Source organism: Bufo gargarizans, chromosome 2, assembly GCF_014858855.1.
Source record: "Bufo gargarizans isolate SCDJY-AF-19 chromosome 2, ASM1485885v1, whole genome shotgun sequence".
NCBI lineage: Eukaryota > Metazoa > Chordata > Amphibia > Anura > Bufonidae > Bufo > Bufo gargarizans.
In genome coordinates this window covers 437,452,887-437,524,975 of record NC_058081.1, presented here as the reverse complement: position 1 = coordinate 437,524,975, position 72,089 = coordinate 437,452,887, and the positions used below count along the sequence as shown (strand labels likewise).

Genomic DNA, 72,089 nt, shown 5'->3' with positions numbered 1-72,089 from the left:
GATGCTTGAAGTCCAGTGCGAAGTTTTCAGTCTGTGTTGATTTGGGGAGCCATGTAATCTGTTGGTGTTGGTCCACTGTGCTTCATTAAGTACAGAGTCAACGCAGCCGTCTACCAGGAGATTTTGGAGCACTTCATGCTTCCTTCCACAGATGAGCTTTATAGAGATGGTGACTTCATTTTCCAACAGGACTTGGCACCTGCCCACACTGCCAAAATGACCAAAACCTGGTTCAATGACCATGGGATTACTGTGCTTGATTAAACAGCAAACTCACCTGACCTGAACCCCATAGAGAATCCATGGGGCATTGCCAAGAGAAAGGTGAGAGACATGAGTGTAGCTGGCCAGCTAGGTTGCTAGTATAGCTTATATGTGTATACTGCTAAACCTGCTAATAACCTTGATACAGTTCCTATGTTTATGTGTTAAAGACAAAAGCAGAGTTATTTACTGTGACATCATGTTTTGGATGTCATATAACTGTTATATTTTGTGTTCACAGAAGCAGAAAAGATAATATGCCTTTAAGATTTATTTTATAGTGTAAGGTAAGCTCAGTGACACAGCAGAAACAACAGAAGGCATAGTGTTAATCTGTTGTTGCTGGGCAAAAGTCTAGACCAATCTCAGCCAGCTTCTCACACAGCAAGAGTTTTCACCAATCACAGCTAGCCTCACACACAGCTTGTGTGGGGGAATTCCCTTAGCAGGAGCTGCTAGGGTCATTATTCACTGGAGAGAGGAGCTGAACAGACACACAGTTCCAGTCAGAGTCCAGTTTTATGGGAACAAGAGGCCAAAATGGGTATTTAGAACAGTTATATAATGTTCATATTGTTAGTATTGTGATTAGAATTGTATACGTAACCAGTTATATGTGTGTTTACTTACTGTTCCACCAAACTATAAGCTACAAATTGCAAGCATACAATTGCAAGCATTCAGATTACATATTGCAATCCAAATTGCATACAACCATACCAGATCATACTCAACCAATGTGCAAATAGTCACTGCTAACTGCATACTGCAAGTAGAGCTATTAGTTAGACCTCAGATATACCTCTCAGAGAGATCATAAAGTGCTCAAATAACTTAAAGTGAGAGTACAGCACAAAAGGCACTTCATAGTGCTGCTCCTGCTACAATGAGACCAAACTATGCAGAAGAGCTGAAGGCTGTTATTGAAGAATCCTGGTCTTCCATAACACCTCAGCAGTGCGATAGGCTGATTGTATCCATGCCACGCCACATTGAGGCAGTAATTGATGCAAAAGGGGCCCAAACCAAGTACTGAGTACATATGCTCCTGCCTTCACTGCTAAAAAAGTACCAATATGGTTCATTAATAACCACGGTATCACTGTACTTAACTGGCAAGCAAACTGCCTGACCGAAAACCCCATAGATTATCTATTGTCAAGAGGAAGAAGAAACACACCAGACCCAACAATTAAGACAAGCTTAACGCCACTTTCAAAGCAACCTGGGCTTTCCTAACACATCAGCAGTGCCACAGGCTTATCATCTCCATGCCACGCTGCATTGATGCACTAATTAATGCAAAAGGAGCCCGGACCAAGTATTGAGTGCATATACTGTACATACTTTTTTAGTAGGCCAACATTTCTGTATTAAAAATATATATATTTTAATTGGTGTTATATAATCAAATTTTTTAAGATACTGACTTTTGGGTTTTCATTATCTGTAAGTCATAATCATCGACATTAAAAGAAATAAAACTTGAAATAGATCACTCTGTAATAAATCTATATAACATATGAGTTTCACTTTTTGAATTGAATTACTGAAATAAATTTTATTTTTGGTTTATTGAGATGCACCGGTATGGGCATTGTTACTCTTTTTGTCTTTCTGTCTTATTAAAGTCCCTTCTGTTCTGTCTTGTGTTCTTGAATGAATCCACTGTCACGCTTCTGTGTGGGAGGGAAACACCACACCGAACATAAGAGGGAAGGGGGAACAGTGAATCAGGCCTGAGAACTAGGGAAGGAATATGGACACCTCCTAATAAAACCCTAAACCAAATCCTGACTACCAGTATGAACAGACCCCAGAGGTAGGTGTGTTCATACTCAGGAATACCTAAAGTCCTATCTAGCCATATAGGACCCTGGTACTAATGGCAGGGATGAGACTACCTGTTGCTCCAAAAGGAAGGACGAACAGGAGTCTCTTTCAGGCCTAGTACAAACAATAGGGAAATGCAACACACAGAACCCAAATAAAATACAGAAGGGAAAGGAAAGACTTAACTTCAAAGGAAGGTTAAATGACCACATTAGCAACACCTGAGGCAAGGGGTGTGGCCATTACCAGAAACAACACAGACTCCTATTGATCCACAAGGTAAACCTGTCAGATCAAACCATGTGTTGCCACCTGTCAACACATGGTTTGACATCTACGTGGGGGTAAATCATGGTATTTAAGTAATATGAAATGGGATTACATGGAGATAAGGAGTAACTGAAGGCTACCTGTTAGAGTGTAAGCTCTTAAAACAGACCTTAATGGTGGAAGTGTTGAGATATTACTGTGGAATATTAATAATTAAGATAGATCAGGCGTTTTTTTTATATTGGCTGCCCAGCCACACCCACACATCAAGTGAACTTTAGTGAGGGTAAGCCATCAATAGTCAAAGGCTGGTGACCCCTTTAAGGGCAGACATTCAGACATTTTAAACAGTTTCTATATTCAAAATATGCCAGGTGTGGAGTCAAGTATAAAGTATGTAAAAGCAAGCCAGGCTTTATATCAGCTTTGGTATTTACCAAAGGAACAACAATCAATTAAGTTGCCTGGTTGCCCACCAGGAACAAGTGGTAAGATTTGGATTTAATGGACCAATTAGTCCAGAAATGCTACCAATTATGGGGCACATTTACTAAGACGGCTTTTTACGCTGGTCTTAGTTTTCCCCCCTGCGCTGCCATTAGATTTGTCTAATTTAAAGGGGTTGTCCGGGTTCAGAGCTGAACCCGGACATACCCTTATTTTCACCCCGGCAGCCCCCCTGAGCCTCGCATCGGAGCATCTCATGCTCCGATGCGCTCCCGTGCCCTGCGCTAGATAGCGCAGGGCACAGGCTCTTGTGTTTTCAATAACACACTGCCGGGCGGTAACTTCCGCCCAGCGGTGTGTTCGGTGATGTCACCGGCTCTGAGGGGCGGGCTTTAGCTCTGCCCTAGCCGTTTTACTGGCTAGGGCAGAGCCAAATCCCGCCCATCAGTGCCGGTGACGTCACCGGGCTTCCTGTCAGCCCCATAGAGAGCCCCGGTACGTCACCGGAACTCAGAAAAATGCCTTTGCCCTGTGCAATTTAGCGCAGGGCAAAGGAGAGCATAGGAGCATGAACTGCTCCGATGCTCATGTCAGGGGGGCTGCCTGGGTGAAAATGGAGGTATGTCCAGGTTCAGCTCTGAACCTGGACAACCCCTTTAAGACAAGGCATGTACCTTATCATCAATTAGGAGCATTAATGGCAGTCCTTGAGCGTCGCTTAGTTTTTCAGCAACATTTACGCCTGTTTCTGGTATAAATATTAGTAAATCTGCCGGTCCTGGCCTCTGATGCACCTCTGCTCTGCACCATTCCACCCAGCTGCTGAACACAGCATGAAACTGGCAGTGCAACTAAACATTACCACACAGTAAGTTAAAAAATATACATGCAACAATTTTTTTGTCACACCCCTACTAGAGTGAGTTTGTGATTTTAAAATTAATTAACATAGCTAACCATGCCAACTTCACAATCCACTTTTCAAAACTGGAGAAAGTGCCGGAAAAATGTGCTAGATTTTTGCATAAGAAAGCCCCAAATGTAGCAAAGCCCTATTTTGAACTTTTTGAAGCCAGATATTCCCTTGGACACCGAGGTATCTATGAACACATAGAATAAAACTTCAGCACACCTTCAGATGTGTCATTTGTTTTTTCTTCCAAAGCAACTTAAGTGCATGTGTGACGTTTCAGTCTATCAAGACCTTTATAAAACACTAAAATGGAAGTGTAGCAGACAGGGGCGTAGCTAGAAATGCATGGGCCCCATAGCAAAAAAAAATTATGGGCCCCCCCAGCCCCCACATATCTATCGGGCCTCCCACCACCCCTTCCAGAGCTCCCACCCAAACACCCATCCTAGATCTCCCACCGCCATGAGCAGTTTCACACTTGCAAGTAGTTTCACACTTGCGGCATGACGTATCCGACAGGCTGTTCAGCCTGTTGGATCCGTCCTGCCGCTATTTCGCCTTGCCGCCACTCCATCCCCATTGACTATAATGGGAATGGGGACGGAGCTCTGGTGCAGCGCGGCAGTGTGCGGCGAAAGGCTGGCGGTCGAAAAGTACTGCAAGTCTGACTTTTTCATCCGGTGGCCTCTCACCGCGCAGTGCCGTGCTGCGCCGGAGCTCCACCCCCATCCCCATTATAGTCAATGGGGACGGAGCAGCGGTCCAGCAAAATAGCGTCAGGACGGATCCGACAGGCTGAACCGCCCTGCCGCAAGTGTAAAACTACCCTTAGTCTGTCATATAAGAGTGTGCCCCCCAAAAGAAGGAAGGGGCGCCCTCCTTATCACTGCTGGCATCTCTTTTTAAAGGGTTTCTGCACTTTCATTTAACAGCTTCTGATCGGCGGGGGTCCGACACGATCAGCTGTTTGAGAAGGCAGCGGCGCTCCAGCTAAGCTCCATTCAAGTGAACAGAGCTTAGCCCCACCCACGCTAGTTGATACTAGTCGTGACATCAGTGGGCCTGCGGTAAACAGTGAGAAGGCCTTCTCAAACAGCTGATTGGCGGGGGTCCCGGGTGTCGTACCTCAACTGATCAGATGCTAATGATCTATCCAGAGGATAGATCATCAGCTAAATGAAAGTGCGGAACCCCTTTAACTTCAGAATCAAACCCTCACTTAGTTACTAATTACAGCACACACCCCTATAGTGTCCACCATCAGACAGGGTAAGGAAGAAAAGAAACCCCATAAATATAGTGTCAGTGTGCCCCCCATGTTGGGGGGCACACTCTAGTTCTGGGGTTTCTTCCCTCCCCTGTCTGATGGTGGACACTACAGGCCAGGGTGTGTGTGCTGCCTGTAAATTTGTAATTAGTGAGAGTCTGATGATCTGAATTCTGAAGTTAAAAAGAGCTGCCTGCAGACCTGCAAGGATAAGGAGGGCACCCCTTGATTCTGCGGGCCCCACTCTGCAGGCAGCTATTTTTAACTTAAGAATTTAGATCAAGTATCTCAGAAACTTCTTTCTCACTTTCTTAAATTCACTTTAAGTGAACCACTTACTTTTAGAATCACAGACAGCAGCAGCTGGCAGTGGCACAGACTGGAGTGGCAGGACTGGAGACTGGAGACCAGTGAGGAGTTAGTGAGGTTCCTCTCTCACTCTGAGCTGCTTACCTCAGACTGGTTTCGGGCAGTCAGAGAGCGCGAATCTGAGTACACCCCTCACATTTTTGTAAATATTTTATTATATCTTTTCATGGGACAACATTGAAGATATGACACTTTGATACAATATAAAGTAGTCAACGTACAGCTTGTATAACAGTGTAAATTTGGTGTGCACTCAAAACAACTCAACGCAGAACCATTAATGTCTAAACTGCTGGCAACAAAAGTTAGTACACCCCTAAGTGAAAATGGCCAAATTGTGCCCAATTAGCTATTTTCCCTCCTCTTTGTCATGTGACTCGTTAGTGTTACAAGGTCTCAGGTGTGAATAGAGAGCAGATGTGTTAAATTTGGTGTTATCACTTTTACACTCTCTCATACTGGTCACTGGAATTTCAACATGGCACCTCATGGCAAAGAACTCTCTGAGGATTTGAAAAAATGAATTGTTGGCCTAGGCTATAAGAAGATTGCCAACACCCTTAAACTGAGCTGCAGCACGGTGGCCAATACCATACAGCGGTTTAACAGAACAGGTTCCACTCAGAACAGGCCTTGCCAAGATCGACCAAAGAAGTTGAGCGCAGGTGCTCAGCATCGTATCCAGAGGTTCTCTTTCCTAATTAGATGAATGAGTGCTTCCAGCATTGCTGCAGAGGTTAAAGGGTGGGGGGTCAGCCTGTCAGTGCTCAGACCATACACCACACACTGCATCAAATTGGTCTGCATGACTGTCATCCCAGAAGGAAGCCTCTTCTAAAGATGATGTACAAGAAAGCCTGCAAACAGTTTGCTGAAGACAAGCAGACTAAGGACCTGGATTACTGGAACCATGTCCTGTGTTCTGAAAGGACCAAGATAAACTTATTTGGTTCAGATGGTGTCAAGCCTGAGTTTTGGCAACCAAGTGAGGAGTAAAAAGACAAGTGTGTCTTGCCTACAGTAAAGCATGGTGATGGAAGTGTCATGGTTTGGGGCTTCATGAGCGCTGCTAGCTGTGGGGAGCTATAGTTCATTTAGGGAAACTTGAATGCCAACATCTACTGTGACATACTAAAGCAGAGCATGATCCCCTCTCTTTACAAACTGGGCCACAAAGCATTATTCCAGCAGGATAACATCCTCAAACACACCTCCAAGATTACCACTGCCTTGCTAAAGAAACTGAGAGTAAATGTGCTGGACCGGCCAAGCATGTCTCCAGACCTAAACCTTATTGAGCATCTGTGGGGCATCCTCAAACAGATGGTGGAAGAGCGCAAGGTCTCTAAAGTCCACCAGCTCCGTGATCTCAGCATGGAGGAGTGAAAGAGTATTCCAGTGGCAACCTGTGAAGCTCTAGTGAACTCCATGCCCAAAAAAGTTAAGGCAATGTTGGAAAATAATGGTGGCCACACAAAATGTTGACAATTTGGGCAGAATTTGGTGATTTTCACTTAGGGGTGTACTCACTTTTGTTGCCGGCAGTTTAGACATTAATGGCTGTGCACACCAAATTTACGCTGTTAAACAAGCTGTACACTGACTACTTTACATTGTATCAAAGTTTCATATCTTCCATATTGTCCCATGCAAAGATATAATAAAATATTTACAAAAATGTGAGGGGTGTACTCACTTTTGTGATATCCTGTATACGGCGTAATTTGAGTCACATGTGTAAAAGTCCTAGATCTGGAACTGTTCACCAGTAAGTGGATGTCTAATTTTATCACCCTTTTGTATATTTGAGCACTAGGTACAATGGAGGCAGGGAAATGTACCATGTTTGAATTGGAATTCTTGGGGATTGGAAATCTTCTATGGCTGGGTGTGATTTGGTAAGAATGTTCCAATGTTTTGGATAATATTGACCACTTTGTGTGAGTGAGGATGAAAAGTGTGCACAAAAGGTAGTCTTTTCTTTGTCTGCTCAGCTGGAAATAGACCATCATTTATTATTGTTTGAGGATAACTTCTCTTTCGAAATTTTGTTGCCATTTCTTGAAGCAGTAATGATTTAGTGTCCTCGGTTGTGACTATTCTCTTAACTCTTTCAAATTGTAATTTAGGTAATGAGCATTTAGTGCTTGGAGCGTGACAGCTCGTATAATTACTAAGATTATTGTAGTCTATTGGTTTCCGATATTAAGCAGTCATAGGACTACCGTGGTTGTTTTTAATAAGCTTGGTGTCCAGAAAGCTGATTGAATGGTTGTCTTGATGCATGGTAAATTGCAATTCCGGATTTACTGAATGAGGTTGTTGGTGAAATGTACAGAGGGAATCTACAGAACCTTCTCATATGCAAAATATATCATCGATATATCTCTTGCAGATTTTTCATGCTGTGTGAAAAGCGGGTATGGATATATGTATTCCTGTTCTACCCGAGCCATATAGCCATTGGCATAAGGAGGCGCTACGTGTGAACCCATGGCAGTCCCTTGTTTCTGCAGGTAAAAAGAATCTTCAAACATGAAATGATTTTCATGTAGGTCTAATGTCAGGAGATCTAAGTAGAATTGAATGAGAGGAATTGGTGTATCAGCTTCTTGTAGTAAAATTTTTGTGGCTTGTATACCTTTATCATGTTGTATAAAGGTGTATAGACTGTTAACATCCTATGTGACTAATCTGGTCTCCTCAGACAAGGGCCCTAATTGTCTAATGAGTTCTAGAAAGGTAGATGTATCTAGCAGAAATTATACAGTGGTTCTGATAAGAGGGGTAAGAACTTTTTTCAAGAGGATGTATAACTGAGACAAAATTGAATCAGTAGGAGCTACTATTGGGTGTACCAGAGGTTTATCTAAGGTTTTATGGACTTTGGGTAAGATATATATATATATACAGGGGTGATTGGGTGAGGATTAGTCAAAAGATACTACCTGTTGATTGATGATACCCTGATTTTGATGGTAGGTGAGTGTTGACCTGATTTTGTTGGCTATCTGTGAGGTAGGATTGAAGGAGTTTAGTATAAATGTTAGTATCATTCAGTTGTCTGTATACGTCTGACATATAGTCTGTCCAGTTCATTACAAGAATTGCCCCTCCCTTGTACTCAGATTTGATAATCAGATTACGATTTTTTGTTAATGAAGAGAGGGTTTGCCTCTCAATGTTCATAAGATTAGGCAAGAGCTGGTATTGGCCTTCTTTTATTTTCTTCATAAACAGTACTGAATCTCTATTAACAAGGTAACAAAAGTCTATAAACCTGGCAAGGTCTTTGGGGGCATAAAAGTACTTTTGAGTCGCAGACCCAGAGACTTATGGTTAACCTGTGATGAGGAACCTAAATCTGATGTGGGTTTAGTTTGCATATCGGCAAAATGTGCCTTCAGTCTCACATTTCTATAAAGTCTGTGTAGGTCCATTTCTAATTGAAATGTATTAAAATTGTATGTGGAACAGAACAAAAGACCTTTCTGAAGCAGTGTTGATTCAGTTGGACTCCTTACCTGTGAGTGTGTAGTTAACTGTTCTCTTTCTTAGGTGTTGCTCGCTCCTCCTCGTCGGTTTCTTCCTTTTTGGGTTCTTCTCACTAAAAAAGAAGCTTGTGAAGATCCCGGGCCTCTTTCGATACTAGAACCTGATCTGGATTATGTCTGTGAAGATTATCTTCTGTGACTGTAGGAGGTATAGGATTCCTGCCATTTATATACTCTATTGTTTTTATAATTCTCTGAGTCACATAGAAATTTTCTTCTTTTTGTAATTTCAACTTCCTTTCTATGAGTAGGGAGAGTGGTCGAGACACATTCCTAGAGTTAATTGTAGGCTTCTGGTGTCAGTGTAGTTTTCAATTGTTGAGCTGATTGGATGAGTTCTCTGGTGGAAGTGATTGATTTTTGTAGATGCGAGATGGTTAAGGTTATAAGATCCAATGAGCATTTATTTAGAATTTGCAGGAGCTTGACATCACGGACTTAACGTCAAGGGAAGTAAAAATCTTGATCAAGTGGCGTGGCACTTTCCTCCAGATTTTGGGTGCTTTTGTTGTGGGTTCCCAACCCTAATACATTAGTGCATTATTTTTGTTTTTTCTTGCAAAGCAACTTAAGTGCATGTGTGACCTTTCCATCTATCAAGACCTTTATCAAACACTAAAATGAAAATGTAGTAGACATTCGGAATGTTTACAGAGAATTACATAGAAAGTTGGAAATCATGTATATATAACAGTCATGTTATGCGAAAATGAATAAACAATAATCAGGTTATGCAATAATTGAATCTGGATGTAACAAGCCATTTAAATTCAATGTAACATAAAATAAGTGCTGATCAAAATAGTTATATGGCTCATAGTATCTTGGCTACTGCCAATACATGATATTATTTCTATAAATACATTTGTGGCAGTCATAGAAGAAATAGTTCTTGGAGGAGATATCATATGATGTAATCATCAAAGGTAAAGTCGTATCTATGAACATTTTTGTCTATGAATGCTACTTCAGTTTTTTTACGCTACACTGGAGTTTCTGATTTTTTGGGAGAGAGTGGATTGAAATAAATTAACATAACTAAGTAGCAAAAAGCCCTATTTTGCATCTTTTTGAATTCCACAGTGCAACCAGGATTAAAAGATTACTCTAATATAATCATTTTGAATATGTCTATGCATTTTACTCTATAAGTGTGTTGTAGTTTTTTTTTTTGTATTTCTATGGATTTTTACCATCCTAGGCAAATATCCACAGGAAAAGTCCACATCTATTTCCAGTTACTGTGTACCCTTCATAGTCTATACAAGGTTTGCTACTGATACTGCACTAATGATGGATCGTGGTGACTCATTTACACAGTTGAGTCATATTATTATTATATACTATATATTATCGTACTTTTGAAATGTCAAGATCTGGCTTGGTGGGTCTATAAGGTGTGCGATAGGATGTCTGTACACATATCCCTCGTTGCTGTCATGGGCAAAAGGGGTGATTTATCAAAGTTGCAAAAAGGGATGATTACTTTCTTTTAGTCCAAGGGTGGCAGTATTTCTGAAACTGTGCAGTTTGTGAACTGGTAAAGTGTATCATGACTGGACAAATGGCACAACGGCGAATAAGTTACTTATGTTACATTAGTTATGCCATTCATGTGAAAGATGAAGATAAGCTACGAAGGTGCATATGGGCAGATCAGCATACTACAGTGGTGCAGTTTACCACCAAAATTAACCAGGTCGCTACTAGACGTGGGTCTAAAACAACAATTCAGTGAATGTTACTGCGTATGGGGCTCCAAAGCAGACAAATTGTCACTGCACCTCTGCTAAAAAGGCTTCAATTTTCATGGCAGTATCCGAATTGGACCTCCTCTAATTGGCAAAGGGTTGCTGAAATAGAGGCCTACCTTGTAGTCTCTGATATCTGTGTATGATTTTGTTTATATGTCATGTAATTCTGTATACTTTGAGGCCATCATCCTGTAATATTGTATATACGTTGCTGCTTAGTCTCCCCCTTGGAGGAAATCAAATTTGCACTGGCCTTCTAAAAACTGGCTTTTTGGAAGTGGTAACGTAATTTTTCCTGGATTCCTGAGACAAGGTAGCACCCTCACGCATTAGGTGTCCAGGAGCTTTTCAACTTGAATACCAGAGGATGAATAAAATATATCATAAGCTTTAATTCCTTCCTGGTACAACTTACATATTAATAACTGTAATAATCACATTTGGTATAATGTGGGCATCACAGTGAGTCCAAACCCTCCACTCACAACAGCTGGAATTCCCACATAATGAGGATCTCACTTTCTGTGACCCCTACACTGGTCATATTTGGTATTAAAACAATCAGTGTCATAAAACATACATTATGGAAATATGTTTGCACCCATATGTCGATCAGAGCGGATGAAAATACATATTCTATTCTTTTATTTTTATAACTATTTCTACATGTCTATGTATGTCTGTTATTTATTTTAATTTTTATAACCTATATACTGTAAATTTTTATTACATTAAAGCTACATCTTTAATGGTTTGCCTTGTGGCCTAAATGAGACCATTAAGCTCTAATTTAAGTGTATAAGTGCGGTTGTGTTATCGTGTGTCTGTGTGCGAGTGGGGCGCTGTGGGGTTTGAGCACCTCATTAATTTCTATATTAATTTAAATATGGTGGCATCGTGTTGGTGTACATAAAAGGCCATGTTTATGTGTGATTTATGATCTGTGGACCACATGTAGGGGCATGCGAGATTGAGTGTGTGAAATAGATCAACCTTTGGCAGTCGCACCAGGGTCATGTGACAGGGTGGTCTCCATACGTGACAGTTGCCTTCTCGGATGAGTCATGGTTTCAGCTTCATTGAATGGAAGGATGTTGGAGCGTCAGGAGAGAAATATCAGAGAGGAAAAAAAAACACCCTGCAACCATTGCATGAAGAACACAAGTGGTAGCATTACAATCTGGGGAATATTTTTGTGGCATTCTCTTGGCCTACTCATCCATGTGGAAGTCACTCTCGACTGATTTGGGTATGAATCCATCCTTGCAGATCACTAACACCGAAACATGCAGATTGTCCTTCTTTTGGCAGATGGGATCATTCTGCAAGACAATGCGACATGTCACAAGGCTAGAAATGTCCGACACTGGTTGGAAGAGCATGACCAAGACTTCCAAGTACTACCCTGGCCCAAACTTCATCCCAATTGAGCATCTGTGGGACCACCTTGATCGTATTTTTCACTCTATGGATACTCCCCTACAGACCCTCCAGAAGCTGTGGGATGCACTGCAGTCAGCATGGCTCCAGATACCTGTGACAACCTACTAGGACCTTATTGAGTCACCCCCTGCCCATCCAGCTGTTGTTCATTCTGCACACAGTGGTTACTCTGGATATTAGTTGGTGGTCATAATAATGCGACTCGACTGTGTATTTGTTTTGTGATCAGCGACAACCTGGGAAAAGACTTTACTCACAAATTGCCAGATGAAGTAGAAGTTACATATACTTGCAAAACAGATACATTTAAAAAAAAAAGATGTATGTGTATACAGTGACAGGTGTCTACTTTCAGAAAATACATATGCAGGGAGGGAGAGAAGTCGTATGATTTATTCATTTAGCAATTTAGATTTTCTTTGTATATATCAAAGGGCAAAAACTGTCCTAGTATTAGTGCAAAATGCCCAAAAATCCCAATCAGTGATTTGATTAAAGGAGTGGTAATAACAAATTGTTACTTATACACTGGATAGATGAAAACTACTAGAATCCAGCAGTTGGACCCCCAGTGACTGAGAATAGAGCTCCCATGTCCCCTGTTTGAATGGAGCTGTGGTTGAGCATGCACTGCTACGTTGAGTTTGTACTATTCCACTCCATGCAAAATCCATGGTATTGATGTACCTACTGTAGTCAAGCACAGAGCACAGTTATGTTTATCAGTCCCATAGATTTTGAATGGGGCAAACGTTCAACCTCCAATCAAATGAGGAACTTGAACTCCCCCAAACATTTGTAATATGCTTTTCTCACAGGGACTCAAAGCGCAGGAATAGTTCTGTGGCTGAGGTGACTCCCTGGGAAGTTAGCGGCTGCCATACAGGCTCTTGACACCAAAACACAACACAGAGTATGGTTAATTTTGTAGAAAGCCATTTTGCCTATTTGTATATTTTTGGCGTGTCATAGGAAAGCGGAGTACCCAGAAGAAACACGGGGAGAACATATAAACGCCATGCAGATTTTGTCCCTGATTGGATTTGCACCGAGAACCCGAGCACTGTCACATCCGACCCCAACAATCTAATAGTTATCACCTGGACTGTATAATGTACTGTACACAAAGCATGGACCATATAATGTATTATACACAAAGCAGTAATAAGTAATAAACTGTTCAGTGGGTGTATAATGTACTGTACAGTCGTGGCCAAAAGTTTTGAGAATGACACAAATATTAGTTTTCACAAAGTTTGCTGCTAAACTGCTTTTAGATCTTTGTTTCAGTTGTTTCTGTGATGTAGTGAAATATAATTACACGCACTTAATACGTTTCAAAGGCTTTTATCGACAATTACATGACATTTATGCGAAGAGTCAGTATTTGCAGTGTTGGCCCTTCTTTTTCAGGACCTCTGGAATTCGACTGGGCATGCTCTCAATCAACTTCTGGGCTAATTCCTGACTGATAGCAACCCATTATTTCATAATCACTTCTTGGAGTTTGTCAGAATTAGTGTGTTTATGTTTGTCCAACCGCCTCTTGGGGATTGACCACAAGTTCTCAATGGGATTAAGATCTGGGGAGTTTCCAGGCCATGGACCCAAAATGTCAACGTTTTGGTCCCCGAGCCACTTAGTTATCACTTTTGCCTTATGGCACGCTGCTCCATCGTGCTGGAAAATGCATTGTTCTTCACCAAACTGTTGTTGGATTGTTAGAAGAAGTTGCTGTTGGAGGGTGTTTTGGTACCATTCTTTATTCATGGCTGTGTTTTGGGGTAAAATTGTGAGTGAGCCCACTCCCTTGGATGAGAAGCAACCCCACACATGAATGGTCTCAGGATGCTTTATTGTTGGCATGACACAGGACTGATGGTTCTGCTCACCTTTTCTTCTCCGGACAAGCCTTTTTCCTGATGCCCCAAACAATCGGAAAGAGGCTTCATCGGAGAATATGACTTTGCCCAAGTCCTCAGCAGTCCATTCACCATATTTTCTGCAGAAGATCAATCTGTCCCTGATGTTTTTTTGGAGAGAAGTGGCTTCTTTGCTGCCCTTCTTGACACCAGGCCATCTTCCAAAAGTCTTCGCCTCACTGTGCGTGCAGATGCGCTCACACCTGCCTGCTGCCATTCCAGAGCAAGGTCTGCACTGGTGGCACTCCAATCTCGCAGCTGAATCCTCTTTAGCAGACAATCCTGGTGCTTGCTGGACTTTCTTGGACGCCCTGAAGCCTTCTTAACAAGAATTAAACCTCTTTCCTTGAAGTTCTTGATGATCCTATAAATTGTTGATTGAGGTGCAATCTTAGTAGCCACAATATCCTTGCCTGTGAAGCCATTTTTATGCAATGCAATGATGGCTGCACGCGTTTCTTTGCAGGTCACCATGGTTAACAAAGGAAGAACAATGATTTCAAGCATCACCCTCCTTTTAACAGGTCAAGTCTGCCATTTTAACCCAATCAGCCCGACATAATGATCTCCAGCCTTGTGCCTGTCAACATTCTCACCTGAGTTAACAAGACGATTACTAAAATGATCTCAGCAGGTCCTTTAATGACAGCAATGAAATGCAGTGAAAAGTTTTTTGGGGGATTAAGTTAATTTTCATGGCAAAGAAGGACTATGCAATTCATTTGATCACTCTTCATAACATTCTGGAGTATATGCAAATTGCTATTATAAAAACTTAAGCAGCAACTTTTTCAATATTTATGTAATTCTCAAAACTTTTGGCCACGACTGTATATACCACACGCAAACACACACACGTAGGGCCAGATTTATCATTAGCTCAAGTCAGAATAATGGAGTGAAAAAGTCTGCACAAAAATTTGCGACTTTTTTCTATTTACTATTGCGACTATTTAAAAAGTTGCAAAAAAAAGTCGCTATTTCACTCCAGTGAGGACCATGCTTATCTTACGAGACTTTTTTGTAAAGACTTGCGACTTTTGTAAAGCCTCTTACTGACGGATAAACTGCTACCGTCAAACCACATTTATTACAGTCTTAAAGGGCCGATCATAAATCTGACTTGGCTAAAACTGACTTTAGCCATATGTGAAAGTGGAGTGAGCTGTCAGAGTAATGATAAATCTGGCCCATAATAGTCTATAGATTAGAGTTTATGTCTTGTTGGTCCGGAGAATCTTTTTTTGTCTTACCACCAGTATTTGCTGGTTCATTTATAGTTACCCAGGGTGCACCAAGGGGAGGTGAACCAGCTGTACACCCTATACCGTACCGTCACTTCACTAGACAGGTACATCTCAGCTCAGCAGGCCAATATATGATTGCTCAGACCCCATACACATACAATTGGAATACAATTTGATCTTATAACGTTAACATTAAATCTAATATTTCCACCTTCTAACAATTAAATACTTTTTGCTGTGTTGTTGAGGATATATATTCTTAATACTTGTATTTAAAAAATGTGGGATTATATGCTTGCATCTTTATCCTGCAGCGCTTGTTGAAAAAGGGGTATGACCGTACCCGGAAGCAGGCCGAGGAGCAGGCCATAGTGACGGGGGTGAAGAATCTTCTGAGAAAGAAGTTTGGGCGAAGTCACACAGAAATGGTCATAGTAAAAAAAAAAAAGATCAGAGCTGAAGAGGAGGCACCCGGACTGGGTCAAAGAGCTCAGTCAGAGAGTCTGCCCAGGTACTTTTTTTTTTTTTCACCCGTTACAAATGATTACTTAGTACCTGGTGTGACACGTAGCAAATCATCCATTTACCTCATACATCTGTCCCTTGCTGAGAATGTATATATATATTTATCCACATAGTGCAGTAGTGATGCATGATGTAACCGGCTGATTTTGTACTTTGCACACACACATAATAATAAATATATGTGTGTGTGTATATCTAAATAAACAGCAATCATCAATCTGTATTACAGTAAAAGGCCCCGTCCATCATTACATTACATACATCCCCCACTTAGGCTAGTTTCACAATAGCGACATGGACGTCCGCCAGGCTGTTCCGGCGGGTGAACAGCCTGTCGCAGCCGTCCTGCCACTAGTTTATGTGTGGCCCTGGACTCCAGCTCCAGCCCTATTGACTATCAAGGGATGGGGGCGGAGTTCCGGGGCAGGAACTCTGCAAACCATGCCGACATGTTGTCGTTTTATTCTGTCCGCCTCTTGGCATGGTTTATCGTTCCGGCCCTGTAACGACGCCCCGCTCCCACTATAGTCAATGGGGCCGGAGCAGTAGTCTGGGGCCACACGTACACTTGCGGCAGGACGGATCCAACAGGCTGTTCAGTCGGTTCTGGAGGTCTCTGCCTCTACTGTGAAACTAGCATCTGTTATTAGTTCAGAGTTGTTTGTCTAAATCTGAACGTTGTGTGATTACAGGGCTTCCCATTCCAACCGTGCGCCGTCATGTGTCCCTTGCTGATTTGGCCATGGTGGAGGTCTCCGCAGAAAAGGAGGATGATGAGCAGGTGGGCCCCTACCAGAGTCTTATTGCCACTAACCCACCTGATGTGGGCAATAATGTTGAGGTGGCAGAGGAAGAGGCAGGACCCTCCAAAGGGCAGGAAACCTCCACCCCAGCTCCTGCTGAGGAGGATATCCCCACCCAAGCTCCTGATGAAGAGGAGGAGTTAATTACTACCCCGTGCCAGGAGGGTAAATATGTGCACACATAATTCTAATTCTGCATACATTACATATTTAGAAACATTAACCCTCTCTACCCCAGGCCTGTTTTTACCTTCATGCTCATGTAATTTTTTTGTAAATCTGAAATGTATCACTATATGTGCTAATAACTTTAAAACGCTTTTACTTATCACGGGCATAGTTCGATTTTATCTTCACACATTGTACTTCATAACAGTGGTAAAACTGAGTCAAATTATTAATGTCTTCTTCTTAACAAAATATAAATATTCTACATTTTTATTTAAATTTGTTTTATAATGGATAGTAATAGAGAGAAAAATATTTATTACTTTACATTCCCCATATGCCTATTTCATGTTTGGATAATTTTTTTTATGAAATATTAATTTATTGTGATGTTAGAAGGCTTAAAAGTTGAGAAGTAAATAATGAAATAATTAAAAACTGTGTCAAAAAACCCAATTCAGTTGCGCACTTTTTGTAGCTTACATAGTGGAAACGACAAATAAATCACCCCATCTTAGAAACTACACACCCTCAAGCTAATCAAAATTGATTCTACAAACTCTCTTAACCCTTTAAATGCCACACGAGAATCAAATAAAAATGAAATTTAAAATTCAAAATAATTTTTGCAAATTATAAATTTTAGTCTATTTTTTATGAAAAACATCAAGTGTTAAGATCCCAAAAAATAAACGTATTACCCAGAATATGGAGTTTACAAAAACAACACCGGTGTGCACAAAAACTGATCTTTGGTCGCACAGCAGGCTTCAGAGTGGAAGGAGCACCATATGGCGTTAGGCAAGAGGATTTAGCTTAATGGTAATTGGGAGCTATGTTGCATGTTAAGAGAAGACACCCTTACCCAACCTAGAGTGGAAAACCACCAAAAGTGACTCAAGGAATATACTGAGCACTTTGATCAATCCGCCATTTAACAGAATCAGGAAACGCTTGGCTGTTAAAAAAAAATATAAATCGTATTATTTTCCCCCAAAAATGTATGCATACCCACATTTTTAACTTTTACAAGTGGTAACAGAACTAAATGCACCCCACATTTTGTTCCCCTTTTCACCAAGAATACACCAACACCCCACCCCAAATGTGAAGTTTAGCCTTTTCCTGTGCAGCTATAGCACTGCCATTGGCTGAAGAGTTGTTACAGCCAATATCAGCGCTGGCAGGGGAACAAAACACTGGTATCCCCTGCCTCACCTCTGAGGAGACAGGTGCTGGCTTACTGTCTTGTTTAGCATCGGTCACCTCCACATGACACCTCCTGCCCAGTGGCGTCTCTAGCTTTCAAATTTTGGGGGGGCACACTGGGGCCAGGACAAAAGTAGGGGGGGGGGGGCAGCTATAGCAACGATACATTTACACAAGTATGCTTAGAAATGCTGCGATACTTTACCCAATACCTAAAACCGCAACAGGAAAGAAAGGTCCTGCTGTCTGTGGTTTAAAAAAATATATAAAAAAACACTCAGATTTCAACATGTCCTAGCTGCCTTTGGATGACACTGCTATGGGGGGGAAATCTGTGCATGACACATACCGTATATAGCATTGTATGCTATATGTGTCATCCACAGATACACCCCATGACAGTGTCATTCCCATTTCCCCCTCCATAACAGTGTCATCCACAGATCTCCCTCCCCGCCTCTCACAGGAGTGTACATTTGACATTTCTAAACTGTAATTCATATCCTGCAGTAACTTAAACTTTAAATCGGGATTAAGCGGCCGCTCATCTCTACTAGTACCTTAACCTTACACCACTCGGCTAGCTTCGGTAACAGGGCCAGGCTACAGCCTACAGGTACTGCATGTTAGTTGTTACCGAGCGAGTGCCAATTTCTGCAGGTCAGAGGATACGGATTACAGTATAGAAGAAATGTACACTCCTGTGAGCGGTCCAGACCAGTGGCGGATCCAGAGCCTGGTCTCGGGAGGGGCACTTCCAGATTATTTTCTGTCTGCCGCCACAGAACAAGGGTGCTTAGAGAACTATGAAAACTTACAATTACTTGGCTTGGCCCTTGGGGATCTCGGACACCACTTTAACACTTTGGCCGGGGGCTCGGCGGAGCTGATGTTGTGTTTCATCCTAATGAGAAAGATTTCATAATAAGGATTTGGAGAAGGGGCAGAGGGATAGCAGAGCAGGGAGAGACTTGTGCTGCTACTAAGGGGTCCTACCATGGGGAGTAATAAAGCCCACCATAATGCCCCCCCCAGTAGAAATAATTCTCCTTATGTGACAGTGCAAAAAATACCCCCTTGTAATGCCCCTAGTTGAGCTAATGTGCCAGTATAAAATACCCCTATATAGTGCCCCCAGTAAATGCCCCCATAGTGCTCCTCTCCCCCTTCCTCCTAGTGCCCCCAATAATGTACCAGTATAAAATACCCCATATATCGTGCCCCAGTAGATGCCCTGTGTCCCCCATAATTTGCAAGTATAAAATACCCCTTCTTAGTGCCCCCCGTAGATGACCCTATAGTACTCCTCTCCCACCTTCCCCATAGTACCCACAATGTGTCCCAGTATAAAATTCTACTGTACAGAGCCCCCATATAAAATACCCCTTCTTTGTGGCCTCAGTAGATGCCCCTATAGTGTCCACCAATAATGTGCCAGTAATAAGTGCCCCCAATAACGTGCCAGTAATAAGTGCCCCATCACGTGCCAGTAACACGAGCCCCCCAATGTGCCGGTAATAAGAGCCCAGCCCCCATCACGTGCCAGTAATAAGATCCCCCAATGTTCCAGTAATAAGCCCATCACGTGCCATTAATAAGCCCCCCATCACGTGCCAGTAATAAGCCCCCATCAAGTGCCAGTAATAATCCCCCCATCATGTGACAGTAATAAGCCCCCCATCATGTGACAGTAATAAGCCCCCCATCATGTGCCAGTAATAAGCCCCCCATCGTGTGCCAGTAATAAAACCCCATCGTGTACCAGTAATAAGCCCCCCATCATGTGCCAGTAATAAGCCCCCCATCATGTGCCAGTAATAAGCCCCCCATCATGTGCCAGTAATAAGCCCCCAAAATGTGCCAGTAATAAGCCCCCCCAATGTGCCAGTAACAAGAGCCCCCTAATGTGCCTGTAAAACTATTGTAAAAAAAAAACAAAAAACACTTATACTTACCTCCATGTCGGCGATGCGATGCAGCCTCTTCTGGCCCTCAGTGTAAACTGTTCTAGTGACTGACGGTTCTTTTAACTCAAAGAATCGAATGAGTCTCTAAATAAGTCGGATCTTTAGTTGACTCATTCGATTCTTAGACTCCCTCCTGTACAGTGTGTGACTCAGAGCTGCTTGCCTGAGCTCTGATTGGTTGCAGGCCGAGATGGGCGGAGAGGGGAGGGGCTGGCTTCCACTCTAGGATCAGATTACACTCCTCTCTGCTGCCAGCGTCTCTCTGCTCTGCTATCTGACTGAGCTGTTCACACGGATCAGCTCAGTCAGGTGAATCGACTCATGAACCAGACATCACTAATCTCCCTGTGCCCGACTGCGGCGGCTCACTTTGGGGGCCATTTTAGTTAGGGGGGCACAGCATGATGTAGGGGGGGCGTGGCCCCCTCTGGCCCCCCCCCCTGGCAACGCCACTGCCCCTGCCCCCCCTTCAGCTCCGTAGCTGCGATGCTCATGTGTAAGTAATCTGGCCAATAGGAGCGATGAGGGCTGTAGGTGTTTGCAAAAAACTCCCACAGCCCTTATTTAATATGGCTACATGCTCAGTAGATCAGCTATCGCACCACGGTTCACAAGTGATTATGTCCAGGTGACCGGTTGTTTGTTGCGCCCTAATAGTACGGTGCTGGCCAGAAAGTCCGGAAACGCTGCACCCTACTATTATAGACCTTGTCATGATGAATATAAAAGCGCCAATAATGAGGGGACAACACAAACTACTGTAATAGAAAACAACAGCACTGCACAACAACTCTATAATCTACATAGACTAATATTAAATAATCAAAAAAATATCATTATACTCTACTAAACTGTCACTAAAAAACATAATATATAATTAAAGTAAATATTGTATACTTAAAAATTGAGATGTAAATTCTCAGTACTAAACCAAATACTCCACAAAATGCAATAATTGCCTCTTATTCTTAATTGATGAAAAAATATTTTTGTTTTCCTAACAGCAATAAATAAAATATATAAGAAAATTAAGGTGGATCACCAAAAAACGGTGAAGGACATCCGTACACAGCTACGGTAGGTAATGCAAAAGCTGCAGGATTTCGAGAAAATGCAGCAAAATGACCTGCAACAATTTGGAGTTGCAGGAACAACAAAAAAAAAATGCCATAGAGCAATGATTGTTTTAATAAAAAAGTTATTTGCAGTTATAACGTTTCTTTGCTTTTTTTTTTTATAATGTTATGTTTTTGTGTAATTTTAACTGAGAACTTATCAATAAGGGTTTTGCCCCCTTAGTCCAGGGGCAAAGTCAGCAGGGTTCAGACAGCCAGCAGCAGTAAGTACATGTTAACAGTGTAGTATAAAGCCTACACATAAATAAGCTTATTGAGGACAGCAGCATCAGGTAAAGCTAACGGTGTATTATGAGGCCTAAAAGTCAGCTTGATATGGACAGCAGCAGCAGGTAAAGGTGTAGTATGAGGCCTACACATAACAAATCAACTTGATTAGGACAGCAGCAGCAGGTAAAGGTAACAGTGTATTATGAGGCCTATAAGACTGATTGATATGGACAGCAGTATCAGCAGTGGAGTATAAGGCCTACACATTACTCTGAAGGATCAGTGGAAGATCAGCAGGCAGATGGTAAGTTAATGTTGTATTATAAGGGCTACACATAGCTTGGCCTAACTCAGCAGGAACAGACAGTGGCATGTTCTTAGTTTGCAGCAGGAAAGTGTTCACAAGAATGGGGCCCCGGCAGACGGATTAAATAACTATCAAAAAATTATACAACCGCAACTACAGCATGTTTGTTCTTCACTTACATAGAGTGTTCTCCTAGTCATAAAAAATTCTATATTTTCAACATCAAATTTTTTTATTTCATTATTTTTTTTATATTGTAATGACCAAGTACAATATATTAGATATCAAAATACAAATGCCCCATAAGTTCTGTGTTTATCACACATTGATTAAACATTTTTGTAAACACAATGGGACCTTTCTCAAGTAGTAGTGACCAAATAAATCTAATAGTCCCAAGTATAAGTCTAAATACCAAATGTGTAGAATTAGAAAAAAAAATATATTATTAAGTGCATCAATAAAATTTAACCTGATAATAAAATTATACTTTAAAAAAATATACTTTAAAAAAAAAGTTGATTCAAGTATCCATACAGTGAACAGATTATTAATCTCAATAACACTATTTTGAATAGTAACATTAGCTTAAATTCTATTGACATTTTTAACAAATATTGTAAAAATCAAATGTATCATAAAAAAAGCATTTCAAATAAATAAAAAAAATTGAGGAGTGGGCAAAGAACTAACCAGCATGAATCTGATATAGTGTCCTGTTTGGTTAACTGTGCATGTTGGAGCATAGCTTCCGCCTTACAGACAAAAACATGTGATGCAATGAGTAGAATCACTCACAAAATGGTGACATGAGTTCAAGAATATTATACAGTCAGCAGTTTATACCGCAAGTATTAAATGTTGGTTTATATCAAAGTAGAGTCTGCAAATAATCATTACCTAACTGTCAAGAAGTAACATTAAATATAAATGTATACAGTCAGGTCCATAAATATTGGGACACCGACACAATTGTAACATGTTTGGCTCTAAACACCACCATAATGGATTTGAAATGAAACAAACAAGATGTGCTTTAACTGCAGACTGTCAGCTTTAATTTGAGGGTATTTGCATCCAAATCAGGTGAACAGTGTAGGGATTACAACAGTTTGCATATGTGCCTCCCACTTGTTAGGGGACCAAGAGTAATGGGACAATTGGCTTCTCAGCTGTACCAGGGCCAGGTGTGTGTTATTCCCTCATTATCCCAATTACAGTGAGCAGATAAAGGGTCAGAGTTCATTTCAAGTGTGCTATTTGCATTTGGAATCTTTTGCTGTGAACTCTCAAGATGAGATCCAAAGAGCTGTCACTATCAGTGAAGCAAGCCATCATTAGGCTGAAAAAACAAAACAAACCCATCAGAGAGATAGCAAAAACATTAGGACTGGCCAAAACAACTGTTTAGAACATTCTTAAAAAGAAGGAATGCACTGGTGATCTCAGCAACACTAAAAGACGACAGAAAACAACTGTGGTGGATGACCAAAGAATTATTTTCCTGGTGAAGAAAACACCCTTCACAACAGTTGGCCAGATCAAGAACACTCTCCAGAAGGTAGGTGTATGTGTGTCAAAGTCAACAATCAAGGGAAGACTTCACCAGAGTGAATACAGAGGGTTGACCACAAGATGTAAACCATTGGTGAGCCTCAAAAACAGGAAGGCCAGCTTAGAGTTTGCCAAACGACATCTAAAAAAGCCTTCACAGTTCTGGAACAACATCCTATTGACAGATGAGACCAAGATCAACTTGTACCAGAGTGATGGGAAGAGAAGAGTATGGAGAAGGAAAGGAACTGCTCATGATCCTAAGCATACCACCTCATCAGTGAAGTATGGAGCTAGTTGTGTCATGGTGTGGGCATGTATGGCTACCAATGGAACTGGTTCTCTTGTATTTATTGATGATGTGGCTGCTGACAAAAGCAGCAGGATGAATTCTGAAGTGTTTCGGGCAATATTATCTGCTCATATTCAGCCAAATGCTTCAGAACTCATTGGATGGCGCTTCACAGGGCAGATGGACAATGACCCAAAGCATACTGCAAAAAAATATATAAAAAATTTAAGGGAAAGAAGTGGAATGTTATGCAATGGCCAAGTCAATCACCTGACCTGAATCCAGTCGAGCATGCATTTGACTTGCTGAAGACAAAACTGAAGGGAAAATGCCTCAAGAACAAGCAGGAACTGAAGACAGTTGCAGTAGAGGCCTGGAAGAGCATCACCAGGGATGAAACCCAGCATCTGGTGATGTCTATGCGTTCCAGACTTCAGGTTCTAATTGACTGCAAAGGATTTGCAACCAAGTATTAAAAAGTGAAAGTTTGATTTATGATTATTATTCTGTCCCATTACTTTTGGTTCCTTAACATGTGGGAGGCACATATGCAAACTGTTGTAATTCCTACACCATTCACCTGATTTGGATGTAAATACCCTCAAGTTAAAGCTGACAGTCTGCAGTTAAAGCACATCTTGTTTGTTTCATTTCAAATCCATTGTGGTGGTGTATAGAGCCAAACATTTTAGAATTGTGTTGATGTCCCAATATTTATGGACCCGACTGTATATCTATATATACATGTGGCAATAACGCTCCATTCCCAAAACCGGATTACCACACGGATGAGTATAACGCCAGTCACACCCAACCATGTAGAGAGGTCAACACGGAAGTCAGGCATCCTTTCCAGGACAACAGACAACACATGTTTGAACCTAAGTCCGTATGCAAATAATAAAGAAAACAAAATAAAAAACTTTTATTAGGTTAATCAATCAGTCCTGAACAATGTTAAGTGCACAAAACCTTTTGACAAGGGAAGCCCACATGCAGTCCCCACCTTGCTACAGTAAGAACCACAACAGGGCCGCCAAAAACCCAATTAAAGCATAATTATAACCTGAAATAAAAAATAAAATAAAAAATATTTTAGTGAATGAAGCGTAACACCAGATGATTGTATGTTATTAAAATGTTTATAAATATATATATATATAAAAACATAATTCTTGACAATATAAGATGACTAGTGAACATAGGCAAATATTAAACATACACACCAGTTTACGAGAAATATAATACTCAATACTTGTCATTAGGCCTGCACAATATATCGCCAAAGCAATCGCAATAAATCGCCATATCGCAATTGCCAATTGGCCGACCCAAAAACTATATTTTTTGCTTTATAAGAAACTTTTTTCCCCCCAAAAGTGGGGGGAAAATGGCAGTGCGTCTTATAAAGCGATGGTTGACTTTTTACGTGGCTGACACGGATGTATCGCCGGCCGCTATGTTGCACAGCGCGGCCAGCGATGCATCAGTTACAGTGCGGGGAGGGAGGAGGGGCTGGAGGCAAGTCGCTATTTTAACGAACAAATGTTCTTCTATTTATCTGTTCTGTGCAGTGCTATTAAGAAAATGGCAAGTTTAGTATTTTGTACTTGCAGTAATGCAAATACCGTATGTTATTTAATTTAGTAAAATATGTTTTATTTTGAAAAACACTGTGCATTTCAGTTCTTGAGTTATTTTCTGGCGGGGCACAATTGAAGAATGTACTGAGTTTGTGGGTAGGTTGAATGCCAATCCATATAACATCTCCCTCACCCATAGGATTTCGGACACCACTGCTGACTTTTTGGATATACGATTGAACCTGGTTGATCAAGGTATCCGCACATCGTTATTTCGCAAGGAAACGGCGACCAATAGTCTCCTACACTTTGACAGCTTCCATCCGGCCCATTTGCGAAAGGGGATCCCTAAGGGACAATTCTTAAGGCTACGACGCAACTGCTCTACCATGCCTGACTTCAATGAAGCTGCGGGGGACCTGACAACCAGATTTCGAACACGTGGTTACCCCAAGAAAATAATCTCAGGGGCATTCGAAACGGCAAAGGTGGCGGACCGCTCAGATTTGTTAAAATCGAAACCCAAATCCCTCAATACTCAAGTACATCTCATTACCAAATACAATAACCAATGGCGAGATTTATATAAAATATTAAATACACACTGGCACCTTTTGCTGGCTGATCCCAAATTGAACAATCATGTTAATCCTAAACCGAAGATCATTGCACGACGAGCCCCGAACCTACGAGACAAATTGGTACGTAGTCATTTTCAGAGAGCCGTACAGGGTTTGGGGAGGGGCTGTAGACTACGGGGGACGTACCCATGTGGAAATTGCAATATTTGTCAATACATGATTTGCACTGACTCTTTTTCTACCTGTAGGTATCCAACTGCCATCTTCTTGGGCCACTACATCAACTGTCGGACCAGAAACGTAATTTATGCACTCATTTGTGATTGTGGAAAAATTTATGTTGGCCAAACTAGTCAGGAGCTGCGGAAACGCATTCAACAGCACTTATCAAATATTGCTCTGGCTCGTCGGGACCGTACTCAAGCAAAGAAACCATTGACCTCTGTTGCTGCACACTTTCTGGATTGCCACCAATGTAATACCTCTGGACTTAAAATTGCAGGACTAGATATGGTCTGCTCCACTGTGAGGGGAGGATCGTCCACATCCCAACTACTGCGTCTAGAATCTAAATGGATCTTCAACTTGGACGCGGTGGCTCCTAATGGACTTAATGAGGAACTTACCTTTACTGGCTTCTATACATAAATTGAATATATACAAACGTGTATGGGCGATTGCTCTAATTCGATGGGCATGTGTCCCCCTCTAGTTATTATTCCCCTATTCCCCTCATCAGGTGTGAGATGTGACGGGGATTTTGGTCTGATTGAATGGAGTATCCAGGCAGCCTACATATAGCAATGAAGCGTGACTTAAGTTGATCAGTTTGAGTTGATATTGAAAATGTTCATCAGGGGAACATAGGGCGTCATAGTTTACATGATGGGTCCACATGAGGACCTATTGCATTGTGTTACCAAGATGCATGTAGCATCTTATGTTTGTACTTACTTTTCATTTTATTCCCTACAGGTCTTCTTGTTTTCATCTTTTTCCTTGCACGGGCACGCACCCTTTTCACTTCACTTCTACTATTTCCGTGTAATCTTACACGGTCTTCCTCTTCACTTATATATTCATATGTGTTGTTTGTCACATCCTAAGTTGATTCTAATTTTTATTTTAATTTTAATCTCAATTTTATTGATTTTTACTATATATTCTAATGCTTAGGATTTATATTGTCCAATTGTCACGAATGTAATCTACATTGATCATAACTACACAATATACCTTATATCCTGTGGGTTTATACGATTATGGTACGACTACTGTTATCATCATCAGGTCACTTTGCAGTGTGCTGACATCCTTTGACCCCACCTTTCAATTTGATCAACTCACCTAATCTAATTAATGTATTTATCATATATTCAGTGCTGTCTGTGATTCATATATGATGTGTAAATATACAAATGCAATCTTTTGTTGATGGCACCATATTTCTATTTTTATTTTATTTTATATTTAACTTTATTTTTCATTCCTTCATAAATGTTTTTATTGTCTCCGCCCCCAAGTTTGGACACACATTCTTCTCCCTCTCCAGCATGTTGAATGCACTGTGCGCTCCACGATCCTCTGTGGAGCGCAGGTTGCGTTCCAACATGCGTCTCATTGTGGCTCCGAACTTCCGGTTATGTGATTCACACTTCCGGTATCTCATTGCCCATTTAGTGTCTCCATTGCCCCACTCATACATTCATTCATGGCCCCCTGCCTATGACTAGGCATGGCCGTTACATTGCCCTCTCGCGTGGTGGCCGCATCGTGCGACCTTTTGATCTTGAGGGACGCACGGTGCGTTCCACCATGCGTTTCATTGCGGTTCCATGTCCGGTCACGTGTTCTGCACATCCGGGACCTGGAGCCGCACAGCCAGGGTCTGTATGCACTCGTGAATTGGCTCAGAAATTCATTGTATAATAATTGTTCAAATTTGAATATGGGGCATTACTTGATACTCGCTTCAATGATGCATTAAATGAAATTTAAGAAATTTAAAAACTATCATCATGACAATTAGGTATCACTATGGTTCTTGGTGGAACGCATATGTGACCTGCACTTCCGGGTTCCGCTCACAATTGACCCAATACACCCTTTGATTGCTGACAGCGCTTTGCTGCACAGGTGAATCCTATGTAAATTTCATGAGTTACCCTTTATAAACTTGACAAACCCAACAGTTGTTCTCTTACTCCTGAGGAAGCCGGGTTGGTCCGGCGATACGCGTTGGGTGCGTTCTTAATCTTACAGGTCCACTACACCAGCGACTCATTTAGGTTTGACTTCCAAATATTTCAGACTTTATTTTGGTTTGTTTGTATTTTTCATGGTCTTATCGTACTTTTTCATTTGTTCGATGATGGTCATTGCATATTTCATGTGCTGGTATATATAATATATGCTTTATTGTGGCACTTAGTGGACCTGTGTGTGTCGGTTGTATCCATGTATACCGCACACTGTTCTAAATTGTACACATTTTTAAATTGCTTTTTTGTTGGTTTGTCTAATAAACTTTATACTTTTTGATAAATCTGGATTGTTGGATGTGCATAATTGGGGTGGTTCTGTTGACTCTTCCTTGGGTCTGTCGCCAGTGCACTACATGTTTTTTTACCACCCTTTGCACTCCACATTGTATTAGGTGTGCCCCCTCATATGTGTAATTCTTGATTGGTTTGGGGTGAATCGTATTCTCCCGTTTCAGAGGGAGTGGCACCCCACTTGTGCAGCGTATCTTTGTGTGTTTGTATATTTTTATACTGTCATGGCGGCCTCATTGGAGGCTAGGGAGGCTTTGTGGAACTCGCAGGTCACAGCTGTGTTTCATGACACGGATCTGGATGGTGGTGGTGGTCATAGTAATGATTTTAGACAATTGACCATGGAACTAACAGAAGCACACAGGCTTTTTACCAGAGTATGGTGGAATATACGTAGCCTGGAGGAATATCTTAAGTGTTCAATTGCCCCAAGGGGGCTTAGAATACAGAAATTTCCAGCTTGGGAGGTTACTCCCGAATTTAAATCCAACTGGGAGCTGGGTCTTATGCAGTGCTCTAAGATACTGATGGGTATGCTTATAGACCATGACAAAACTTTATTAAATGATGTGAAAAGCAAAATCAGGAATTTAGAATCCAATCTGCTAACAATGGATAAGGACATGGTTACAGCATTTAAGGTTAAATTACAGTCTAATCTAGAGAGCTATGAGAAAGAAATTATGACTGGAAAGAAAAATAAGTTTCAGAGAGACAAAACAGATTTTGAATGTAAGCAGGCATTCAAATGGAGACACACTGGCAACTCACGTAGTAATGGTCGGGGTCATGCGAACACCAATACTTTTAATAAACGTGGTGATAATATGGTATCGAACTCCATTGGTTTCAATAGTAATACCAGTGACGGTTTTTTATCCGAAACAAGCGACGAAGGCGTACCAGGCGAGGACTACGTAAATCCCAGAAAAAGAACATTCACGCAACAGAGAGGGAACAATCACTATCCTGCCACTCGCAAACGACGACCCCAACACTAAAAGGAGCTTCCATTCTGGAACTCCCAACGGATGAGGACGGCTTGAAAATCATTAATCTGTCAACATATTCACTCACACATATGGAGAGATCTGTACTGGTAAGAGGTCTTTCTTTCTCCCCCATGAATAGGTTAAATAAATTTGAGTTCATAAAGGATGTTTATTTGTTTTGCAGACAATTATGTTTCAGAGCATTATATGCTCAACCTTCCTTGGTACAACAGTTACCAGAGGATGAAAGGGGTGTCTTCATAGACTTGATGGACTTGCTGAAAGAAAATGAATGTGATATAGGTAGGCGTCTATTCACGCCACGCAGACCATCTATAATTACTCCAACATTGAATCTCTTCCCTAATATTCAATTATTTTTTCAGGTCATGGTGGCAGAAATCAGGAAACTTCAGGTGGATACTATTCATAACAAAAATTTGACTAGAACAGAATTTGTGGCCATCCAGAATTTGCAGAATAATGCAGCTTTTATCATTAAGGAAGCAGACAAAGGAGGTAATGTGGTCTTATGGGAGACTGGTTTATATCTAGTGGAAGCTAAGAGACAACTAAATAACAGCCACTTTTACACCCCTTTGCCCACAGACCCTACCACAACATTCAAGAAAAAATTGGATCGACTCCTTATGTCTGCCTGGCAATTTAATATCATTACCAAAAAAGAAAAGGAATTCATGGAAGTTAAATTTCCTATTACTCCAACTTTTTATATGCTTCCAAAGGTGCATAAGAATTTGACTGTACCACCTGGACGCCCAATCGTGGCGGGGATAGGTGGTCTCTGTGAACAGGCGTGTATTTACCTTGACTTTTTCTTGCAGCCCTTTGTCCTAGGTCTTCAGTCACATCTTAGAGATTCCATGCAACTAGTACAACTCCTACAAGAGATTCAACTTCCTCCGGGCACAGTGATACTTACATGTGATGTAGAATCCCTGTATTCAAATATTTCACACAGTGATGGTATTCAAGCTGTCCGATATTTCTTTCAAAAATCCACTACTGGGGACCCAGCACACCATACATTCTTGGTGAGTTTGTTGGAGTTTGTTCTCCACCACAATTATTTTGTGTTTGATCGCATCTTTTACAGACAGGTTTCGGGGACTGCGATGGGGGCACGCTGTGCGCCCTCCTATGCCAACCTTTTTCTAGGATGGTGGGAGGAGACACAGGTGTACCCCATGGCCTTGTATGACGAGCATGTCATCACTTGGCTCCGCTATATTGATGATCTTTTGATTTTCTGGCGGGGCACAATTGAAGAATGTACTGAGTTTGTGGGTAGGTTGAATGCCAATCCATATAACATCTCCCTCACCCATAGGATTTCGGACACCACTGCTGACTTTTTGGATATACGATTGAACCTGGTTGATCAAGGTATCCGCACATCGTTATTTCGCAAGGAAACGGCGACCAATAGTCTCCTACACTTTGACAGCTTCCATCCGGCCCATTTGCGAAAGGGGATCCCTAAGGGACAATTCTTAAGGCTACGACGCAACTGCTCTACCATGCCTGACTTCAATGAAGCTGCGGGGGACCTGACAACCAGATTTCGAACACGTGGTTACCCCAAGAAAATAATCTCAGGGGCATTCGAAACGGCAAAGGTGGCGGACCGCTCAGATTTGTTAAAATCGAAACCCAAATCCCTCAATACTCAAGTACATCTCATTACCAAATACAATAACCAATGGCGAGATTTATATAAAATATTAAATACACACTGGCACCTTTTGCTGGCTGATCCCAAATTGAACAATCATGTTAATCCTAAACCGAAGATCATTGCACGACGAGCCCCGAACCTACGAGACAAATTGGTACGTAGTCATTTTCAGAGAGCCGTACAGGGTTTGGGGAGGGGCTGTAGACTACGGGGGACGTACCCATGTGGAAATTGCAATATTTGTCAATACATGATTTGCACTGACTCTTTTTCTACCTGTAGGTATCCAACTGCCATCTTCTTGGGCCACTACATCAACTGTCGGACCAGAAACGTAATTTATGCACTCATTTGTGATTGTGGAAAAATTTATGTTGGCCAAACTAGTCAGGAGCTGCGGAAACGCATTCAACAGCACTTATCAAATATTGCTCTGGCTCGTCGGGACCGTACTCAAGCAAAGAAACCATTGACCTCTGTTGCTGCACACTTTCTGGATTGCCACCAATGTAATACCTCTGGACTTAAAATTGCAGGACTAGATATGGTCTGCTCCACTGTGAGGGGAGGATCGTCCACATCCCAACTACTGCGTCTAGAATCTAAATGGATCTTCAACTTGGACGCGGTGGCTCCTAATGGACTTAATGAGGAACTTACCTTTACTGGCTTCTATACATAAATTGAATATATACAAACGTGTATGGGCGATTGCTCTAATTCGATGGGCATGTGTCCCCCTCTAGTTATTATTCCCCTATTCCCCTCATCAGGTGTGAGATGTGACGGGGATTTTGGTCTGATTGAATGGAGTATCCAGGCAGCCTACATATAGCAATGAAGCGTGACTTAAGTTGATCAGTTTGAGTTGATATTGAAAATGTTCATCAGGGGAACATAGGGCGTCATAGTTTACATGATGGGTCCACATGAGGACCTATTGCATTGTGTTACCAAGATGCATGTAGCATCTTATGTTTGTACTTACTTTTCATTTTATTCCCTACAGGTCTTCTTGTTTTCATCTTTTTCCTTGCACGGGCACGCACCCTTTTCACTTCACTTCTACTATTTCCGTGTAATCTTACACGGTCTTCCTCTTCACTTATATATTCATATGTGTTGTTTGTCACATCCTAAGTTGATTCTAATTTTAATTTTAATCTCAATTTTATTGATTTTTACTATATATTCTAATGCTTAGGATTTATATTGTCCAATTGTCACGAATGTAATCTACATTGATCATAACTACACAATATACCTTATATCCTGTGGGTTTATACGATTATGGTACGACTACTGTTATCATCATCAGGTCACTTTGCAGTGTGCTGACATCCTTTGACCCCACCTTTCAATTTGATCAACTCACCTAATCTAATTAATGTATTTATCATATATTCAGTGCTGTCTGTGATTCATATATGATGTGTAAATATACAAATGCAATCTTTTGTTGATGGCACCATATTTCTATTTTTATTTTATTTTATATTTAACTTTATTTTTCATTCCTTCATAAATGTTTTTATTGTCTCCGCCCCCAAGTTTGGACACACATTCTTCTCCCTCTCCAGCATGTTGAATGCACTGTGCGCTCCACGATCCTCTGTGGAGCGCAGGTTGCGTTCCAACATGCGTCTCATTGTGGCTCCGAACTTCCGGTTATGTGATTCACACTTCCGGTATCTCATTGCCCATTTAGTGTCTCCATTGCCCCACTCATACATTCATTCATGGCCCCCTGCCTATGACTAGGCATGGCCGTTACATTGCCCTCTCGCGTGGTGGCCGCATCGTGCGACCTTTTGATCTTGAGGGACGCACGGTGCGTTCCACCATGCGTTTCATTGCGGTTCCATGTCCGGTCACGTGTTCTGCACATCCGGGACCTGGAGCCGCACAGCCAGGGTCTGTATGCACTCGTGAATTGGCTCAGAAATTCATTGTATAATAATTGTTCAAATTTGAATATGGGGCATTACTTGATACTCGCTTCAATGATGCATTAAATGAAATTTAAGAAATTTAAAAACTATCATCATGACAATTAGGTATCACTATGGTTCTTGGTGGAACGCATATGCGTTCCACCAGCCGATCATGTGACCTGCACTTCCGGGTTCCGCTCACAATTGACCCAATACACCCTTTGATTGCTGACAGCGCTTTGCTGCACAGGTGAATCCTATGTAAATTTCATGAGTTACCCTTTATAAACTTGACAAACCCAACAGTTGTTCTCTTACTCCTGAGGAAGCCGGGTTGGTCCGGCGATACGCGTTGGGTGCGTTCTTAATCTTACAGGTCCACTACACCAGCGACTCATTTAGGTTTGACTTCCAAATATTTCAGACTTTATTTTGGTTTGTTTGTATTTTTCATGGTCTTATCGTACTTTTTCATTTGTTCGATGATGGTCATTGCATATTTCATGTGCTGGTATATATAATATATGCTTTATTGTGGCACTTAGTGGACCTGTGTGTGTCGGTTGTATCCATGTATACCGCACACTGTTCTAAATTGTATACATTTTTAAATTGCTTTTTTGTTGGTTTGTCTAATAAACTTTATACTTTTTGATAAATCTGGATTGTTGGATGTGCATAATTGGGGTGGTTCTGTTGACTCTTCCTTGGGTCTGTCGCCAGTGCACTACATTTCAGTTCTTGAGTTAAACATAACTACATTTCAGCATTATCAGTAATTTCTGTGTGCTTTTGCCTTGAAAATCCAAGCAAATAGACCTCTAGCACAATTCCCTTAAAATAATGCATCGCATATCGTTATCGCAATTTTTAGGGCCCTAATCGCAATCGCACAAAATTCCCATATCGTGCAGCCCTACTTGTCATAGTACAAGGGGGAATAAGTGGTCCATGCTGGTTGTCCTCATCATGATCTGGACAGAAAAATCTCCTCCTTGCTCACGAAGTCAGATCGCCGTAATCTTGCGATGCGATTTTACACTCAATAAAACCACTCAGTAATATGGGACAGGTATATTGTGGACATGCTAGCGGCGATCTAGCCACGCATGTCCGCATCTCTATAGGGTAAAAAGAGGTGACAGAATCCATTTAAATGAATACGTGCACGGAAAGATCAAGCTGAGACACACACAGCTGGGAGTCAAAGCAAGATCTCTAGTTTATTGAGGAACAGATGACATTATATAGGGCAGCAAATATAGAACAGGAAGAAGTGCAGGGCTCCAGATGGCGACCAAAATGGTCGCCAATGCAACTTAAAATTGTAAAATGGCGACAAGACTTTGTTGTCTTGTCGCCTAGACCCTCCGCTGCTCTGCCTCTTTAAACAGGGGGCCTCGCAGCATGAAAACCCGAAACATGAAAACCAATGCAAGGGGGAGAAACCGGGCCCAGACCGGCCGCAGTCTTCCCACAACCAGACTATTCGCTTCGGACTGATATTCTTCCTGTGCCGCCTTAAATCACTGGTACTTCCGGCATCACAGCGCCAGCGGTGGGAAATACTGAGCGATATCTGTAAGCTCCTGCCTCCAGGGGGTGCTGTGGTCGGGATGGTTATGCTGCCTGGCAGTAAGGTGAATGGCCAGGAGGCGATAACAGAGGATGGCCCGGTGTGTGCCGGGTCTGCAATGTCCACTCTCCTCTCCCTACTCTGCGTCGTCTTCCTGGTGACCGCTAAAGCCCGGGCCGCCGCTCTCACTCCGCGACACGAGGAGAGCCAGCGACAGCTCGAGATGGCATTGTGTGAGGTGCTCACTGCAGCAGGTAGGAGAGGATGGTTAGCAGTTGCCCTTGGCAACCAATCAAACCCGTTCATGTTCTCTGAGCTGCAGGCTGACTGGTTGCTATGGGCAACTGCCGCACAGAGGATAAGACGCCCCAAAATGTTCTTGTCTGGTGGAATAATTGGGGATGACTGTTTAGGCTGGACACCTGCAGTTTCTGGTGCACCTCAGCAGTGATATGTGCACTGGTGCATAATACACTGAAACCTGCATACAGCCTTATGAAGGTTTTATGATTCTAGAAACACCCTTAGGGGGTCATTTATCAAATTGGTGTAAAATACAGCTGGCCATAGCAACCAATCAGATTCCACCTTTAATTTTTCACAGCTCCTTTGGAAAATGAAAGGTAGAATCTGGTTGCTATGGGCAACTCAGCCAGTTCTACTTTACACCAGTTTGATGAACCCCCTTAGTTCTTAGTAAATCCTTTACAGTAATTCTGGTGTCTAAGGGTGTGTTCACACGTGGCAGATTTATTGGAGACATTTCTGTGACTGTCCCATTCAACTGAAGGCAGTAAACTATGCACCTGCTGCAGGAACAACCCCATTCAGCTGACTGGAAGTGCGTTTCGGTCACAGCTACACCTTTAGGATACATTCACACGAATGTATTTTGTTTCCATGTCCGTATTTTCGTTACGGAGCCCGCAAAAAAGATAGAAATTGTCCGTTGTGTGGACAAGGATAGACATTGTTACAATGGATCCGCAAAAAAACTGATGCCATACGGACGTCATCCGTTTTGTAGACGCCGGTGCTCCAGATGGCGACCAAAATGGTCGCCAATGCGACTTAGAATTACAAAATGGCAACTAGACATCGTTGTCTTGTCGCCATTTACGCCTAGACCCTATGCTCTGCCTCTTAAAAAAAAAAAAAGGCTTTCATCCAGCAGACATACGCTGCAGACGTCTGCTGGGTGAAGATCCTCCCTTCACACTGTGGCCAGTGATTGTTTTGATGCCACTGCAGCCAAACATTTTCATGGAGAAACCCATGACAAGCAGCAGAGGCCTTGAAGCGAATAAGCCAGGACCCAGAACCTAGGGATTACCAACACAGAGCTGGCTAGTAGTGATGGCCTTGCGGTTCGCCCGGTGGTCGGTTCGCGTCGAATTTTGCTTGTTCACGATTTGCTGAACATGCGAACATATGGCGATAGTCGCACCCGCCATATTCTTTTACATTGTGAAGAACTTTGACCCATGACACATCCGTCAGGTGGTACAGGACAGCCAATTGAGACATTTCAGCACATGGACATACCCCCTACCTTATAAGTAAACCTGATCTGGCCGGTATTTTACATTCAGTGTTTTGCCAGTGTAGGGAGAAGTTGCTGTGTGGAGCAGGGACAGACAGTTAGGGACACTAAACGCTAGCTAATAGCGCCACAAAAGTCCTTTTAAGCACTAGTATAGGTGTGCTATCGATAGGTGTGACTTACTGAGGGGGTAATATACTTATAATATACTTTTTAACATATAAAACATATTATAGTGGATTTGTATTGTGCAGCAGTTGTGTGCGGTTCTATACCGCAGCTATATAGAGGGACAAACACTATGAAAAAAAATAGTTATAACTGGTGTGATATACCAGTCGCCCCCCCAAAAAACTGATACTTTCTTTATAGTGCATTTGGGTACTGCAGCATTTGTTTGCTGTTTTGCTGATTCCTTCTGCTACACACAGTGACAAACGGTATTGGAAAAAATAATCATAACTGGTGTGCGCATGCGAAAATTATATTGCCAATATTTTGCATTGAAAAAAATAATGAATGGAGATCGCAAATTCGAATAATACATCTGGTATGTCACTGTCCATGTTGTGGGACTATTTGTGCACTTCTAGTAATTATTTCTTGATTGCAAATATGAGCTGAAGGTTTTTCAGGTTCCCCTGCAATTAAAATGGATGGGACCCGCCGCAAACTTGTGGTTCGTGAACATTTGATCGCGTTCGCACACCGTCCCGGGAGATGTTCGTCCATCACTACTGGCTAGTCTGACAGGTCATGGAAATGAGTGTACAACCCCTTTAACTGCGTGTGCTATAGCTTAGAAAACCCCATCAATATTATATGGCTTTTAAATTTGGCGACTAGAAATTTCGTTTGGCTCCTAAAGTTTTCAGGTTAGGAGCCATAGGCTCTTTGATTTTTTTTTTTTTTTTTTAGTTTGGAGCACTGAAGGTGTAAGGTGGCGTATAGCTTTTCTATTGACTATAAACTGTGTACTTTCTGTCACATCTATGTGCAACAGGAAGTTTCCCCCTCCCAGATGGGTGAAGCCGCTTGCTTGAGTTGAACAGAAACTGTTTTGAGGCACATAATAAAGCTGAAAGTAAGATCCTTGTTCTAGGCGTTGTCTGGGTGCCTGGCCGCCATTATATAGCTTCAACAAGCAAGTATCCATTTTGTCTCAATATTCCATAACAACGTGTCCCATGTGGGAAATCTCACTGCTGCAGGCAGTCATTGGCGTTTGCATCCACCTGACAAACAGAAGTTGATGAGTAGAACACAGCTGCAGGTAAGTACTCTTCCCTCCATGTGTGCGGGGCGGCAGATCCCGTCAATAGACACCTCCAAGGTTTACAGACCCCTTAAGTTCTTCTATAATAATAATAATAAAAAAAAATATATATATATATATATATATATGAAGCTGTATGAACATGGCTTTAGTCATGTCTCTAAAGCTCCCATTTCCTTAGTATTTCTATTTAATATCCTCTTGACTTTGACCTAAAAACTGAATGTGTGGACCCTGCCTTACATACTATGGAGTCCTCTGTCAGCTGGCCCCAAATGGTGGGAAGAACTCCTCTTTCCAGACAGAATGCATTGTTACCCAGCAATGGGCATAGAATATGGAACAAGGTAACCGGGCAGGTTTATGTTTGCTGCCTGGTCCTCCGTGTCCCACACGTGAAGGGTAGTGGCCATACTCCCTGCGCAATAAGGACGTCTGGTGAAGGCCTACACTCCGCGTCCCACCACAAGGAGTCACCACTAGCGCATCCGCGGCCCCAGCCAATCAGGATCTGCCTTATTTCCACTAGCTCGTCCAATGGAAACGCAAAGTGCTGGCGGCGGCAGGAAGTGACGTCGGGTACCCCATGTGAGCGAGCCTGCAACACATGCAGCAGCCGCGGCGAAGAAAGAAGCCGGTTTCTACGTCACTTCTGGGAGCTGGGGCTGACTCCATTGAGATCGGACGTCGTGGTCTAGACGGAAAGCCGGGATAAGGGGACAGGTGAGCTGCACGTTCCTTGCCCACATGAGTCGGGGGCACGGCCTCCTGGCATGTAATCTCTGGCGTGATGTGACCAACCGCTGGCTTTTCTGTTGAGCAGCTCTCGGCTTCAGACAGGAGGAGGAGAGAAGATGGCGGACGATCCGAGTGCGGCAGACAGAAATGTGGAAATCTGGAAGATCAAGAAGCTGATCAAGAGCTTAGAGGCGGCCAGAGGGTGAGTGAGAGGCGGCGGAGCGCGGGACGTTCTGCCCCGGGAGGCTCAGGGCCCTGCGCCCACTGCTGCGCCACATGCGCCCTGCCTTATGTCATGTTTTGTGTGCGCGGTTTATTCCTTCCATTGGGCTGGTAAATCCCCGTTCACACAAATTATTTTCCTTTCTTTAACCTTCAGGATGGCACTATAATAATAACCCATTACCTGCCTTAGTGTGCCAGCCTGGGGTGTGGGCACCACATCTCCTCCACCTGACCATTCTGCCCTGGGTGACTCCTTTAACCAACCCCATGGGATATTTCTGGTTTAACTGGCCATAATGAAGCCACTGTTACCTGTGCTGGTAGTCTGTGGGGGAATTAAAGGGGCTGTCCATTATGATAGTGTTTTTATACAACAGGCAGAATGGTTTGAAATAACATTATTCTCCTCGTTGGGTAGATGGTGTAGAGATCTACGAACAGCATCTGCTGATATAAAACTGATGTCCTGGTGACAGATGCCTTAGACTTTTCTAGTGCTGCTCTGGAAGCGTCTGGCCGAGGATAGCCGGCTTCACCTAGTTATCAGCGAGCACTCCTCAGCTTACGTCAGCAGAAAACAGCCCTGCGGAGTGCCTTTACTGGGTGCTCATATGCACTGGGTGGATGATTTTGTGGGAATATTGGTAAGCAGGTATCTGTTGGGTGTTTTTATATATTTATATGTCCTGCCTTTTAAATAAGCCACCACTCTGGTCACTGTTGGTTTTGCGGTGATGGAGTTACCTGCAGCCACCACGTGATCATATGTGGCCACTACGGCTAGCGATTTTAACTGCAACTATCATGTTAGTGATGAATGGTACAGGCCTGCTGCAGGCATAATAGGGCCCGGAGTGGCTGGACATTTGAGAAGTTGGGGGTTATTTTAATTTATAAAGCCCCTCCCGATCAGTGAAACCCCTCTAAACTGGTCATACACAATGAATAAGTCATCCAAATCCTGATGGTGGGGTCAGCTGACTACCGAATCTGCCTGGTGATCTTCCTGAGCGCTTGTCAGCGGTTTCTTCATCTCTTCTCCTGATAATAGAGGCACACTTGGGGAAGTATGCATGCAAACGGTGGAGACAGGTTCTGCCATCTAGAGTCCATGGCCAGTCTGCACCCTCACAGGCAAGGTGCTTACTGAAGGGTCATTGTCTTCACCTTTCTATTACTGATCTATCCTCTGGGGTCAGGGATAGATAATCAGTAAGAAAAAGTAGAGTACCCCTTTAAACTTATTAAAAAAAATATAATTCATTCAGTGTTGCTGATCGCTGCGTTGTAAGACTGTGCTGCCATATAATGGTGGCTGGATTCATCTGATGTGAGGGGGAAGATGAGGAAAATGGTAAGTACCACTTTATCATTGACGGAGAGCCGTGCTGAAATCCAGCAGTGTCCATCCTGCCACCCATTCCTATCAATGGGAGGCAGCGCACAGGATCGCCTCAGAGGTCCTCTGCACTGCTCCCCGTTAGAACTAATGGGAGGAAGAAAACAACCGGGCGCTGGCAACATTCCAGCGTCGTTGGTCCACTTCAAAAGGCCCCATGTGAACAGCTCCTAAGGCCTGCAGTGTTTTCTGTCTGCTTTCTAATGAGTGGATCTAAGGCAGGCATGTCCAAACTGCGGCCCTCCAGCTGTTGCAAAACTACAACTCCCAGCATGTCTGGATAGCTTACAGCTATTAGGGCATGCTGGGAGTTGTAGTTTTGCAACAGCTGGAGGGCCTCAGTTTGGACATGCCTGATCTAAGGAGAAAAAGTTTAGTATTGTACAATGTTTAGTAAACTCCTTAAAGGGAACCTGTCACCTCCCCAAACCATCCCAAGCCGCCAGCAGTACCTGCGTGTAGCCAGCAGCATGTTTCTGATGATGCCTTTTTTTTTTAAAGGCAGATGCAGCAAAATACTGAAAACTTATTGTTTTATCCCCTGCCGGGTTCCCTTTAAGGCTAGGTTAGATTCTGCTTCTGTTGGGAGCCTCCATTGCAGATTCTGGCAAAAAATACCACAGGATGCACCACAGACTGACTGACTGTCTTAACTGAAACTGACAGACTCCATTAGAGTCAGTGGCTCCCTCCAGCGCTGTTACTTTCTGTCATAGAAGTGACCCAGCGCTTCTTTGGTAACACCCCATTTTTTTTCTTGCTAGACCTTAGTATTAAAGGGCTTCTGTCACTCCACTAAACTAATTTTATTTTTTTGTCTCCTTAAAATCCTTATGCTGCGATTTCTCAATATAGAGGGCCATTACTCAATTTGGTTCAGTAGTTATATAAAAAAACTGACTTTTATAATATGCAAATTACCTTTCTAGCAGCAGGTAGGGCGGCTACCTGCTGCTAGCAGCCGCATCCTCCATTCATAACGACGCCCCATCATGTTGATTGACAGGGCCAGCGGACGCGCTCATTCTCTGACTGGCCCTGTCTGCGTTTTAAATCTCGCGCCGGTCTTCAGTTGGCGCAGGCGCACTCAGTGGAGGACGCTCGCTCGGCCGCTCCATCCTCAGTACGCCTGCGCCAATGACGTCACATGTACACCCTGCGCAGGCACACTGAGGATGGAGCGGCCGAGCGAGCGTCCTCCACTGAGTGCGCCTGCACCAACTGAAGACCGGCGTGAGATTTAAAACACAGACGGGGCCAGTCAGAGAACGGGCACGTCCGCTGGCCCTGTCAATCAACATGAGGAGGGGGCGTCATTATGAATGGAGGATGCGGCAGGTAGCAGCAGGTAGCCGCCCTACCTGCTGCTAGAGAGGTAATTTGCATATTATATAAAAAACTGACTTTTATAACTACTGAACCAAACGGAGTAATAGCCTTATATATTGAGAAATCGCAGCATAAGGATTTTAAGGAGACAAAAAAATATCAGTTTAGTGGAGTGACAGAAGCCCTTTAAAAACATTGGTGGCGCAGTGTGCCCTCCCCACACCCAACCCCAGTATTAAAAAAAAATTGGTGGTGCAGTGCCACAGGGTCGCCTCCTCTCATTGATGGCAGTTGCAGCTTCTGATCGGAGCCTCAGCAGTGTCCTGGGGCTCCGATCGGTTACCTTGGCAGCCAGGACGCTATTGAAGCCCTGGCTGCCATGGTCAGCTCCCTGCTGCCGTGTGCACAGGGCAGCAGGGAGAGAGTGTGAAGTCCTAGTCACCCTAATAGAGATCTACCAGGGTGAATAGAGCAAGGGTTTTAGCCCCTAAGGGGGCTAAAAGTGAGGAAAATGAAAAAAAAAGTATAATGAAAACCAATTTAAACAGATATTCTGTGCATCTTTATCGGCCTGAAAGTTCGCAGATTATCGGTATCGCTCTAAAAAAAAATCAATATCGGTTAGGGCTGCACGATATGGGAATTTTGTGCGATTGCGATTAGGGCCCTAAAAATTGCGATAACTGTATGCGATGCAATATTTTAAGGGAATTGTGCTAGAGGTCTATTTGCTTGGATTTTCAAGGCAAAAGCACACAGAAATTACTGATAATGCTGAAATGTAGTTATGCTCAACTCAAGAACTGAAATGCACAGTGTTTTTCTAAATAAAACATCTTTTACTAAATTAAATAGCCTATTTGCATTAGTACAAAATACAAAACTTGCCATTTTCTTAATAGCACTGCACAGAACAGATAAATAAAATAGAATAAATAAAAGAACATTTGTTCATTAAAGCCCCTCCTCCCTCCCCATACTGTAACTGATGTATCGCCGGCCGCGCTGTGCAGCATAGCGGCCGGCGATACATCCGTGTCAACCACATAAAAAGTCAACCATCGCTTTATAAGGCGCACTGACAAAAAAGTTTGTCTTATAAAGCGAAAAATATGGTAATATAATTGCAGCATTTTTGGGTCGGCCAATTGGCGATTGCGATATGGCGATTAATTGCGATTGCTTTTGCGATATATTGTGCAGGCCTAATATCGGTCGATCCCTACTATAGGGAAACCATTGTGCCGAGCAGTGTAGACCACACTCTTGCAGTGGCGGTTATTTATTATTATTTTTTTCCTCAAATGTGACCAGCACAGGATAAAAGGGCAAAAATTAGCTTGCACAGAAACTGCCTGGTTTTTCCACCACAGTTTTGGCCTAGGGGGCTTGAAAAATCTCCCCTGCGCAGGTAGCAAGTGTTGTATTTTACTTTAATATGTCATATGGCAGGAAAAACATGTTGTTTTCCAGCAAATTGCTGTGATACCAGCCTAAGCTCTGTGTGGTAGTTATTGATGCTTTTTAACCCAAAACCATCAGGAAGAAATATCCTTCCTTGACATTTTTCATTCCTTTACAACCCACATCTGGCTTTGGCTAAAATAAAATAAAAACTGCCACAAAAAGCTGTGTTGATGCCACCCTGAGCCCAGTTTCACAGGCATGTGTTGGGTCTATAAATATGGTCCATGTGACAGCCCCTTGTCCCAGATCAGCCACTGCTCCGCTGGGCAGAGCTCACTGTAACACTGGTTTATGATGCTGACCAGCCTGACTGTCCTCTACTCGCCGCTTCATGAGTAAGGGCTGGAGCTGGCTGCATCATACTGTAGATCGCTATGAGGTCTGCTGCACGTGACTGTATCCATCGAATGGGGTCTGTGTGCATCCTGCAATATTTGCGGGACCCCATGTAAAAGGCTAGTTCCGCAAAACAGATAAGAATAGCCTGGCCACATGTATGACATCTGTGTGCATTTTTATTTTATTATTTTTTGCGCTAAATTTCCCACAGAGTTTCCCACATAGTTTTTATTCTCTGGACTAATCCATCACTACCCAGGCAGGCTATACTTCTGTGCTTGCATGGATTTCCTCCGTGTTCTCCAGTTTCCTCCCACGCTCCAAAGACATACAGATAGGGAACTTAGATTGTGGGGACAGTCTGATTCTAATGTCTGTAAAAGTGCTATGGATACTGAATATGTCAGCCCTATATAAATGCGTAAAATGCATAAGCGTATGTTCACTTGTCAGATTTTTACTCTGTTTTCAGCTTGGTTCTGCACCAAAAAATGTGGCATTTGCGCTGAGGTACATGCAGCCGAGGATTTTTCACGTGCAGTTGAAATGAAAGAATGTTTGTTTAATACAAATCCCAGAGGCGGGGAGCTTCGATTAGCGGCAGTTAACCCCTCCAGCCTCCTGTATTAATGTAATGTTATCATTGATTGCGCTGTACGCCCCCCCCGCCTCCTCATTAGTGGCAGTGTAATCCTGGGGCTCCGATTGGTTACCATGTCAGCCAGGACGCTACTGAAGCTCTGGCTGCCATGGTAGCATCTCTGCTGCTGTGTGTACTATGCACAGGGCAGCAGGGAGAGTGTGACGTCCTATTCACCCTGATAGAGCTCTATTGGGATGAATAGGACAAGGGATTAAAAGATTACAGGTTCTGGCCCCTAAGTATTTAATAGTTATTAAAGGGGTTCTGCACTTTCAATTAACTGATGATCGGCGGGGGTCCGACACCCGGCACCCCCGTCGATCAGCTGTTTGAGAAGGCAGCTGCGCTCCAGCAGCGCCGCGGCCTTCTCACTGTTTACCGCTGGGCCGCCCGCCCACTGACGTCACGACTTGTATCAACTAGAGTGGGCGCGGCTAAGCTCTGCTCACTTGAATGGAGCTTAGCCGCGCCCACTCTAGTTGATACAAGTCGTGACGTCAGTGGGCGGGCGGCCCGGCGGTAAACAGTGAGAAGGCAGCGCCGCTGCCTTCTCAAACAGCTGATCGGCGGGGGTCCCGGGTGTCGGACCCCGGCCGATCAGAAGCTGATGATCTATCCAGAGGATAGATCATCAGTTAATTGAAAGTGCAGAACCCCTTTAAATAAAAAGTGAAAAACCAAATATTAAGTATAAATCACCCCTTTTCCCACCGTTTTTGTTATTTACAACATTCATCTGACAGGTTAGGTCATCTATTTTTATAGAGCAGGTTGTTACGGACGCGACAATACCAAACAATAAACATGACTACTTTTTTGCTGGTTTGTTTCAGTTTTACATAACAAAGCATTTAAAAAAAAATGTCTCCACATTCTGAAAGCCGTATATTTTTATTTTTTGGGCGACTGTCTTGTGTAGTGGCTAATATTTTTTATTTATTTTTTTCGTGATGAGATGACTGCTTGGTACTATTATAGGGTGCTTATGTCTTTTTGCGATGTTGGGTGACAAATTGCTTTTTTTAGCACCATTTTATTACGGTATTCACCTGAGGGGTTAGGTCATGTGGTATTTTTAGATACGGTCATTATGGACGTGGCAATACCTAATATGTATACTTTTATTTTTTTATTTACTTAAGTTTTAAACAATAACAACAGCATTTTTTTAAACCCAAAAAATGTTTTGGTGTCTCCATATTCTGAGCCATAGTTTTATTTTTGGGCAATTGTCTTAGTTAGGGGCTCATTTTTTTGCGTGATGAGGTGACGGTTAAATTAGTACTATTTTGGGGGGGTATATGCCCTTTTGATCACTTAGTGTTGCACTTTTAGTGATGTAAGGTGACAAAAATGTTTTATTTAGCACAGTTTTTATTTTTTTGACGGTGTTCACCTGAGGGGTTAGGTCATGTGATATTTTTATAGAGCCGGTCTACGGACACGGCGATGCCTAATGTCAAATTTTCTCTTTTCCCAATTTTTATTTTATTTGAAACTTTAAATTTTTGGGGGAAAACTTTTATTTTTGTAACCTTTTTTCACTTTTATTTTTTGTCCCACTGGGGGACTTCAACTTTTGGGGATCTAATCCCCTTTAGAATGCTTGACAATACTTCTGTGTTGTCATGCATTGGCTGTTGGTGTATTACACACTGTAATACACTTATAGCCTTCCTGCCTGTGAGATCCAGAGGGCTGGATCTCACAGGCTCTCCCGGAAGGCAGCCCCGATGCCTAAGGAAGGCATTGTGCTGGCTTTCATGCCATCGGGTCCCTGTCACAGCAGGCTCATGCAGCAGGGGTCCTGCTATCAGTGACTGCCAGACCCAGTGCTCCAGACTAAAAAAAATACCTAGTAGCCATTGGCTCCAGAACTGAAAAATTTAGGAGCCAAATTTAATTTTTAATCGCCAAATTGAAACCGAATCAAAATTTTGGTATCGTGACAACGCTACGCCGATCAGATCGGCGTAGGGTTGTTTATGCTTTTCAGGTTTCATACTAAATATCCTGATAAATGAATTGTGTAGGTTTTTAATTATTTTTGACCCCTTAAGGACCCATGACGTACATGTACGTCATCTCTGGCCGTGACTTAAGGACCAGAGAAGTACATATACCTCAGCAAAAACATTTATTTGCACCACCAGCAATGCCAAATATTCGTTAAAAAAATTCCCGCATAAAACAAGGTGCCACGTCTATGAAAAAAGTTAAGTTATGGCTACTGAAATACATGGAGGGGAGAAGTTGTGTGAAAGCACAGTGACCATTCAGTGGCTGTGCACAGTTGCATGCGTTTTTGTTTAACAGTTGTTTTTTTGCTGAAAAAAATGCAGTGTAACAAAGAGTGGAAGGGTGGTTTTACTTCAATGGGGTTGTGCACCAAAATAAAGATAAATAGTGCAGGTTTATGTGCATGTGTTTTTTTTTTTTTTGGTTCAAATTTCATTTGGATTTTCTGCACCATGTGTAGATACCCTTAAATGGAAAAAATGGACTGTGTAATAGGAACTAAGTTTGGGAATGGATGAGGGTCTGGCGTAAAAAAACGGAACGGTCGTGTGCATGAGGCCTTACTGCAATTTGCTCATGGCTGAAAGTCTCCGTAGCCCAGACCTCAGTCGTTTAACCCAGATTAGAAATTGTCCTTATAACTGGGCAACATCGGGTGCTTTTTGGCAAATACTTGTTCCATGCCTGGATAAATCTTGAGTCAGATGACTGCTCCAAACTGGTAAGAGGTGCCCTAAACTTCTCATATAGTTTACAGGTTTATATGAAGCTTTGTCTCCTAGTGGATTATTGACATGGCAGTCTCTTCCTCGTTGCAGAAATGGCACCAGTATGATCTCTTTGATCATTCCTCCCAAAGACCAAATTTCAAGAGTGGCCAAGATGTTGGCAGATGAGTTTGGTACAGCGTCCAACATTAAGTCCCGTGTGAACCGTCTGTCTGTCCTGGGAGCAATTACGTCTGTACAGCAGAGGCTTAAGCTCTACAACAAAGGTAAGCAAATGGATCTGTCCTGAAGGCAGATGTAGACCTCTTTAGGGGTCAGATGCTGTAATACCGTGAAGTACCCCCTAGTGACAAGAATCTGCCCCAGTACTCCCCAGAAAGCCATCAGTTAAGAATGTTAACAAAAAATAGCTACTCCCACATGGCCATCAGAGGCTCTGTGTGGAGATCCTTCAGGTTTGATCTGAAAATAGAGCAGCATGCATTTTTCCTATGAAAATGACAAACACCATGTTGGAACCCTATGCCTTTTGATGGGGTCTATTGTATGACTTTGGCATCATGCCTTCTGTTTTAAAGGGAACCTGTCACCAGGATTTTGTGTATAGAGCTGAGGACATAGGTTGCTAGATGGCCGCTAGCACATCCGCAATACCCAGTCCCCACAGTTCTGTGCTTTTATTGTGTAAAAAAAACAATTTGATACATATGCAAATTAACCTGAGTCATATCTTACGTGTGACCAGCGAAGAGTCATATTTTCAAGCTGACTCATCTCAGGTAATTTGCATATGTATCAAATCGTTTTTTCAAACAATAAAAGCACACAGAGCTATGGGGACTGGATATTGCGGATGTGCTAGTGGCCAGCTAGCAACCCATGTCCTCAGCTCTATACCCAAAATCCCTGTGACAGGTTCACTTTACGTGGCACTTTATTATCCTCCTTATAGCGCACTGCACAACCTGTGGTCTTTATGCCCTGTCTGTTTGGATAGAACTCGTTCCAGCAGACAACATTTAAGTCACAAATGGTGATCATATGATCCCCTTCAGCGGTCACAAGGGTAAATAAAGTGCATGTGAGCTGAGCTGCAGTAACCCGGGGTGGTCACAACACTTTGGAGCTACTTGTGCCGGAGGCTGCAGGGGACACCGTTCGGGTATTGATTGACCTATCCTGAGGGTAGGGCCTCAATATTGGGAGTATGGCAAACCCCTTTCAGCACTGACCTGCTTTTTACAAAGGATTGGGCACCCTTTAAAAAATTTCTGCAGGCTAGAAAATGTATCTGTAGATTGACTATGTTAGACTCTCCTATCTGACAAAATATTGCTTTTTCTCTCAGTACCACCAAATGGTTTAGTGGTTTACTGCGGAACAATTGTAACGGAAGAAGGAAAGGAGAAGAAAGTCAACATTGACTTTGAACCTTTCAAACCAATCAACACATCGTTGTATTTATGTGACAACAAGTTTCACACAGAGGTATGGACTTTCTACTCGTTACTGTCAGTGATTTACCTACTGCCTTTTCTTCATGTTCTGGGAATTGATAGCAGAAGCACCACACTTGTATGTGTATATATAGTGAGCCTGTCAGAAGCTGAGCTCTGTTATTCACTGCCTCTTCTCCCCAATGTCTTCAGGGCCCCCCCACCACTTACCAAGGGTTCATCCCCTCCCCACTGACATTACATTGCATCATTTCTAAGGCCCCTTTCACATGTGCGGGTGCAATGTGTGACATGAATGCATAGCACCCACACTGAATCATTTCAGTGGGTCTGTGTAGACCCACTGAACCATAATGAATTAGGAATTGAGCAGCACCTGCACAGAACACGTCCCTGAGGCAATAGTTCACAGGAGGAAAGTGCACGAAGCGCTTCCCAGAGCGTCTACCGAGACTTGGGAATGAGAGGAAGGATTGGAAGTTCAGGGGGGAGCAGATGTTAGGAAAGACAGCTGGGGTTTGGGCCTAGTTGGACACATTGGATCTATTTTGCATATGGACATTCCAGGTGATTTGCAGGTATTTGTATGTACTACAGAACTGTGTGTTTTTGTATAATTCCATGATCATGGAGCGTAAAAGACAATAAAATATAGTAGAACAAGTATGGCGGTACAGTGCAAAACAATCACAGGAGACACATTTACTTGGATAGGTCCCTTTAATGAGGTGACCACATGCCCGGGTCATCTGTTGTTCGGGAACGCATTCCTTCCTTGTGAACCCCCACAAGCCCGAGTATCAACCAGATCTCCCTGTTATGCAGCTGTTAGAGGCAGACATTGCTCACTTCCTAGGCCGTGTGATGTCACCGTATATCTCTCACATGACTTAGTTGTGACTCAGTCCCCCCGGACTCCTTATCTGCAGTACTACTTACTGTAGAGAAGTCCAAGATCGAGGTGACAGGTTCCCCTTTTCTCTGTGTATAATATACATATACACACCACATTTTTAGGGTTATAATTATTCAGAATGTACTTTATACCATTAACATATTTTCATCGATTTTAGGCCCACATGTATCAATTTCTCACACACAAAATCATCACGTGCATCAGTCTCATCACATGTACACAATACAATTGGTGTGGTTTGCACATGTTCATTGCTCCATGTACATATTCTTAATATCAGTGTTTTGTGTGCACATTTCAGTGACTTCAACATGAGCTTCCCTGCACGCTTACACAGGCACTTTGTGCCCAACACTCCCTCTAGTGCTTTAATTGGGGCCACGCCTGGGCATGTATGAGTCGCTTCTTCCTACTTCTGGCACTGGATAGGTTGTCATGATCTGTTGGATGACACTCATAGAATCTTATGTAATGGGGGTCACTATTCACACAGGGATAATATGCCTGTCACAGTATCATGTGTCACAGTATATTGTCCCTGTGTGACCCCCCATTACACCACCGGGCCCCTCTCTCAGCAGTCTTTGTATGTAAAATCTTTTTATGTAATGCTCCAGCAATGGCTCTGCTTTCTTCAGTACTCACTATCAAAGCAGCGGTCCGGCCGGCAGCATAACAAGTCAGTCGGAGGAGCATGACGGTGTGAGTGACATGTGCTGGCCGGACCGCTGCTCTGATAGTGAGTACTGTTACAGAAGAAAGCAGAGCCATTGCTGGAGTATTACATAAAAAGATTTTACATATAAAGACTGCTGTGAGCGGGGCATGATGTAATGAAGTACAGTGACTGCATCGGGCCCCACCACGAGTGATACAGCAGTTGCCGGCCTCCAGCCACGCTGTGCAGCATAGGGGCGGCAATGTATCCGTGTTAGTCATTTAAAAAGTGCGCCATTCGCTTTATAAGATGCACTGCCATTCCCCCCCCCTCTTTTAGGGGAAAAAATGGTCTTGTAAAGCAAAAAATGCGGTATGTGAAATTTTTATTATATTAGATAATTGGTGTAAAACATAAGTTATATTTATGGTAACAATACCCCTTTTAAGTCTTGAAGGTTGAATGTTCCGCCTTATTTCAGGATTTTAAATGTAGCTGCATACTTTGGTACCTAAAACGGTGCCACTTCCATTTCTGAAGAATTTGTATTAAAGTGGTGATGGGAATGTGTTTTTGCAGGCTCTTACAGCTCTCCTTTCCGATGACAGCAAGTTTGGATTCATAGTAATAGATGGTAGTGGAGCTCTTTTTGGAACTCTACAAGGAAATACAAGAGAAGTCCTGCACAAATTCACTGTGGATCTTCCAAAGAAGCATGGTGAGACTCCTCTTACTCTTGGATCTTAATACACTGGGTGGGGGGATATTAAGTGACTTATCAATTTGAGTATCTATTCAATTAGTAAAATAATACTGATGATCATTATTTAATCTAAAACAGAGTAAGATGCTTCTGGAGAGTTTGCAGGCCAGTAATATTTGACTTCTGGAAATCTCTTTACCTTCCTGACTAGACACGCCTGTTGTTTGTGCAGTAAAATTGAGCCTTACAGTTTACTTTATTTTTCCCTTCTACCTATGACAGCACCAGGAGAGAGGATCCTCTGCCCAGGACAGGAAACCCACAGATATTTAAGAAGGAGGGGCCTCTCTATTCCTCAATGGTTTTCCTGTCCTGGGAGAGGATTCCTACTAGCATTTGCTGGCGATTAGTTTCTCTCCAAAGCTGGGCTAGGGAGCGTGCCGGATGAGTTCCCCACTACACGCTCCCTGATGAGGAGAGGGTGGCATACCTCTGGAGGATTCCCTTTCTTTTGTTTCTCCTGCCTAATGCGGGGAGGACGGGAACGCAGGTATTGGGAGATAGCACTACCCGTCAGTAGTATTGCGAGATCTCGCGATACTTCGTCTCCTACTGCGCTGGAGCGCGGGATATTTGAATTTGTCCCAGATGTCCCAGCACTTACTATTAGTCCTGGGCGCCGCTCCGTTCGCCCGCTGTGCCCCATTACTGTCTCCTCTCCTGCTCCACATGCTAATTACGATCGGAGCGATGGGGGGGAGCTTCTCTAGTGGGCGTTCCTTCTCCCTGCGCTGCGATTGGACAGCGCTACAGCCAGGGAGAAGAAACGCCCACTAGAGAAGCTGATGTGTCCTCCCCATCGCTCCGATAGTAATTGGCATGTGGCGCAGCAGAGGAGACAGTAATGGGGCACAGCGGGCGAACGGAGCAGCGCCCGGGAATGACGAGTGCTGGGACATCGCTGGGAGCTGCTCTGTGTAGGAAAGGTCGTATCATCGGTGGTGCAGTGCCCCTGCCCCTCCTCCGTCCCTCTCTTCTCATTGGTGGCAGCACAGGGTGTGCTTCTCATTGGTGTGCTGCTGAGGGAACATGAGCGCGCCGACAGCAGCGCGCTCATGTTCAGAAATACTAGACTGCGCAGAAGCGCAGCCCAGTATCGAAAAAATGGAAATGCTGGTATCGTATTGTTACCAGGACAAAAGTATCGTTTGGGTATCGGAAATTCGATACCCGCAACAACCCTACTTCGGTACCAACCCCAGGTGTCAGAAGGAGTTGGAGTTTAGTTACTTAGATGTTAGGAGAATATAGGGGGAATATAAATGTAATTTTAACTCCTAAGACTCCTGTGCCCAGCCTTCTGTCTCCCAGGGAAGCGCGCTTCAGAAGCACAGCGTCTGCACAGCCCGTCTTTTCTAATGGACGGATGGCCCTTAGCAACGCTCTTTTGAAGAGTGCTGCTAAGGGCCATTTCAGCCCGAGTTTTCTACCAAAAATAAACATTTTGGCTAAATAAAGTCTATTGCAAAATTGTTACCCATCACTTGCCCTACACTTTAGCAAAAAATAAATAAAAAATATGACAGTTATCCTTTAAATGGATTTGGATGAATCAGAAGGATGGTTATCGGGGATGCTCTCTTTCGTCTGTGGACCACTGAGGAATGGAGATGCCCCTCCTTCTTTAAATATCTGTGGTTTTCCTGTCCTGGGCAGAGGATCCTCTCTCCTGGTGCGGTCATTGACTTTGGAAAATCTAATTATCGGTAAGACTAATTAGCTTTTATTTTTTTGTCCCCTGACAGGCAGAGGAGGGCAGTCTGCTTTGCGTTTTGCACGTCTAAGAATGGAGAAACGTCACAACTATGTCAGGAAAGTAGCAGAAACTGCAGTGCAGCTGTTCATTTCTGGTGATAAAGTGAATGTAGCCGGTCTCGTGCTGGCTGGGTCCGCTGACTTCAAAACGGAGCTTAGTCAGTCTGATATGTTTGATCAGGTGAGAGCTTTTGTGTTTTATAGTCCACCTTTCTATTGTTTTCCAAACTTCACCCCAGACTGTGTCCCATAATTGCCTTCTGTAGCACCACGTTTCCCTAGCCAGATCAATCCCAACAGAAGGATATATTTTCTCATTTGATTACAAAATGTTGATAGAAAGAACCCCCTCAGCTTGTCTGAGATGTCTGCATCCTGCTTGTACTCTGTTATTCTTCCTGGAAATGTGTAAATAAACTGACAACTGGCTGCTGTGTATTCACAAGTGTCACTGTATAGGACACGTATTGTCAAGGTGAATAGTAACACTAAACCTACAAGCCAAAAGTCCAGTCCTTAAACATAGTTACTTGAAAATGTATCGATTAAAAAAAAAAAGTAAAACTGGTAAGGATGCAGTCCTGCCATGAAATGCCACCTGCACACAGAATACTTGAGTAACAATATATGACACCATTGATTTCACAAGGTCCCCCTTTTAATCATATATGTAATAAAGTGCACAGTACATGTATAAAGACCATAATATACAAAGGTCTGCATCATAAACGAGTGCAAGCACGGCATGCGAAGCAAATTTAATATCTGGTCCACAGTTGGAGCATGCCTTGCTTGCCTGGAGCTTCTGAGATTCCAGGAGTGGCATCCAGTGACGTCAGCAAGCACAATGATGTGTAGTGTCAGACATCAGGATACTACACTGTGCACAGGCCCATCCGGTTGTCCTTTTTATTGATTGATACAGGAGCAGAGGCTGCACATGTAACCGTGCATATAGCAGATCACTGCTGACTGAAGATTATCTTGTACTGTTCCTTTATAAATGTTTGACTGTAAGCGTTTTGCCTCTTAGCGATTGCAATCCAAAGTCCTGAAGCTAGTAGATATCTCTTATGGAGGAGAAAATGGTTTTAACCAAGCAATTGAACTATCAACGGAAGTCCTTTCGAATGTGAAATTTATCCAAGAGAAGAAGCTAATAGGTATGAAACATGTAGATTGTCTAGCAAAAGCATTTTGGTTTAGAAATCTGAGTGGAAGCTTTTAATTTGGTTTACCTTTAGAAACCCCTAACTTTTCCCACTTGTACTATGTGTTAAATCAAGGTAAAGGGTTGATCTATCAGGATGACCTTGTGCTATGTGCCTTATGTTGGGGCACAACTAGGACCCACAGCATCCTCTCACTTGATTTGGTCAGGAGTATACTATTTCTGAACGGATTTAGTTAACAGGTATCAATGATTTTATAGATTTTTGTGAATTAAAGACTGTACACATTTTGGGAGCATTTATTTATTTTATATTCCATTGTACTCATTCTCAGCTAAACATTTTTTATTTTATTTTTTCAATTGATTTTTATTAAAAATATGGATTCCCTTTTTTTTCTATATAGCTGAGAGGCTCTAGAAGCAGCCTGTGGATTTTCTCTTTTCCATCAGTTGGGAAGCTGACAGACTCCTTATCTCTGCTCTCTGACCTTATAAATCGCTATATAATATTATAGCTCAGTTCTTATCTTGCTGATAAGAATCTGGCTAAGGGTACTTTCACACTTGCGGTAAAGGATTCTGGCAGGTAGTTCAGTCTCCGAAACTGCCTTCCAGATCCGTCAAAAAGTATGCAAACTGATGGCATTTGTCCAGTCTCTCCGGGAAAATGGATCCGGCGTTTATTTTATTTTTTGTGGTCTGAGCATGCGCTGACCGCAAAAACTCATCCGTTTTGCCAGAACACTCTGGGCCAGATCCAGGATTAATGCATGTCAATGGGAAAAAAATGCTGGATCTGGCATTTCAGCAAGGGTTCTGGGATTTTGGACGGAGATAAAACCAAAGCATGCTGCGGTATTATCTCCGTCCTGAAAAGGCAAAAAGACTGAACTATAAACATCCTGATGGGATTGCTCTCCATTCAGAATGCATGGGGATATAACTGATCGGTTCTTTTCCAGTATAGAGCTCCTAGGACGGAAAAGAATAACGCTAGTGTGAAAGCACCCTTAAGTAAGGATTTATGACCTCTCAGTAGTTTAGAGATAAGGGTTATTAGATGAGTGAAAGTACCAGTCACATAGCTAAAAAACAGTTAACCCTTTGTGACTTGCTCAATACAAGTCCAATTGAAAATATGATTAGCCGAAAATTAGTTAAATGCAATCATAAACAAAAATTGCTTCCAAAGATGCACATGGCCTTTAAATTTAATTTAAATTATTTACAGGGAGATACTTTGATGAAATCAGCCAGGACACGGGGAAGTATTGTTTTGGTGTTGAAGACACACTAAAGGCATTGGAAATGGGAGCGGTCGAAATTCTGATAGTGTATGAGAACCTGGATATAATGAGATATGTCTTGCGATGTAATGGCTCAGAAGGTAATTTATTTTTTTCTTTTATAAATTAAAGTTAAGTATCGTGAAGCATTCATTTTAAGCCTGACTTTGTTTTTCCCCTGTTTAGAAGACAAAGTTCTTTATCTAACACCGGAACAAGAAAAAGACAAATCGCACTTCACTGACAAAGAGGTACACATTATATAAAATAAGGATCGGGCTTCCGTTTGCTTAAAAATTGTTACTTTGACGTTCGATATGTTATACAGCAGGAGCTGAGCAGATTGATAAATAGTTTTGTGGGAAAACTTTCAGCACCACCTGTCATTTATTCCTTTAACCCCTTAATGACCAGTAAAATGTTTTAGTTTTTGCCTCTATTTCAGCAGCCAAAACTTCAGCATATTTAAGGTTTAATTTAATTGTAAAAAATTTTGGGGGGGGGGGAGAATATGTAAAGGTTTTTTTTTGCTTTTATTTTTATTGGGGTACTTTCACACTAGCGTTCTTTTCCGGCACCGAGTTCCGTCACAAGGGCTCTATACTGGAAAACAACTGATCAGTTTTATCCCCTTGCATTCTGAATGGATTGAAATATGTTCAGGATGCAACAGGATGTCTTCAGTCCAGTCACTGGACGGCGTATTGGACAGAGGAAATACCGCAGCATGCTGCAGTATTATCTCTGTCCAAAATTCCAGATCAGTTGCCGGAATGCCGGATCCGGCATTAATTTACATTGAAATGTATTAGTGCTGCATCCGGCCTTCCGGTCTGCACATGGGCGGACCTTTTAAAAATGTGAGAGAAAAAATAGAAACGGATCAGTTTCTTCGTATGACAAACGGATCCGTTCTTGCAATGCATTTGTGTTAAGGATCCGGATCAGTCTACAAATGCTGTCCGTTTGCATGCAGATTGCCGGATCTGGCAGGCAGTTCCGGCGACGGAACTGCTTGCCAGATCACTGTCGCAAGTGTGAAAGTAGCCTTATTCTGTTCATATTTCAAATTAAATAATTTCAGCTTATTACAGTCGTGTGGCTACCTAATATGTGCCACAAGGAGGCAGACACTAAGCAGTTAAAAGTTCACTCAAAGCAGCATACCTTCTACTACACCCTTCCTACATCGACTAAGCTAGATAAGTTTTAGGCTACCTTCACACTTGCGGCAGAGTGATCCTGCAGGTAGTTCCGTCGCCGGAACTGTCTGCCGGATCCGTCAAAAGGTTTGCCAACTGATGGCATTTGTAAGACTGATCAGGATCCTGATGCCTTTCCTCTGTCAGTGCCCTTTATTTTCCAATTTGATGGTTTGCATTTCAGGGGACCTCCACAGAGCATTCTGTGTATACAGCTTTCCTACATCACCGCATCCCCTAGCTGTACAGTTGAGCTGTCAATAAGGAGGACCTGCCACTATGAAGTGCTGGGCAGGTTACTATAATATAGTTTTATGGAAAACATTCAGTAAAACCTGTACTCTATACATTAAGAGAGCTGAACCCGGACATCCCTCTATTTTCACCCAGGCAGCCCGCATTCCCCCCTCCCCCCGATAAATCGTGCACGGCAAAGGCATTTTCAGGAGTTCGTGACTAACCAGGCTCTCCATGGGGCTGCCAGGAACCCCGATGACGTCACTGGCACTGATGGGCGGGATTTAGCGCTGCCCTAGCCATTAAAACGGCTAGGCAGCGCTAAAGCCCGCCCATCAGAGCCGGTGATGTCACCGAACATACTGCCGGGCAGATGTTTCCGTCCGTTATTGTGTTATTGAAAACAAAAGAACCCGTGCCCTGTGCGATCTAGCACAGGCCAAGGGAGAGCATTGGAGCATGAGGTGCTCCGATGCTAGTCTCAGGGGGACTGTCTGGATGAAAATATGGGTATGTCTGGGTTCAGCTCTGAACCCGGACAACCCCTTTTAAGGGCACATTCACACGACTGTATTTTGCAGTCTGCAAATAATACGTGTGACATCATCTGGTTTTTGCGGGCCCGTTTTAACTATGCCTATTCTTGTCTGCAAAACGGACAAGAATTGAATATGTCCTATCTGTTTTGCAGGGCTGTGGAATGGACATACATATGTGTGCTGTCCGCATTTTTTGCGGCCCCATTGAAATTAATAGATCCGCGTCAACTCGGCAAAAAATGCAGGGCAAAAATAGTTGTGTGAATGGGGCCTTATCTTTGCCTGCTCCCCTTCCTGTGAAATGCTATCTGTACTGAAAGGAGGGGTTATCAGTGATGGACAGCTGTCTTTGTATACACACGTATTCCCAATGCTATCAGTCACTGACAACCCCTCACCACTGTACCAATAGCTGTACACAGGAGGTGGGAAATGCAAAGATATAAATGTGTACTTTTTTTTTTTTTTTTAACGGAATATCTCTTCCATTGTAGGGGGAATTTTTTTTTTTCTATCTTCCTACCTACTTTATCAGTTTCTCTAGCACATGATGCTGTCATAGCATTTTGTTTTGACAGGTCCTTTCTAACTCATCACACCCTCTGATGAGTGGATTCCGCTCATCCTGTGCCTGTATAGATGGCAAAGCTGAGAACATGAATTATCAGCTTATTGTGACTGCTGCCAGTATGAAAACTGTAATATAGTGACATAAATTATTAAACCTCAAACGTGAGCATGTAGCGGTATCTCCCGGAAAAAGAGAACCATTTGCTAGCCAAGCCAAATATCCATCCATAAACAGCAGTTTCAGGGTGCTGTCCACTCATAAACATGTAGTCGGAGTGTGGCTCTCCTTAAGGGTCCCTTCACACCACCATATCTGTTTTCTCGTGCTTTTTTCCATTGGGGGACACAGACCATGGGTATAGCTTAGAGGTATTAGTAGGAGGGACACTATGCAAATGAAAGAGCTCCTCCTCCTCGGGCTATACCCCCAGACTCCACCAGGAGGAACTCAGTCTTTGCTTAGTGTCTGGTGAAGGAGGTTGACTCTCTGATTCTACTCCTTTTTGTTATTTTTATTCTAGATGGGGACACAGGTCGGCATGGCGCCTTCCTGGTCCCCCGTGGAGTGCCCGCCGCCGTCTTTGGGACGTTGCCTGGCTGCCTCCATTTCCCCCCAAGAAGATAAGTGGATCCGGGCTCGACCTGTTAGCTCCGGCATCCCACCAGCTGCTGGGACGCCTGCTGCCTACCCTCCTCCAGAGCACTGTTCTCCTGGATTGGAGTCAGAAGTCTGAAGAGGCGCATCCCTGCTGGTCTGGACATCGAGGGAGCATGCTGAGCAGATAAGTGTTGCCCAATCCCTCCCCCTCCCTCTGTGTCTGTTTGTCTGTGGCTACCTGGGTGAGCTTGAAGAAGGATCCTGATGGGGCACTTTCTTCATTTTGGCACTGGAGTACTGGCATCTCTTCCCCCTTAAACTGTGGGCTTCAGCGCTTCTCTCGTCGGGCCTTGGCTGCTGCGCTCCCTCAGCGCCCGCCGGCAGGCCGCGCCTCCACGTGGTGTTTGTTGAAATCACGCGCGTGCTTATTTTCGCGCATATTTTCGCGCGCGCATATTTTCGCGTGCGCGCTTATTTTCGCGGCTTATTTTTCGTGCGCGCGCTTATTTTCGCGCGCTTTTTTCGCGCCATAATGACGCGTTCGGGGAGGCGGAGCCTCGGCATGCCGCTCTGACTCTCCTTACACCGGAGACTCTGTTTGCTCATGGCCGTGCAGCTCCTCATCACTCTACTCCGTTTTGTGCCAGGCAAGCTGGTAGCTCAGTGGTACTGCTGCTGCTGCCCCATGTCCAGGCTTTCTGAGTTCAAAACCCCTTTCAGCCTTCAAAAATTGTTTACATTATTCTAGATGGGGACACAGGTCGGCATGGCGCCTTCCTGGTCCCCCGTGGAATGCCCGCTGCCGTCCTTGGACGCTGCCTGGCTGCCTCCATTGCCCCCCAAAGAAGACAAGTGGATCCGGGCTCGACCTGCAGCTCCGGTATCCCACCAGCTACTGGGTCTCCTGCTGCCACCCTCCACCAGAACACTGCACTCCTGGACAAGGAGTCAGACGCCTGAAGAGGTGCATCCCTGCTGGTCCTGGAGTCGAGGGAGAAGATCTGCAGGAGCAGATAAGTATTACCTGCATCCCTGCCTTACCCCCCTCCTCCACCCCTCCTCCACGTCCCTGGGGGCCTGCGGTCCCCGCTTGGGCATCTGCCATGTCCAGCGCGGCCGCTAAATTGGTCTTAGTCGCCAAGGCAACCATGTCTTTTAATCCTGTGGCGCTAACGACTCCATCTCTCTCAGTGGTCCCCACAGTGGGTGACTGACTACGAAGAGGCAGCGTGAGCGGCAGCATCCCACCTCGGATGTCTCCGTCTCTCCACCCCCCTCACCTCGCCGGTGGCGCTTGCGGACTGCTCTTCCCCCTCCCTAGGGAGAGTAATCCGAAGGAGAATTATCCGGCTCGGACGAGCCAGGTCCTTTTTGGACTATAGGGCATTTTCAAATCCTGTGACGCCAACCACCTCTCTAAGTGGTTTTCCACAGAAGACGCCCGACTACTAACAGGGAGCGTGAGCAGCAGCATCCCTCCTCGGATGGCTCTGGCTCTCCCCCCCCCTCGTCTAGAGGCGCGTTCGGGCGACTCTCCCCTCCCTTAGGGAGCGCAAGTCTGAAGGAGAATTTCCGGCTCTGATTAGGTCATGGAGCGGGACCCCTCGCCTAAGCTCTCCACCAGGGTGGCTGACTTAGTGGTGACTGTCCGAGACACCTTTATTCTCCAAGGGGATTCTCCTCCTTCCACTGGTCAGGAGTTCCCCCTTTTTCCGTCCAGGCAGTCGGAGACTACCATGTTCCCGGTCCATGAGGGATTTTTCCGCGGTCATGTCCAGGGCCTGGGGTAGTCTTAATAAGGTTCTCGACCACCCAGCGCATGAATATACTTTCCTTTCCCTGCTGACGGCGAGGAGAGGTGTCTCCTCCCCCTAAGGTGGATCCTCCGGTGGCCGGATTAGCCAATTATGTGGCCCTTCCTGTCTTAGTCAGTTCCTCTTTCCAGGATGCTGTAGACAGACGCATAGACTCTCTTCCAGGTCCTTTTTTCGCTGGCAGCGCGTCCCTGTGACCTACCTTTCACTCAGCAGGGGTAGCCAGTGCTCTCTCGGTGTGGTTACAACACCACCACCAGGAACTGGCGGTACGAGATGCGGCTACTAACACACTGGAGTTGGTTCTCCAGATGTCTCAGGCTTCTAAGATTCTTTGCGAAGCTTCTAGGGACATTGTTTCCCTCTTTGCCCGCAGGTTGGCCATCTCTGTCACTCAGCGCGAAGAGATCTGATTGAAGGTGTGGGACGCTGACGCCTCCACCAAGCGTTCCCTTGCTAATCTCCCCTTTGGGGTTTCCAGACCTTATGGGGATCAGCTGGACGAGTTCATCTCTGCATGCCTTTTGCCGTTTCTCATCTGGTAGGCCGTCGCCTGCTTCCTCCGCCGGGGGTCTCAGGTCGCCCGCAAAGAGGCCTTCCTTTGCACCAGCCTTCCCGGCACTAGAGGGCCCAGTCAGCCCGCCCTGCTGCTCCTAGGCCTATCACATGTCCCGATTGCGGAATCCCACCATCGATTCCTGCGCTTCGCCATTATGGGTCGACACTGTCAGTTTGTCGCCCTTCCTTCGGGTTGGCGACCACCCCGCGGGTCCTTGCCACGGTTCTGGACCGCTCATGGCGCTTCTTCGTACCAGGGGCATTCCTTTGCTGCCCTATCGGGACGATATCCGGATAGAGGCCCCCCTCTCTACCGCAGACCACGGACAGCGTCCGGATCACTGTTCAGACCCTGGAACGGTTCGGCTGGCTGGTAACTTTCCCAAACTCCTGCCTCTTCCCGTCCCAGAGGCTCTCCTTCCGGAGGGTGATTTTGGACACCTCGGCTGCCAAAGTATTCTACCAGCCTTCAAGTCCTCCCAGGTCCAGGGGGCAGTGTCGCATCTGCTGCGCTCCCCGTGCCTCTCCATTCGGGAATACTTGCAGGTCCTGGGTCTTATGGTAGCCTCTTTCGAGGCCTTCCATATGCCCAGTTTCACACTCGCCTGGCGCAACAGGAGATCCTTTACCTTTCAGCGGGTTCGGGCAGCTCTCCCTTGGTGGCTGTTCCCGATGAACCTGAGGTCGGGGAGTTCCTTTCTCGCATTCTCCTGGACGATCGCCGCCACCGATGCCAGCATCCTGGGTTGGGGGGGGCGTTTTCCAGTCTCGCACGGTTCAAGGAATTTGGTCGGCGGCAGAGTCTCGCCTTCCAATCAACTTTCTGGAACTGAGGGTGATTTTTTCCGCTCTCTCTCTCCTATTGGACCTCTCTCCTTGCGGGCCTCCCAGTGCGGGTTCAAACGGGCAATGCCGCGGCCGTGGCCTATATCGACCATCAGGGCGGGACCCGCAGCCGGATGGTGATGCAGGAGGTGAAGAGAATTCTGACGTGGGCGGAGACGCACGTTCCGGTGTTGTCAGCAGTTTGCATTCCAGGAGTGGACAACTGGACAGCGGACTTTCTAAGCCACAACACGGTGGATCCAAGCGAGTGGTCTCTGCATCCAGAAGGGTTCGAAGAAATCTGCCACAGATGGGACCGTCCGGATGTGGACTTAATGGCGTCCGGGTTCAACAACAAGATCCCAGTGGTCCTGGCTCGCGCCCGAGATCCGGAGGCGTACGGATGGATGCGCAGGTGTCTCCGTGGCAGGACTTCAGCCTCCTCTGTTTTCCTCTCCTACCAAAGGGTCTACGCCAGTTCGAGGCGGAAGGGACTCCGACCGTTCTCATCACCCCAGAGTGGCCTCGCCGCGCGTGGTTTTTCGGACGTGGCTCGGTTGCTGGCGGACGCCCCATGGCCTCTTCCCGACGGACAGGGCCTACTGTCTCAGGGCCCGTTCTTCCACCGGAATTTGCGGTCTCTTCGTTTACCGGCGTGACTGTTGAAACCGCCATCCTGATGAAGATGGGGTTCTCGGATTCAGTGGTTAGGACCATGATCAGTCCGGGGAAGTCTTCTTCCTCCCGGATTTACTATCGTACCTGGATGGCCTTCCTATCCTTTTTTGAGGGTTCGGGGTTCCCTCCCCTTCGGTTTTCCATCTTGATGGTACTGTCTTTTCTTCAGTCTGGGCTTCTGCAGGGACTGTCGCTTAGTTCCCTGTAAGGTCAGGTTTCGGCGCGGGCCGTCAGAGGTCCCATGCTCTTAAGGGTCCGGTGGTGACCTTTCTTCGGGGGTGGCGCATTCGGTTCCCCGTATGTTTCCCCTTTGTCTCCTTGGGATCTCAATTTGATTCTGCGCGCTCTGCAGTCGGCCCCCTTCGAGCCTTTGAGGAGGGTCTCTCTGACTGTTCTCATCTGGACTTCCTTGTGACCATAGCTTCTGATACAGCTACATAGCGTAGTGATTAAAGTTCTGGGCTATTATGCAGTGGCTGTGAGTTCACATCCCATCACGAGCTTTTAAGTCAGACTGGTGTCGAAGCTGGCCGCTCTTTCCTGTCAGGAGCCTTTCTGGTTTTCCACCAGGATTAAGTTGTGCTCCGTCCAGTCCCCTTCTTTTTGCCCAGGGTGGTCTCTCCCTTCCACCTTTATGAGGATCTTGTCCTGCCTTCCTTTTGTCCTTCTCCGGCTAACCCCAAGGAACGCACTCTGCATTCCCTGGATGTTGTACGGGTCCTGAAGGTGTGTCTCGCGGCTACTGCTTCCGTCCGCCGTTCTTGGCACTCTGGATCTGCTTGGCTATTTCCGCGGCTTGTCACGCTTGTGGTGGAGTTCCCCCGGCTAGGATTGCCGCTCACTCCATTGGGGCGGAGGGGGCTTCCTGGGCAAGACGCAGTCGTGCCTCTGCGTCTCAGCTGTGTACGGCGGCCACCTGGTCGTCCTTGCATACCTTTGCAAATTTTTGTCAGTTGCATTCACTGGCTTCGGCTGATGCGGCTTTGGCCGCAGGGTTTTGCAGGCTGTGGTTCCTGTTTGACCGTTGGGGCGTTCCTCCTGGCGGTGCTGATATTTTTTCCCACCCCATGGACTGCTTTTGGACGTCCCATGGTCTGTGTCCCCCAATGGAAAAAAGCACGAGAAAAGGAGATTTTTGTGAAACTCACCTGTAAAATCTTTTTCTCGTCTTTTCCATTGGGGGACACAGCTCCCACCCATTATTCCTGTTGCAGGAGGGGTCTTTAGTTCAGTTTTTCTGTTTCTGGTTGGACCTTATGGCTTGGTCCGATGGTTTCCATGATTTTTTCTTGCTCCTTCTCCTACTGCTTGTGCAACGCCTGAGTTCCTCCTGGTGGAGTCTGGGGGTATAGCCCGAGGAGGAGGAGCTCTTTCATTTGCATAGTGTCCCTCCTACTAATACCTCTAAGCTATACCCATGGTCTGTGTCCCCCAATGGAAAAGACGAGAAAAAGATTTTACAGGTGAGTTTCACAAAAATCTCCTTTTAGCGGACCATAAATGACAGATCCGCTAAACATTGAGTGTTCTGCATTTTGGAGATCGGAACTTCCTTTCCTGACAAGAATAGGATATGTTCTATCTTTTTTATTTTATTTGTGGGGCTGTGGAACGGAAGTGTGGATATGGACAGCACACGGTGTGCCCTCCGTATCTTTTGCGGCCCTATTGAAATGGAGAGCTGTGTGCTCATGAATATGGAGACTCGTTCGGCATGAGCTGGAGCTGTTTAGCACAAGATTTTAGCAAAGTGGCTGGGTGAATTAAAGAAAGTGACCCTGCATTTTGCTAAGGGTATCTGTCATTAGTTTATGGACAGCATAAAAATGGTGACAAACTACCTATTAAACAGACCAGCTCTCTGTTATATATTGACTCATAGGGAACCACTTCTGGAAGGTGGCGTCCTGGTTTTTTCCCTGGGAGATACCTCCTGATGGAGCTTTGCCACGCCTAGGGTGCTGGCTGTCCTTTAAGAGACCAGCTGTAGGCAAATTTATCAAGGGTAATATTTGAAGTCAGTTTTGCTTAAGTCCGCATTGGCTTACTCTGCGCAAAATGTATCAAATGTTGCACGATTTTCTTTAAATTTGGTGGATTTTTTATAGAATTTGGGACGAAGCTAAGTGACCTAGCTAACCACACCACTTTTCCACCCACAATACAGAACTGAAGTGAGTGGTGTAAAAATGCAGAAAGTCAAGTTTTGTGCACAGTTAAGCCCAAAAAGTTGCAAAGCCATATTCTGCAACTTTGCAGTAAAAGTGGAGTTCAGGGTGTGATAAATCCTCCATAGTTCTAACACAGTAACTGGTTTAAATGGGTTTTCTGGGTAAGAATCTGACTCCTAAAGGTATATGGTGTTTTATAACTGCTGTCCCATTCCTAGTTTACCAGGAACAGCTGTGGACATCTTGTAATGACTGTGCCTGTTACAACAACTCCCTCCCATTCTGAGCAACAGGAAACTTCAGTACCAGGCAGAGCACTACTAAATGTACAGAGCTGCGTGTGGTATATAAAGAATCGGGCGCAGTGCAGGAGCACCATACATGTCCTTCAGCTGATGAGTGGTGATGCCTGCCCATCTTATATTGATGACTAAGTATAGACCATCAGTGTCAAAGTGGGAATACTTTTTAAAGGGGTTGTCTCACTTCAGTGAATAGATTTTATTATGTAGAGGAAGATAATACAACTTGCTAATGTATTGTGATTGTCCATATTGCTTCCTTTGCTGGCTGGATTCATGTTTCCATCACATTTTACACTGCTGATTTCCATTGTTATGACCACCCTGCAATCCATCAGTGGTGGTTGTGCTTCCACACAATAGGGAAAAGCGCCCTCCTCTCTGGTGGCTTAGGCTGTGGGAGCTCACATAGGTTGGTGCTTTTCCCTATAGTGTGGAAGCATGGCCACTGTATGCAGGATGGTCGTAACCATGGAAACGAGCAGTGTGTAACAAATGTGATGGAAAATGAATCCAGCTAGCAAAGGAAGCAATATTGATGAGGCTACTTTCACACTCGCGTTTTTGGGCAGATCCATCATGGAAGCTGCGGCCGTTTCGTGTGAGATCACGCTTCCTCAGGCCATGGTGCCTGTATGGCGCCCTGTTAATCTGCCTGTGTCCATACCTTGTGGATGACTAAAGTTACACTTGGACTTTCATGGTGAGTGCCGCCTCTTTTCTCTGCATTCCATGTTTACAGAAGTCTGCTTTGAGTTCAGTTGTCTCCGCTGCGGAGTATGTGTTCCCGGAAACCGTGGAGGCCAGTGGAAGTCGAGCCGTCCTATCTGTTCATCTTTTTGTGTGACTTGCATTGTGTGCCTGGACGTATCTGTTTGGCTCAGCTTCATCAAGCAGCCAGCAAAACGCTGCAGGCAGTGTTTTGGTGTCCGCCTCTAAATCATAATGGGGACTGATCGGAGGCAAACTGATTAATTATGAGTGGATCCTTTTACATTCAGAATGCATTAGGGCAAAACTGATCCATTTTGGACCGCTTGGGAGAGCCCATTACTGATCTCAAAAACTGAAAGCCAAAACGCCAGAGTGAAAGTAGCCTAATAACGTACAATATGTATACACATCACAGACCATAACAATTCCAGCCGCTTTAGGCCTCATGCACACGACCGTTCCGTTTTTTTTGCGGTCCGCGGATCCGCAAAAAGGGAAGTGGTCCATGTACCTTCCGCAATTTATGGAACGGGCGGCCCATTGTAGAGATGCCTGTTATTGTCTGCAAAACGGACAAGAATAGGACATGCTATATTTTTTTTTTTTTGCGGGGCCTCGGGACGGAGCAACAGATGTGGACAGCGTATCCGCATCTTTTGCATCCCCATTGAAGTGAATGTGTGTCTGCACCCGAGCCACAAAAACGGTGGATCGGATGTGGACCCAAACAACGGCCGCGTGCATGAGGCCTTATAGACATATAAATGCCCACACAAATGTCCTGGAGCTGCTTGCCATGATGAGCCGCTTTACCAAGAAATGTCCTTCTAAAGCCTAATATGTGCAAGTTAATGATCATAGATGGATAAGACCTGGCAAATATAACACATGCACATAGCTAACAATGGAACTATGATACAGTAAGTATCACCTGAGTGAAGGTGAGATGGTCCATGACGTCCACACTCAGTGGCCTAAATATATCAGGCACAGCACCTGTAACAGGTTCTCTTTTTAAATACAGCTCAGACTCTGCAAAACCACTGGGAACCATCCTCTTCTGTAAAGCTCCTAAGAATCTGACGTTTTATTTCTGATGTTGTATTTTAGACTGGTCAAGAACATGAACTGATAGAGAGTATGCCTCTACTAGAATGGTTTGCTAATAACTACAAAAAATTTGGAGCAACACTGGAGATTGTTACAGACAAGTCACAAGAAGGATCTCAGTTTGTGAAAGGATTTGGTGGAATTGGAGGTAATTACATATATATGATGCTTGTTGTGTTAACCTTCCAGATGTTAGAGAACTTGTCACCACTGACATGCCTGGTTTAGCAAGTGCTTGCATCCCCCTTGTTATTACAATTGACTATTGATATGACTCTGTTGTGCTGTTCCTCTATTATTCCTGCTAGAAGTTATGAATTAGTAACTAGCCGTTTGCAGTGAAGGTCCAGGCGGGTGTCGCCAATTGGGGTAGTGTCCCTACAGAGTCTGACATTGGCGGTGCTGATTAAATAATGTCACTGTCTAGGGACACACACCCCAACTGGTAATCCCATCTGGACCTTCATTGCAAACTGCTAGCAGTTCACTCAAACACTTTCAGAAATAAGTGCCACAATATGGAGTCATAACAATAGATGACAGGGGGCAGCATGCGGGCTCAGTGGTTAGCATTGGTGCTTTGCTGCAGTGGAGTCCTGAGTTCGAATCAGACCATGGACAACATCTGCATGGAGTTTTTTTTCCCCCCTGTGTTTGTGTCAATTTCCTCGGGGAACTCCTGTTTCTGCCCACACTCCAAAAAATACACAAATAGGCAAATTGGCTTCCTAGGAAATTGATCCTAGTGTGCGCTGTGTTGGGGTTGAGCAACCATACAGTTGACTGACTTCCCAGTGAGTCGCCTCAACCACAGAACTATGCCTGCAAGGAGTCCCTGTGAGGAAAGCACATTACAGATGGTTGTCATTGTCATGCTCCAGAATTATTACCGAGGCCCTTTTCAGTTGAGCGTGTCTGGTTGCGTTTGTGAGTAGGTACGCAATTGCAGTCAGTTTTGACTGCGATTGCGTTCCGATGTTCAGTTTTTATTGTGCGGGTGCAATGCGTTTTGCACGCGCGTGATAAAATACTGACTGTGGTACCCAGACCCGAACCCGGACTTTACTGAAGTTCGGGTTAGGTGTTTTATTCATTTTATTTTCCCTTATAACATGGTATTAAGGGAAAATAGCATTCTTAATACAGACTGCTTACTAAAATGTGCCTTTAGGGGTTAATAAAAAATAATTAATTCGCCTCATCCTCATAACGCATCCAGCATCTTCAGGACATGCCAAAGAACCTTTGATGTAATTGCGCTCACCACGTGGTGAGCGCAGTGATGTCATCGCAGGTCCTGCTGAATGAACATAGAAATTTGAGTTTGCCACTTTGCCCAACTCCTGGCCTTCGAGGAGTGTCCAGGCAGAGGAACAGGAGTGAGTGAGAGACCCTAAAAAGCATAGAATAGTGTCATAAATAAAGATGGTATGTCAGACGGTCTATGTCTTCTGTGGCCCTGTCCTGGTCCTTCCCTTCCTGCCTGCAAGCTGAAGTTAGTGTCAGCACATTGATGTATAATAGCAGGCATTGGGGAATAATGAGTCCCCCAAACATGAGCAACAAGAAGACATTATTGTATGTATGGTGGCCTGTGGCTGACCCCATACAGTATACCGTCTCGTGTATATATTATCGCAATAAATGTCTTAATATAGTTATCGTCTGAATATTTTTGATATCGCCCAACCTTAGTGTGGACATCACAAAAGACTTGGCAAACAAGGGAGCACTACTAAGGAAATATAGGAAGTTGCACAGAATTTTCACAAAGGCCATATTAACTAGAAAAGCTACACTTTCTGGGGCAATTGTGTGAAGTGTTCTTGCCTCCACCAGTAGTCTACCACCAGTGGGTGGAGTGGCTGGAGTAACTGGAAAGGTTGGACTGGGCAGAGTAACTAGTGTTTGGAGTGAGTAAAGATGGTAAACCTTACACTACCCAATTGATCAAATTTTAAAAAGTGCACATGGCAAGCTTGATAGAGTGAGGAATGCATTTCAACTTTTATTTATTTCTATAGCACATTTAATTGCAATGTTGTTGCTCAAAGTGCTTCCGCTACATTAAAACATACATTTATAAAAACATTAGCAGCCGATTTGTGTAGGTGGGCTTGAAAGTGAGGGAGTGGTGGCAGTTTAGAAATCATGTCCTGATTTTTTTATTTTTTTATTTTCAGCTCCCACTCTAGTTTTAAACATCCCGCCATTCATTCCTATGGGACCAATTTCGCCACAAAAACGCCTATATTTCGTGAACCTTTCGGAAGAAAATGGCAGTGCATCTTATGGGGCGAATGCTGCCATTTACACTGATACACCGCCGACCGCATGCTGCACAGCGCGGCCAGCGTGTGTATCAGCGAGGAGGGGCTGGCATCTAGTTTTGTAATGGCAGCAGGGCCTGGTGCAGTCACTGTATTCTATTGCACCGGGCCCCGCTCACTTTACTAATCGTATCTACGGTAACTGCAGGCAATGTTTAACTATAGAATATGTTCGATCCAGCAGCCTGTACTTACGACCATACCAGACAGGAGGCTGGGCGGGCGGGCGGGCATTGGCAGCATAACTTCCTATGTCACGTGCCTGCTCCGCCCACTTTATGAATGAAGCAGGCGTTGTGGGCACGTGACGTAGTGAGTTACGCTGCCAGTGCCCGCCCAACCTCCTGCCTCCTATGGTCGTAAGTACAGGCTGCTGGATCGAACATACTCTATAGTTAAACATTGTCTGCAGTTAGCGTAGATACAATTAGTATGACAGCGTAGATACAATTAGGGGCCAGGTGCAATAGCATACAATAACTGCACTGAGCCCCTGCTGCTATTAAAAAAACTAGTGTAGATGCCAGCCCCCACCCTCTGTATTGGAGGTCATTCACAGTGGCTGACACTGTTATGGGGGGGATCTGTGGATGACAAATAGCAGTGTCATGCTGGCCACAGGCGCCCCCAGGGCCAGCCGCGATCTCCTCCGGCCGGCCCTTTCAGCATTTCAAAAATTGCGCGCCTGTGTTGATTTGGCGCAGGCGCTCTGAGATGAGGAGGCGAGTAGGGCGTCTACTTGCTGGTAGACAGGTAATTAGCATATCATAAAAGTAAGTGTTTTGCTAAATCTACTGAACGAAAATTATTAATAACATAAGGTATAGCAATATCGCAGGATAGGGATTATGAGTGCACAAAAAAAAATGTTTTAGTGGGGTGACAGAAGCCCTTTAATGCAGTTTTTCAAAAAATTGGTTACTTTACTGGAATACCCCTTTAAGCATGGGACACAGATACTGCCACCTGCTGGCCATATTAGTTCTGAGCTGAGCTCTCACGGGCAGTGCTTAGTGAATGTACGATTCCATTGTTAATTATGATACTTTATTTTTCAGGCATCTTGAGGTACAGAGTTGATTTTCAAGGAATGGAGTACCAAGGAGGCGATGATGAATTCTTTGACCTGGATGACTACTAGGTAGTCGATGGGTCTGGCAGAATGTGCCTAACCTTCCAGCATCCAACCCAAGAAGATGATTTATCGTGGAAGATAAAATGGTCCTTGCCTTAGAATTTGAACATTTCCAATTCTTTGCCTATAAGCATTGGATAAGAAAAATGAAAACTTTTTTTTATTTTTTTTTTCCTTTTCGTCATGATGGTAAATGCGGCTGCAAGGTTCCCTCATGCCTCTTGGACATGTTTGCCAGAATCCATTTTTACTTACCAAGGAATCAGTTCATGTATTTTATGAAATGTTTTCTTTCATTTTATCTTTATAGACAGGCAATTAGTTTGCTTCAGGTATCCATGCAAGTTCCTACACCATTGTTCGTACTTTTTATTTTTTATGTCAGGGGGAGAGAATCCATTGGAAAGCTATCCATTTATTATATGTTTGATTTTTCAAAATAAAGAATGGATGAGTTCATACTAAATCTATACAATGTATACAGCAGATGGCAGACGGTGCACAGTCTGGTTGTAGTGTACATGTACTAATGTAAGTTTTAAAGCAAGTGAGGTCCATTGATGTGGCTACCTGCTAGAGACATCAGCGGGCGACATGGCACCTAAATGCTAGTAAACGGCATTAAGATGAGGGGTATAGCATAACCACGTTACAGGGTCAGTTATGAAGATGACTTATCCTTGCATGATCCTGTAAAAACAGCATGCATATAGTACCGTAAACACTAATCATGCTTCCAGCAGCATCTAATGGCTGACAAAGTATGGAGTATGTGGGTGGCACACAGTATCCTAATAAAAGTACTCAATTGATATCTGCAAATGCCTGACTTCCAAGTCTTTGACCTGGGTTCTCTGTTTAATTTTAATTTTTTTATTTTGTCATTTTTGTGACTTATTTCCTTTATGTACAACTGTTTTCTTTGACAGGTCAGTGAGTCTTCAACATGATTCATCTTAATTCAACATTCTGTAATCTGAGGCAAGAATACACCCGCTGCAACTTAGTTTGATTTATTCCAAATTTTTTTGTTTTTGTTTATGTGCTAAAGGTGCTTTTACACAAACCAATGGTCTGTCGGTTCGGGGAAGAGCATTTATATAGGCACTCATTCTCGATAATCTGCCAGTGTGAAAGGTGCTGTCATTCACCGGATGAATGAGCAGATGATTGTGGTTCCTGTGCAGCAGCTCATTCTGTCTAAACAACGATCTGCTGCGCAGGAATGATTCTGTAGCGGGGGCAACAATTGCTATATGAATCGCTTGTCCCCGTACAGCGGATGTGATTGCTGCATACAAATGCCGCCTTCATTGATCGGACAGTTTTTGACAGTCTGCTTTGTTCCTGATAATCTGCCAGATCAGCTCTACATGTAAAAGGACCCTTTTCTCTTAGGACTTGCCTGCATTAGAAAGGCATTAGCTCTTTCTATATGGTTGTCCCAATTCTCTACTAAGGACTACATTTCTACTAGGACTAAATTTCGTCACGTTGAATATTACACCTATTTCCCTGATACGTAGACTGATGTAAGTTGAATTGTCCCTTTTAAAGACAGTCCTACTTATTTTGTAGTCCCAGTTGCTTCCAAAATACATTTTTTGCTGTGTCTTGATATTCCAGAATGACAGTTTGAATAATGCTGTTGTACATGGGCCTGTTATAAAATTTCTAAGAAAAATGGATGTAAATTTGCATTGATTTAGAAAGCGTTTCTCCTTCAAATATAAAATTACCTTGGTAGCTTTCTTCCTTTTTGCTATATTTGGAAATGCCAAATTTTTGTATTTCTTTAATGTGTTCTTTTCAGTGGCACATCATATACATATATGTACAAATAAAATGGGGTACAATTCTTAACCTTATATATCCTGAATCGAGTGTTCCCAAGCAGTAATAACTTGGTGTTGTGATGTACAGAAATGGAGAAAAGTATTAAACCATATTTAAGAATAGTGATGTTTCTGGGTTGTCAATTGTCTTGAATTTTACCTTTTCAAAAAAACTTAATTTTATTTTCCTGGCCTATTTTCTTTATATTTCCCCATAGGATTACGGAAGCTGATGTTTTGTATGATTTCTCTTGATACTTATCAGGTTATCATTTTCTCTGTACAGAGTCCTCCAGGATCACAATATCAGGATTAGAGATATAGATATATTTATTTATTTTTTTCTGTAAAATGTCAAACTGTTTGACTTTTGGACGATTTGACCAATCAAATGTGGGTATCTAGTGCTAACTAAAGTATATAACTGCATGCAATTCTGTAGCCGAACCTTAGCAGTGGAATGGATTGCATTGAACAGGTCTGCTCAACCAAGTTTCCAAAGAGTCAGCCCAGTGTTCATGAGAAACTCAACAAGCACATATGGATCTGATCAAATATTTCACAATTTGTTTTCTGTGTCTCTTAGCTCCATGAAACGCTATTTTAGATCAGTGATGGCAAACCTTTTATAGACCGAGTGCCAAAACTGCAACCCAAAACACACCTATTTATTGCAAAGTGCTAACATAGCAATTTAACCTGAATACTACAGTCGAGTATAGTATATCCTCCATGTAGTATAATAACCTGAATACTACAGTCCAGTATATCTTCCATGTAGTATAATAGCCTGCCTACATTCAGTGCACTGCCTGGGCTGTTCATAGTGCGCCCTGTGCTGATAAATGGCAGGATAAGTCTAAGGCATACTGGCACACCATACACTTTTTCCAGGGTGCGTGTGCCCACAAAGAGGGCTCGGAGTGCTGCCTCTGGCACCCGTGCCACAGGTTCGCCGCCACTGTCCTAGATGAATGCAGTAGGTTTTTAATAGTTTGTAGGATCTTGAGAATAGTGTATTGGGCATCTACCAGGAGAAGACCTCTGGTAGGTGTGTATGTGTGTGTCTCGATACTACGGCGAGCTTACTTTGTGCTTGCAAATTAAGAACTTGCATTTTACTCTCTTATTATTGGAATTCCAGTGGGAGGTACTATTCAGTGGGTGACAGCTATGTCTGTGTACATAGTTAGAAAATGAAGATGGGATAGGATCACCAACTAAGGGCTCATGCACACAACTGTGTTTTTATCCACATCCGATCCACATTTTTTGTGGGTCAGATGCGGACCCAGGTGAACAGCCCCCTGTGTGCTGTCCGCATCTATGTCCATTCCACTGACCTACAAAAAAAAAAAAAAATAGAACATGTCCTACGGACA

General features: G+C 43.8%; 1 protein-coding gene across 1 annotated transcript; it reads left to right on the top strand.

Annotated features, from left to right (window-relative positions):
- Window positions 1–37,757: 37,757 nt before the first annotated feature.
- On the top strand, window positions 37,758–70,830 carry ETF1 (eukaryotic translation termination factor 1). Its single transcript, XM_044280940.1, has 11 exons — window positions 37,758–37,916; window positions 38,017–38,133; window positions 46,171–46,346; window positions 47,429–47,568; window positions 49,691–49,829; window positions 51,620–51,810; window positions 52,663–52,792; window positions 54,035–54,190; window positions 54,276–54,340; window positions 65,408–65,555; window positions 68,796–70,830. The coding sequence occupies exons 2-11, from the start codon at window positions 38,048–38,050 to the stop codon at window positions 68,876–68,878; spliced, it is 1,314 nt and encodes a 437-aa protein (XP_044136875.1). The 5' UTR covers window positions 37,758–37,916; window positions 38,017–38,047; the 3' UTR covers window positions 68,879–70,830.
- The last annotated feature ends 1,259 nt before the right edge of the window (window positions 70,831–72,089 follow it).

Excerpts from the sequence above, each read along its gene's own strand:
- ETF1 (XM_044280940.1), top strand. The coding sequence starts at position 38,048 with ATGGCGGACGATCCGAGTGCGGCAGACAGAAATGTGGAAATCTGGAAG. Across the intron at positions 46,347-47,428 it reads GCTTAAGCTCTACAACAAAG|TACCACCAAATGGTTTAGTG; the intron begins GTAAGCAAATGG and ends TTTTTCTCTCAG. Across the intron at positions 47,569-49,690 it reads ACAACAAGTTTCACACAGAG|GCTCTTACAGCTCTCCTTTC; the intron begins GTATGGACTTTC and ends GTGTTTTTGCAG.